Source organism: Pipistrellus hanaki (genome assembly GCF_964339955.1).
Source record: "Pipistrellus hanaki genome assembly, chromosome: 9".
Lineage (NCBI taxonomy): Eukaryota > Metazoa > Chordata > Mammalia > Chiroptera > Vespertilionidae > Pipistrellus > Pipistrellus hanaki.
The window spans coordinates 26,223,852-26,295,482 of record NC_140511.1 but is presented as its reverse complement, the minus strand read 5'-3'; the positions used below and the strand labels follow the sequence as shown (position 1 = coordinate 26,295,482).

General features: G+C 45.7%; 2 protein-coding genes and 1 pseudogene across 3 annotated transcripts in view; 2 read left to right on the top strand and 1 right to left on the bottom strand.

Annotated features, from left to right (window-relative positions):
- The window catches only part of LOC311627623 (lysine-specific demethylase 4D-like), a gene marked incomplete at its 3' end in the record, with an annotated part of 1,570 nt that extends 410 nt beyond the window's left edge, over positions 1-1,160 (top strand). The window contains exon 1 of the mRNA XM_084894112.1: positions 1-1,160. This exon is cut by the window's left edge and continues 410 nt beyond it. Coding sequence (XP_084750238.1) covers positions 1-1,160 — 1,160 coding nt within the window.
- A 1,200-nt stretch (positions 1,161-2,360) lies between these two features.
- LOC311627622 (HLA class I histocompatibility antigen, A alpha chain-like) lies at positions 2,361-3,854 on the bottom strand (annotated as a pseudogene). The gene is made up of 2 exons: positions 3,757-3,854; positions 2,361-3,183 (listed from the first exon to the last, which is right to left on the bottom strand). The product of its transcript is annotated as an HLA class I histocompatibility antigen, A alpha chain-like (transcript).
- A 28,458-nt stretch (positions 3,855-32,312) lies between these two features.
- Positions 32,313-68,916, top strand: ENDOD1 (endonuclease domain containing 1). The gene is made up of 2 exons (XM_084895401.1): positions 32,313-32,762; positions 64,663-68,916. The coding sequence occupies exons 1-2, from the start codon at positions 32,463-32,465 to the stop codon at positions 65,863-65,865; spliced, it is 1,503 nt and encodes a 500-aa protein (XP_084751527.1). The 5' UTR covers positions 32,313-32,462; the 3' UTR covers positions 65,866-68,916.
- Positions 68,917-71,631: the final 2,715 nt, after the last annotated feature.

The following is a 71,631-nucleotide window of genomic DNA, read 5'->3' as shown; positions in this document are numbered from 1 at the left end:
GGAAATACTGGAAAACGCGCCTGTACGATTCGCCCATCTACGGCGCTGACATCAACGGGTCCCTGTTTGATGCCAACACTAAGCAGTGGAACCTTGGCCACCTGGGAACCATCCAGGACCTGCTGGAGCAGGAGTGCGGGCTCGTGATCGAAGGCGTGAACACGCCCTACCTGTACTTCGGCATGTGGAAGACCACGTTCGCCTGGCACACGGAGGACATGGACCTTTACAGCATCAACTACCTGCACTTCGGGGAGCCCAAGACGTGGTACGCGGTGCCCCCCGAGCACGGCCAGCGCCTGGAGCGCCTGGCCAGGGAGCTGTTCCCGGGCAGCTCCCGGAGCTGCGAGGCCTTCCTGCGGCACAAGGTGGCCCTCATCTCGCCCACTGTCCTCAGGGAGAACGGGGTCCCGTTCAGCCGCATCACCCAGGAGGCCGGCGAGTTCATGGTGACGTTTCCCTATGGCTACCACGCCGGCTTCAACCACGGCTTCAACTGCGCGGAGGCCATCAACTTTGCCACCCCGCGCTGGGTGGACTACGGCAAGGTGGCCTCTCAGTGCAGCTGCGGGGAGGCCCGGGTGAGCTTCTCCATGGACGTGTTTGTGCGCATCCTGCAGCCCGAGCGCTATGAGCTGTGGAAGCGCGGGGAGGACCGCGCTGGCGTGGACCACGTGGAGCCCAGGGCGCCGGGCGGCCAGGAGCTGAGCGTCCTGAGGGAGAGCCGGGTGGCCTGGAGGTCAGCGCTGGGCCTGAGGCACCTGCCGCCGCGGCGGGCCACGCTCACCCCTCGATCCGTGGGCAGGGGCCGTGGGTCCCGCCGCCAACGCGGCAGCCGGGCCCCTGTGCGCCAGCCATCCCTGGGCCCCTGGCCAGCCCCAGGTTCTGCCTCCACCGCCCAGCCCGCGGCCTTCTGCTCCGTGAAGCCCGACTTATCCTCTTCACAGCCAACCTCCAGCCCATCTGCCCAGGATCTCCAGCCAACTGGTTGTGGTCTTCCTGTGGAACAGGGGACTCAAGAGTTGATTGTTCAGGCCCCGGCTAAGAGGCGCCGCCTGGGGGGCGCTGTGTGCACAGCTCCGGATCCCCAAGTCCAGCCTGTGCCTGAGGACAAACCTTCCATGGACAGCCCAGCACCATGTAAATTTCTTGTATATTAACTCTTTATTAACACCCCCCCCACCCCCCATTTATTGTATAAAAAGCTTGTAAAGCTCTGGGACAATGGGTGGGCATGTTGTCTTTTCTCCCATGCTGCTGTAGACTCTATGTCTCAAGATTGGACTTGCTTTTGGGAAGCATTTTGCTTAATAAAACCTTACTTACAAAAAAGGCTTTCAGCTGTGGCAGTCAAATTTTGTGTTTGTTTTGTTGATCAGCCTCTAGGGTCCATAGTTATTTGGGGGCAACATTAGGTGTTTCTGAGAACTTAGCTCGGTCATATCCGAGCCTCTGAGTCACTGAACACGCAACAGCCACACTGAGCCCAGGAGCTTCTCTCTCCTGCGGCTCTGACACACCTTCTCCCAGGCCCCTGCTCAGGTCAGTACTGCCTTAGGGATGTTGGTAATTTAAAAACAAATATGTTTATTGCCCGGTCCACATAGCCCAGTGCATGTGCATCTATCCGTGAGCTAGGAAGTGGTGGTTCGATTCCCAGTCAGGGACATGCCTGGGTTCAGGGCTTGATCCCCAGGAAGGGGCGTGCAGAAAGCAGCCATTGATTGATTCTCTCTCATCATTGATGTTTCTATCTCTCTTTCCTTCTCCCTTCCTCTCTGAAACTAATAAAAACATACTAAAACAATAAAGAAATAAAAGATGTTTTTATTGATTTTAGAGAGAGAGCAAGTGAGAGGGATAGATAGAAATGTCCACTAGAGAAACATAGATCAGCTACATGATCCTACGGGGGATGGAGCCCACACTCCAGACATGGGCCCTGACTGGGAATGGACTGGGGGCCTTTTGGTTCATGGGCCACAATCACTGAGCCACACAGCCGAGCAGAATATTGGTCATTTTACTTGTGTTTGTGTTTTAAATTCTTGTTGCTTCCATTTATTTCTTCTCAGAAAGTAATTAAAGAATCTCTTTTAATTAACCATCACAGTTAGTGGCAAGAATTAAAAAAACCAGGTTAACCCACAGTCTCATTTCAGTTCAGGAGCAAGAAGTTGTGGCTCAGAGCACCAGGGAGGAAAGGCAGGGATGGGGAGGGCCCAGCCCCCCTCTGCTGGACAGGAAAGTGTGGGGAGCAGGGCTGGGCCAGCCTCCCCATCAGGGGGTCTTGAGTCAGGAAGTGGGAGCGTGAACACATCTCCCATCACTCAGTGCCCACAAGGCAGCTGCCTCAGTCTTTAGAGACACATCAGAGCCCGGGCATAGCTTCCTGCTTTATCAACTGGGCGCCTCCTTCCCTCCCCCCTCATCACACCTCCATCCAGAGCTCCGAGCAGAACCAGGCCCCAGCGATGCCCATGATGATGAAGAAGGTCTGAGAAGGCAGCTCCCCTCTCAGGCTCAGGGGCTCGGGCAGCCCCTCGGGCTGCAGGTGGCAGTGTATCTCTGCTCCTCTCCAGGGGGCACCATAGGGCCGCCCGCTCTGGAAGGTCCCATCCCCCGCAGGCCTGGTCTGCACAAGCTCCATGTCTTGGGTCTGGTCCTTCTGGTCATGCTGCCAGGTCAGGGTAAGTCCACAGGGTAGAAGCCCAGCGCCCAGCACCACAGGGAGACCTCAAGGTCAGAGATGGGCTGGCGGGTCACCTGTGCCTCTGGAGGGTCTGAGGGCGGCAGGGCCTCCTTCTTCTTTTCCAGGTAAATGCGGAGCCACTCCATGCAGGTGCCCTGCAGGTAGCTCTTGGGATGCTCAGCCTCACCGTCTCCCACAACCCCCACCCCCATTTCCGCAGGGTGATCTGAGGGGCCAGGTGGGCCGCGGTCCAGGAGGTCAGGTCCGCGTTCAGGGCGATGCAGTTGGCGCCCTCGTAGGTGGACTGTCCACACCCGCGGAGGAGGCGTCCCTGGTCATAGGAGCCGCGCAGGATGCTCAGGCTCCCTGGGTAACACTGTGCGGGTCCCTTGCACTTCCCCGTTTCTATGTCCGGGTGCGAAGCATGTCTCCTCCACCCAGGGCTGCAGCATCCCTGCGCCCACGACTTTGCTCTCGGGCTCCCGGTGTGGCTGTGGAACCTCAGAAACTGAGTGTAGTCCAAGCTGCCGACTGCGGAGGTACCTGAGCTCCCGTGGCCGGGCAGGGACACGACCAGGGGTCTTCAAACTACGGCCCGCGGGCCACATGCGGCCCGCAGAGGAGTCTGATCCGGCCCGCCAGGTTTTTTGGGCAGTGAGCGCAGCCGAGGTGTTACAGTAGGAATTAGTAGTTCATATAGTCCGGCCCTCCAGCTCTCTGAGGGACCGTGATCTGGCCCCCACTTTAAAAAGTTTGAGGACCCCTGCTAGACATACCTCACGGAGTGGGGACCGGCCCAGGCAGGGGTCAGGACCAGTGCCCAGAGAATAGCAGGAGGAGGGTGGGGACTTCATGACCCTCATCCTTGGCGTCGGGTGGGGGTGGGGACAATCTCCTATTTAAGTTTTATTAAAATTGTTACCCTAATGTGTATTTGCAAATAAAGAAAGGTAAAATCCTTCACCTGCTTTTTCAAAATTCAGAATGATATAAAAGAGACGTAGCTAGTTAAAAACAAGAAAACAGGGCCATATTGGAGTCGCTCACGCTAGGCAGCACCTCACCAAACCACACTGACCTTAATGACTCTCTCCCAGAGATGGAACCCCAGGCAGCCAACCAGGACTCGCCTGGTGAGCATCAGCCAGGTCATCTGCCTCATGGCCCTCCATCCCATAAGGAGGGTAACCTTGCAACAACCCACCAGGTGTTTGCCTCGTGTGACTTCCTGCCCCTGCCCCTTTCTGCCTGTGAAGGCCTTTCCTTTTGCACAGCTCCCAGGAGCTGCTTCCCACCTGCTCCACTGAGTGCTGCCTGATTGCATCCTTCCACTTTTAAATGACCTCAGTTTATCTTTTAACAATCTAACACAAAGTGATTCAGAAAAGTTACAAGTAAACGGACAAGCAAAATACTATGGTGCAAATACAAGCAGAAAGCAGGAGTTACAGGGCTAAAATCAGACAAGTTAGAATGGAGGCTCAAAGGCAAGTTTCACCATGAAAATATGGCAACACTGGTAAGGGCAAATCACAGAAAATAAAACAGGTTAAAAGAAACAGATTAAAAATAGGATATTTTATGTAATATTGAGATTTATAAGTATATATGTTGGGTTTTCATCCCTATTTCTGGCACAGAGCTTCTAAAACCCTTGTAAATTCCTAAGAGGTGAAAGCTGCACAGATTTTCCACTTCAAATTCACCCTTTTGCCCCCATTATTAACACCTTACATTACTGTGGTGCATTTGTTACAGTGAATGAACCAATGCCTATATGTTACTCAATAGATCTGTTATTCAGATTTCCTCAGTGTTTACCCAATGGTCATTTTATGTTCCAAGATCACATCCAAGATCCCACATTACATTTGATTTCTCTCGGCTGTAATAGATGCTCAGACATGTGTCTGACAAAATGTTTATTTTTATTTATTTTTTAAAATATATTCTTACTAATTTTCCACAGAGTGGAAGGGAGAGGGATAGAGAACTAGAAACATCGATGAGAGAGAAACATTGACCAGCTGCCTCCTGCACACCCCCTACTGGGATGTGCCCACAACCAAGGTACATGCCCTTGACCCGAAATGAACCTGGGACCTTTCAGTCCGCAAACCGACGCTCTATCCACTGAGGCAAACCGGTTTCGGCTGACAAAATGTTTATAAGAAACTTGACAATTTGGGGAAGTATTGCTCAGGTATATTGTAGGATGCCCATCTACTGGAGTTGGATGATTTTCTTTTTGTTTAAAATATTATTTAAAGTTGATTTTTATTTTTTTTGCAAAGCAAACATCTTTTACTGAAGTGACAGACCAGGTGCCCAGGACCCTGTCTCCACGCTGGGCCAGGAGCGCAGGCCGCAGAGCGTGGGTCCCGCCTTAAGCGGTGGTGGGTGAATCCGGGACCTCTGGTGCCAGGCTTCGTAGCTACAGGACACAGCGCCCTTCACCGCAGGCTTTTACCAGGAACCAGCCTGCCCTGGGGCGTGTACCCAGAACCTGGATAACAGAATGCCCTCTGAAAATGCATTTCAAATAGAGACCTTTCTCCAGAACTGTAAAAGCCAGAATAATGCAAAATATCCCTTTAGGAAAGACTGATCAAAATGACCCTTAACATTCAAAACAACTTGTACCTGTTTCTTGTCTCCCTGCAACCTCGCCCTGCAGGTCAGTTGTTCTCCATCTGCTTCAGATCCAGCTTGTCTTGCCCAGTGGGCACACACCCTCCTTGATATCACTTTCCCAGGCCCCCCGGTACCCCACTGCTCCCACCCTCCTGGGAGGTGTACAGGCTGTGGCTGGCAGGCCAGAGTTAAAGTTAATTTTAAGAGAGAGAGGGAAGGGAGGGAGAGAGAAAGGAGAAAGAGAGAGAGAGAGAGAGAGAGAGAGAGAGAGAGAGAGAGAGAGAGAGAGAGAGAGAGAGAGAGAGAGAGAGAGAGAGGGAGAGGGAAAGAGAGAGAGAGGAAGAGAGAGAGAGACAGAGGAAGAGAGAGAGGAGGGGGAGAAATATCAATATGAGAGTGGAACATTGATTGGCTGCTTCCTGCACAGCCCCCACTGGGCATTGAGCTCAAAATTCAGGCATTTGCCTGACTAGGACTAGAATTTGTAATCTCTTGGTTCATGGGTCTACACTCACCCATAGAGCCACAATGGCCGACCTTGTTTTTCTTTTTATCATTTCATCTTATCTTTCCTTTTTCCTAATTCTGTGTGTATGTGTGTGTGTGTGTGTTTATTTTATTTTATTAATTGCTTGAGCTAAAAATAAGTAATAATCGAGTTTTAGATATACTAATATATATTACTATAGATGTAATGTGGATATTAATTTTCAAATAAATATGGTCGGTTCAGATTTTATTGTTGACTTTTTATTTTCTCTTTAAAAACATATTTTAAAAAGGAAGATACCAGATCAGAAATTCAATTGACCTCTCTCTCTCTCTCTCTCTCTCTCTCTCTCTCTCTCTCTCTCTTTCTCTCTCTCTCTCTCCTCCGCTCTCATCTTTAATTTCCTACCTGACAAAAAGAAAACCTGAGGAAATGACTTAGGTCCAGCCTGTCTGGAAGCCAGACAGGGAATCCTTTCAAGACCCCAGGATTATCACCCAGATAGGAATTCCCTCAGGGAAGAGAAAAAGTAAATAATGGCAACCGAAAATTGCCCAAACCTAGGAAATCCCACACATCACCGAACTTGAGCAGAAGTTTTTCCTTTTTTAAGTAAGTGTATCTTTGTTGTTATCTTCTCCCCACAACCCCCCCCCCCCCAACCCCCAATCACAAACAGACGTTTCTTCACACTGCAGACCAGGACCAGCAATGGCTTTTGAAGCATCGAGTAGTTCTTCTTTGTTAATTGCTGGTTTTTTTCTTTTTAACTAATAAAATTTGAGGTGGAAAACACAAAGGCATTCAAAGTTAACAACAGGCCATCAACACGAGCGTGCTTTGCAAAGAAACCAGGTTCCAAAAATGCACCTAAAATTGGTCAGGAGCAAAATATAATGAGATTAGAAGCTGGGAAAGTGGTGACTTAGCCAGGCGGTCTGGATGGGGCGGGAGGGAGGGTTTTTATTGGTGACTTCCCATTTTATTAGATTGTGACCAAGAGGTTCTCAGTATGTTAATTCTGTGGCATTTTTATTGATCTTTAGTTTGTGGTCGTCAATTGATAACATTATTCAAATGGTTCATACACATTGAAAAGCACTTTTCATTTGTTATGTGGTTGCAGGTTACGTGATCAAAGGTGTTAGTTGTTCAAACTTTCATAGCATTTAATTTTCCTCTCTAGTTGTTATCAGGTTCTGAGAAGATGGTATTAATTGCTGCTAGACCAGGGTGGATTTTCTTTCCTGTTTAATATTTGTGTGGTTTGACTTCCTCACTCCTTTATTTTTTATTTTATTTTATTTTGTTTAAAATATATATATTATTGATTTTTTACCGAGAGAAAGGGAGAGGGGTAGAGAGCCAGAAACATAGATGAGAGAGAAACATTGATCAGCTGCCTCCTGCGCACCCCTGAATAGGGATGTGCCCGCAGCCAGGGTACATGCCCTTGACTGGAATCGAACCCAGGACCCTTCAGTTTGCAGGCCAAAGCTCTATCCACTAAGCCAAACCAGTTAAGGCTCACTCACTTCTTTATTTTTAATCTCTTAGTATGCTTAAAGACTGGAGTTCACTTTTTATTTTTTCTTTAAAGCGTGTCCTAGACAAAGTAAAGGGATTAACTAAGCTGATACATTGAAGATCTCCATGGAAGGGCAATGAAGAGATTATGGCCCTGGTATAAAGCCAGGCCCAAGAAGATGTGGGCTGCATTTGGAGCCAGCTCTCAAGGGGATACCGTCTCTCTGGATCCTGCAGTGCCTTCGCCTGGAATTGGGATTTTGCTGGTGGGAAGTAGGTCGGTTGATTTTTGCTATTTGTGCTTGTAACCAAAAGAGCTTTTGTTCCTATTGCAAATGTGAAGAACTGACTTTAGTTTTCTATTATTTATGACTGAGAAATATGTATCTGGACATCATTCCCTTGAGTTAAAGCAAGTTTTTATTTTATTTTTTAAAGTACCGCATTTGTTTTTCAGGGAGACAGAGAGAGACTATGACAAGGTGGTCTCTCAGTGCAGCTGCGGGGAGGCCCGGGTGAGCTTCTCCATGGACGTGTTTGTGCGCATCCTGCAGCCCGAGCGCTCTGAGCTGTGGAAGCGCGGGGAGGACCGCGCTGGCGTGGACCATGTGGAGCTCAGGGCGCCGGGCAGCCAGGAGCTGCGCGCCTTGAGGGAGAGCCGGGCGGCCAGCAGGTCAGCGCTGGGCCTGATGCACCTGCAGCCCCTTAGGGCCATGCACACCCCTCGATTAGTGCGCAGGAGCCTTGGGTCCCATTGTGGCCGCACCCCTTTGCACCAGCTATCCCTGGGCCCCTGGCCAGCCCCGGGTTCTGCCTCCACCGCCCAGCCCGCGGCCTTCTGCTCCGTGAAGCCCGACCCATCATCCTCACAGCCAACATCCAGCACATCTGCTCAGGATCTCCAGCCAACTGGCACACGTGGTCGTGGTCCTAGTCGAGGTCCAGGTCATCATCATCATCGTCCTAGGGAACAGGGGACTCAAGAGTGGATTGTTCAGGCCCCGGCTAAGAGGCGCCGCCTGGTGGGCGCTGTGTGCACAGCGCCGGATCTCCAAGTCCAGCCTGTGCCTGAGGACAAACCTTCCATGGACAGCCCAGCACAGCAGAGCACTGCTCACCAGCATCCTGTGTGGGCTTCAGGGTGCTGTTGTGCCCCTGGCCTTCAACCCTTGGGGCCCCCATTGGATCCCGATGAACCCATGCACCCTGGCCCGTGCCTGCTCTCTCTGGACAGGATTCCAGTCACTTTTTCTGACATTGTCCCACCAACTCCTCGCTGTGTTGCTGACGTTGTAAGGATGGACCACTCTTATGGCAAAATCTCCTGGACCACTGACTGTGATTCCCTGGAGCTAAAACTAGAGGCAGCTGCCACTCTGGGGTCCTGGGACACGTTCCCTGCCAATGGGTGGTCTTCCATCTTTGAGCCCATCACTGATGAAGATTTAGCCAAATATGGCTGTATCTGACCCTCAACCCTGGGAACCACAGCACCACCCAGCCAAGCAACAATCTGGGCACAAAGAGTACTGACCAGTGTGGGTCCACAGTCAAGACCCTCAGGACCCACCCAGAGAACGCTCCACTCAGAAAACGCCCCCCACCCCCACTCCCCAGTATCTGACTCCCGCTGAAACCGGTTTGGCTCAGTGGTAGAGCGATGGTCTGCGGACTGAAAGGTCCCAGGTTCAATTCCGGTCAAGGGCATGTACGTACCTTGGTTGAGGGCATATCCCCGGTAGGGGGTGTGCAAGAGGCAACTGGTCAATGTTTCTCTCTCATCGACGTTTCTAGTTCTCTATCTCTCTCCCTTCCTCTCTGTAAAAAATCAATAAAATATATTAAAAAAAAATATCTGACTCCCCATCCCTGGGTGTTGGCCCCATTTGGGGGCTCAGCCTATCTGACCTAAAAAAATCCTTTACTCCTTTTGGCTTCGTGCATTCCTCCTTCTGGTGACCATCACAATAACTTTTTATGATAAACCGGTTAATACGGTAAGTGAAATGTTTTCTGAATTCTGTGAGATACTCTTAACAAATTAATAAAACCCAAGGAGGTGGCCAGGAACCTTTGGTTTATAGCCAATGGGTCAGACGTTCCTGGGCTTGTGACTGGCATCTGAAGGCAGTGGTCGGGTGGGGCCGATGGCAATTTTGTAGGACTGAGCTCTGTATTTGTGAGATCTGACGCTATCTCCAGGGATATAGTATCAGCTGAGTCAAACTGTGGGACAACCTGCTGGTGCCCTGAGCATTGTTGGTGCGAACCTTGCCCACACGTCGGAACTGGATGTTCAGAGCCCCTTTTACTTCATGGCGTGTAAGACAAGAAACAACATCATATAAAATATAGGTACAAAAAGCTTTTTTTTTTCCCTAAATATATTTTATTGATTTTTCACAGAGAGGAAGAGAGAGGGATAGAGAGTTAGAAACATCGATGAGAGAGAATCATCGATCAGCTGCCTCTTGCACACCCCCTACTGGGGATGCTCCCGCAACCAAGGTACATGCCCTTGACCGGAATCGAACCCGGGACCCTTCAGTCCCCAGGCTGACGCTCTATCCACTGAGCCAAACCGGTCCCGCTAGGTACAGAAAGCTTAAACAACATGAACAATAGGGTAGAATTTATGTATCTGGTAATAGAATGCTCCCTTTTGTAAAGTGCCAATGATCAATCACAAAATTAATAGTATATTAGGCTGAAGAGAAAACACTCATAAGTCCCAAAGCAGAAAAAAAAAAAAATCAGCCTTCTTAATTTTCATGCAATAAAAGTAGGCGTTCATATTAAATATCAGAAACTATGGAAGTCTTTCTTTTTGGGAAGTTAAACATTTTCAACGGACTGCCTTGTAGATTACAGGAACAGATGTCCTTCTAATTTGTAGGAACCAGGGAACCAGAATATTTGTTAGCTCTATGAATTCTGGAACCATACTGCCTGGTTTTGAATCCCAGTTTAACTTGTATCAGTTTGTGTGACCTTAGCAAATTACTTAAGTTCATGGCGACTCAGTTTCCTAAACTGTAAAATGGGTATAGTAATTGCATCTACCTCATAAGATTAGTATGACAGTTCTATGAGTTAATATTTGTAAAGCCTTAAAATGGATGTCTAAAACATAATAAGCATTATGGAAATGTTTTTAGATTTCAAAACGGATGAAATACATATAGCAATAAATGTGATCAGTTAAAATAGGATCGAGAAAAAATTTCAACCTTATCAATGAAATTAACTGGATTAAGCTTCTGTCTCATAAAATCAGGAAAAAACAAACTTACCTAGTGTAGCAGGAAGAAATTAATAAAAACATATGCAGAAATTAATGAGTTAGATAAATTATAAAATAACATAACTGGGAAATTTTACAAAGCTCAAAAAATATAGACACTTTTCTAGAAAAAAAATGAACTAAACCTGATTTCAGAAGTTAAAAAACTTCTATGTAAGAAATATTAAAAGACATAAAAATATCTGCCTTTTCAAAACCACCAGTACACAGACGATGCCACAAGGATATGAGTGAAACCCTTGAAAAGCAGATTTTTCCAAATCCACTTGGCATTGGAAAATAAATTAAAAAAATCAAAGTTTTAAATAAACACAATGTTGATAGAAAAAAAATTGAAGAATTGCATAGTGAGAAAAATTAAGTTATTTATGAATAATTAGCTAATACAATCTAACTCTAATGACTAAATAGATTTATTCCAGGAAGGCAATGATACTTTAAAATAAGGAAATCAGTAACATAACTTATCCATAACTTTCAGATTTGGATAGGTATTTGACAATATTCAACAGTCTTATTTTAAACACATCCCCACATAGGATCCAATGGATACTTCCTTAAAATGAAAATATTTTCTCTCTTTATATAATTAGCTATTTTAGCCCCAAAGCCAGCATTTTACTTAAGAGTGAAATATTTGAGCCCTAGCTGGTTTGGCTCAGTGGATAGAGCATTGGCCTGTGGACTGAAGGGTCAATGGGCTCAGTCTTTAGTAGGGAGCATGCAGGAGGCAGCTGATCAATGATACTCTCTGATCATGGATGTTTCCATTTCTCTCTCCCTCTTTGAAATCAATTAAAAATATTTTTAAAAAGGGTGAAATATTTGAGTAATTTCTGAAAGTAATTAAAATAGTTATTAATTGTTAGCTATTATTGTTAATCTCTTCCTGTGCCTAATTTATAAATAAACTTTATTATGGGTATGTCTAGAAAAATACAAAGTGTACCTATTCATGATTTTGGGCATCCACTGAAGGTCTTAGAGCCCCATGAATAAAGAGGAATACTGTCACCACTTAGTAAATATTGGGGTCAGTATTCAAATCCAACTTGTCAATTAATGCTGTTTCTGTTCTTGTCTTATCTTCCTCATGAAAATAAACATTTTTCCCCCAAAAAAGTCTAAGTCTTGATTTTTTTAAAATTCTGTATTGAACCTTAAACATTATAGTTACTCAATTCATATTTTTAAAAAATATATATTTTCATTGATTTCAGAGAGGAAAAGAGAGGAAGAAAGAGATAGAAACATCAATGATGAGAGAGAATCATTGATTGCCTGCCTCCTGCATGCCCCACATGGGGGATTGAACCCACAATCCGGGCATATGCCCTGACCAGGAATCAAACCATGGCCTCCTGATTCATAGATCAATGCTCAATCACTGAGCCATATTTCATATTTATTTAAATAAATGATTAAGTCAAATTATCTAGCTGGAGTTTCTCATCTTTCTCTTTCCTGACTGAAAATATCTCTGGATCCTTATCTTGTGGCTTTTAGTTTTAAGTTTAGTTCTATCTTGAATCACAATGAGGAGCCATGGGATTGGATTAGGATATGCCTGACTGGATTAAAATATTATTGGCCTACCAGCCTATTCCCTTGCAGGATGGCTCCAAGTGAGAAAGCACATTCAAATTAGTGGAAGGCAGGCTATGTACTATTCCATTCCTTTTTTTTTTTTTCTTGTTAAATGTGAAATTGATAGAAAGAGAGAACTTCCTCTGTTAAAAGTTTAAAGCATTTAGTTTTTAGTTGTGGGAACATTTTTTATTTTTACATCAGAAATTGCGGTAGATGGGGTGGGGTGGGGATTAGTAAGGTATGTATACATATAATACCTTAATTAAAAAAAAGAGAAAAAAGAATTAAAATTTAAAAAAAAAATTGTGATAGATGGAGTTTCCATTTCTCCTAAATTAAAATTGAATATATGTATTTATTTCATTAAAAATGAATATATATACACATATACATATATACACATATACATATATCTTCAGCTATAGTTTTGCTATGTTGTCATGTTGAAAGTTTTAAAGAAAGATGTTTTTAAATTTTTGTTTGTTGACATTAGAGAGACAGAAGGGGGTGGGGGAGAGAGAAAGAGAGAAAGAGAGAGAGATTTGTTGTTCCACTTATTGATGCATTCATAGGTTGCCTTTTGTATGTGCCCTGACCAGAAATTGAACCTGAAACCTTGGTGTATCAGAATGACGCTCTAACCAACTGAGCTACTTGACATTTTATGGGAAATCTTTACATTTTATGGGAAACTGAAGGAGTAGACTGGAGTTGGACATAAATGGTTTTGGAGGATGTTCACAGATTGGTTAGAGGTGGTGCTGAGTGAATTCAGTTTTTAAAAAAATATATTATATTTTATTGATTTTTTACAGAGAGGAAGAGAGAGGGATAGAAGGTTAGAAACATTGATGAGAGAGTCATCCATCAGCTGCCCGAAACCAAGGTACATGCCCTTGACCGGAATCAGCCCGGGACCCCTCAATCCGCAGGCTGACACTATCCACTGAGCCAAACCGGTTTCGGCTGAATTCAGTTTTTGACGAGACACATAGAGCCAGACCATCAATCTGTGCAGCTTCATTTTGAAGTTGAGTTAAAAGGGAAAGCATATTTTTGGATCTTGGAAAATGTTCATGTAAAATTGAGATTTCATATTATTGGAAAATTGTCTTTTTATTCCTCCATTAAAAAAAAATTATACCATGGAATATTATGCAGCAATAAAAAAAAAGAATCTCTTATCCTTTGAGATAACATGGAGGGACCTGGAGAGTATCATGTGAAGTGAAATAAGCCAGTCAGAGAAAGACAAGTATCACATGATCTCACTCATATGTGGAATTTAAGTAACAAAATAAACTGATGAACCATGTGGACCCAGAGACATGGAAGCATGGAACAGAGTGCAGAATCTCAGAGGAAAGAGGGGGAGGGTGGGTAGGAGTAACCAACCAGGACCTTGTATGCATATATGCATGACCCAAGGACACAGATGAGGCCATACATATATGGGGCAGTGAGGGTCTGGGGCAGGGGACAGTCTGGAGGGGGTTAATGGGGGACAAAAGGGGACATATGTAATATTTTCAACAGTAAATAATTATTTTTTTAAAAAAATAATTAAGGATTGGCAAAAAAACATGTTCAAAAGTGACTAAAGCAAGTCTATTTTCATTTAAAGTGGGGTCTAAAATGTTTAAATCTTTACCTTTTGTTTTGGTGATTTATTTTATTTGGTCCAATTTTCCATTATTGATGCATTTATGGGTTTTTGTGTATCTTCATATTCAGGTTTCAAAAAAAATATTTAGTGAGATGATAAAACAAGGTTTACTAGCAGAGGAAAAAACTTTTTTGGAGCATGTGGTTGATCAATTACATTGGATCTGACTGAATAAAATTATTTTTTCATTCACATCTATCATACTAACATTTTTTTCTGAACTATCAATGAAAACATCCCATTTGTTTTGTGCAAGAAACTGCTGAATCTTGGATTTAGTTTCTGAGTGAATTGGCCAGCTAGGAGACATTTTTATAATTGTAGTTGCTTAAAGAGTTCAAGTTCGAATTGTTGGTGCTGTGTGACATGTGTGAGATGTTATTTTGTTGTAGTGGTTAATGTTTATGTGTTTGATAATAGTCGCTTCATGCAGTTCTTTAGCAACCTTAGCTGCATTCAGAACAGACCTGGGGTTTGGGGAGTAGGATGCTTATTAATTTAAAACCATAGCATTGGAGGAACATGGCATCTAGACGCTAAGATTTAAAATAATGACATTTCATCCAGTTGTGAAAAAAATAATATATTTCAAAAATATATTGCTTACGTGGAATCCATAGACAGCCTAAGCACAGCCAAGAAACTCAAAACCCGCAGTCGATAGCATTGTAATGGCCACACTGTCCAGCAGGTGGCGGGTGGAGGGGGAGAGTGTTTATAGAAAATAGCCCCACCAGTTTTGGGGAAAAGCTGAAAGTATCTGACCCAGGCACCTAAGATTTTGAGGACTTGGAGTGAAAATATTTGAAGAAATCTTTATACAACCAAGTTGTTTTTTGTTTGTTTGTTTGTTTTTTTAAATCAATGATGCCTTATATGATAAAAAAGACTGGGAACCATTCAGTTCCTACTGGAGCAGGCCTGTGGAGTGTCGCCTGGCACACAGAGGACATGGACCTTTACAGCATCAACTAAAGTCCATAGTTTACATTAGGGTTCGTTCTTGGTGTTACACATTCTCTGGGGTTGACAATTGTACAATGGCATGTATCTGCCCTGACCCTACCATACATAATAGTTTTGTTACCTAAAAATCCTCTGCCTATTATTTTCCCTCCCAAACCCCAGGCCATGACTGATCCTTTTACTGGTCCCATAATGATGTTTCCTCCCCCTCCCCCCAAAATATCATATAATGGGAATCATACAGTATCTTGTCTTTCCAGATTGACTTATTCCACTTAGTAGTAAAATGCTTTTAAGTTTCTTCCATGTCTTGTGGCTGTACAGCTCATTTCTTTATCTTGCTGAATAACATTCTGTTGCATGGATGTACCACAGCTTATCCATTCACCTAATGAAGGACATTTGGTTGTTTCCAAGTTTCGGCAATTATGAATAAAACTGCTATAAGTAGTCACGTGCAGGTTTTTGTGTGGAAGTAACTTTTTAACTAATTTGGGTAAATACCAAGGAGTGCACTTGCTGTGTCTTATGGTTAGACTATATTTAGTTCCGTAAGAAAATGCCAGACTGCCTCCCACCCACTATTTTTACTGGTACAAAACTGTTATTTTTTCTCATGATCTACCACACAGTTTTCGTACAAAAGGTCACATATGCTTATTATCAAATTCCACTCCTTGTCGTGTTTGGCCAGGTTGCAGTGTTATCAACGTAAGGTCAAGATTTCATAAACCGTCAGGAGCCGGAAGACCCAACCTCTGTTCAGACTCCTACACTGACTTGAGTCATCTTTCAATCAATCGCCTCTTTCCTCTTATCTTCGCTTCCCCATTTAGTCAAAGGAAGCCCTTAGCTGGGCTGCACCTGTGCTGGAGTTTGCCCACAAGTTCAGACCAGGGCCAACATAAGTTGTGCTAATATTAGTTATTATCCTCGTTACTTATAAGTCAAACTCATAAGAGGGACGTTAGATGTTGTACTTGAATTCAATTTGGAGAGTCGGTGTTTGGGTCTTGGGACTCCTATAAAACTCTTATAAACAGTTTTAGTTATGGATTTGTCTGACCACACTGAGTCATTCATAAAGACCAACCAACACATCAACTCCGTTCCTATGTGTGTAAGGAGTCTTTTTCAGGTATTTAAAAATAACCTCGTGTGATATTTATTTGTGGTTATATATGGATTCAAAGTTGTTTCTCTGCCCCCTCCCGCTCCGCCCCCAATGTTGGTGTTACCTTTCATCGCTTTAAATAGGAAACCACGAACAGTTGCTACAAGTTGGCTGCAGAGATAAGTGGAAAGAAAACCGATCTGCGTGGATCAGAGCCCTGGGGAGGAACTGCCGCTCACGCCAGCTGCCTTGCCCCTTCCCGCCCTGCGCACCGGCCTCTCAAACTGAAATTCCTCACATGCTCCTCTTGCCCCTCCTTGCCTCTGACTTTCAGTAACTGCGGTCCAAGAGTGAGACTCTCTGTTACTATTCTAGTATTGTTTTGATGGATCTTGTAGAGATAATTCATTTCAGGGAGAACCTAAGAGGCACAGAACTGAGCACTGTGGGGGAGGGTTCATTGTTGGAAGTGTCACCCAACAAAAAAAAACAAAAAAATGTATTGCTGGGTTTTTGCACTTCTTCTTCTTCTTCTTCTTCTTCTTCTTCTTCTTCTTCTTCTTCTTCTTCTTCCTCACCTGAGGATATTTTTCCATTGCTTTTTATTTTATTTTTTAAATTTATTTTATTGATTCTTTTATAGAGAGGAAGAGAGAGGGATAGAGAGTTAGAAACATCGATGAGAGAGAAACATCGATCAGCTGCCTCTTGCACACCCCCTACTGGGGATGTGCCCACAACCAAGGTACATGCCCTTGACCGGAATCGAACGTGGGACCTTCAGTCCACAGGCCGACGCTCTATCCACTGAGCCAAACTGGTTTCGGCTACATTGATTTTTAGAGAGAGTGGAAGGGAGAGGGAGACACTGAGAACATCAATGTAAAAGAGACACATCGATTGGTTGCCTTATACACCAACCCCCCTCCCCGCAACCAGGGCCAGGGAACCTGCAACCAAGGTAAGGTTCTTTGACGGGAATCAAACCCAGGGCCCTTGAGTCCATGGGCCAATGCTCTATCCACTAAACCAAACTGGCTAAGGCAGTTTCTGCATTTTCTTATCTCACCTCTAGTGTGCTGGCATCCATCCGGTACCCTTGTGCCCTAGTTGTTCATCCTTCTCACCCTCCTCCAAAAGGATGCATCCAGGCCTGTAGACCTCAGAGAGCATCTTTCTTGTCCTATCCCTCAGAGCCTTTTCTCAGAGGATTCACACGGTGCCTATGCATTCCAGGCCCATTCACTCATTCATTCAGCACATGTTTACTGAGCACCTACTGTGGACCAGGCACCGTTCCTCTGACTGGGGGTACAACAGTGAAAAAGACTAAGTTTCAACTTCCCTGGGGCATTATACAGAGCGACACATAGCATGTCAAGCTATTTGATAGGGCGGACCTTTGGGGGATGTGGTCTTTGCCTGAGAAGGCCTCTTGGGGATGTGGTCTTTGCGTGTACCACATGAACATGGGCAGGTGGGCATCATTTAAGGCAGAGGGGCAACACTTGCAAGTGCTCCGATGTGGGCACATCCTTAATGTGCTTACAGATTAGCAAAGCCAGTGAAGAGCAGGAAGGAGGGACTGGGAACTGGGGCAGAGAACTTGCCTGTTCCCAGAGGAACTGGGAGTTGGGGGATGGGCACAAAGCGTCTGACCTCAGTGCGTGCACATGCCTCCAGAAAACCACTAAGAGGGGGGAGCAGTCGGCGCTGTAGGTGAGCTGGGATGGAGGGATCCAGGGACCACAGAGCCTCGGAGAGCATTTATCATCCACAGCCATGCCGGAGAATGGCTCTGTCCTTCCTGGCAGATGCCAGTCCTGAGAGCAGGGACTCTCTCTGTTTGGGTTCCCTGTGGCATCAACGACCAAGGCAGGTGCCTGACTCAGCAGGCGCTTCGGACTTGTGTTGGATTCGATAGGACTCTGGCAGACACAGCAGGGCCCTGGCACTCACTAAGTGGGCCACAGCCACCTCAATGATTTATAAGCCACCTCAGGTTGATGGCCTGCAGTCTGTATTTTGGAATTTTGCAGAGGCCCAATTTGAATAAGGCAGACGGGCGTGAAGCTGGTCTGAAGGAAAGAGACCCTTGGCTTCCGGGGAGTCTGTAATAGGAATGCTCCAAAGAAACAGCGACCAGGTGAAAGGTCAGGGGAGAGAGCTGAGATGGAGCTGAGTGGTCACCGCACACACCTGCGCTCAAACCCAGCTCTACACTACGTACTTCATCTGTGTGCTTCTTCTTCCTTTTCCCTAAGATGAAAATGGTCATAATAGCACCCACAGCAACAGGGTGGTGGTGAAGGTTAAATATGTTCATTTAAGACACTTCAAGCAGTAACTAGCTTGATGGAATAACAAACTATTTTTTCCCACCTCATTGAATATTTTTTAAATTTATTTCAGAGAGAAAGGGAAGAGAGAAATAGAAACATCAATGATGAGAGAGAATCATTGATCTGCTGCATGCATGCCCCTCACTGGGGATAGAGCCTGCAACCCTGGCATGTGCCCTGAAAGGGAACTGAAACATGACCTCCTGGTATATAGGTTGATGTTCAACCTCTGAGCCACAACAGCCAGGTTTGAATACATATTTTTTAAATTAACTTCAGCATAGTCTTTGGCAAGAAGCACACACCCATTTAGTTATTTTTATATTCTTATTATCTACACTAATAAAAGAGAAAATGCAAATTGACTGTCACATTACAACACCCACCTGCCAATCAGGAGTGGGTATGCAAATTAACCCAACAAAGATGGCAGCAGCCCTGCCCCCAACTGCTCTAGGCCTCTGGGCAGCACGCATGCAGGGGTGGAGTGGCTGGACGTGGCGGGACGCCTGCTATGAGGGTGAGGGTGGGAGGCAGAGGGAACTACAGGAGCAGCACTCTGGCTGGATCTAAGACTGAAGGCTTGGGGCAGAGCTAAGACCTGGGTCCCTGCTGCCGGAGGAAAACCGGTGCTGGCAGCCAGGGGAAGGAGGGCCTATTGCACGAATCTTCGTGCATCGGGCCTCTAGTTACTTAATAATATTCTTAATATTATTTTAGTGTTATTTTTCTTATTTTAATTACTATTTTTACTTTTGAAGTTACTTAGAGGTGACAGACCTGCAATCTTTCCTGCGAAACTACTTGAAAAGAAAATGGTGAAGGAAAAGGGCTGTAGCTTCTTGTCATTCAAAGCACAGTCGGGATGTGAAGCATAGACATCACCTTTCATCTTGGAAAAGATGCAGAGGCTCAGACTCCAGCCCAGACCTGTGACTCAAATCTGCATATTAACGAGCTCCCAGGAGTGTCACGGGCAAGGCTAAGGTGGGAAGCACTGTTGCAGAACAGCGGTTCTCAGCCCACTGGAGTCACATTTGAAACATGCGGATGGCTGGACACCCACTGCCCTTTGCCTCCACATTTCCATTTTAATTGCCTGGAGGCCAGAATGCTAACAGCTCCCTGGGCGAGGCCCTGTGCAGTCAAGTTGAGAACCGCCTATCTAGCATCTGGTCCATGGGAGGGAGCTGCAGGGGCGGATGGGAGTTTAGTTTCCCCAGCAACAGCCAATGAGAGTTCAGTGTGTGTTTTTCTTTCTCCTCAGGCCCAGTTCGCAGGGACAAGGAGAGGACACATTCTTTTCTCCGCCCCCACCACCCCCGTCTCCATTCCAGCTGATGGGACACGTGACAAGGCTCTGAAACTTCTTGGCCGTCGCTGTTTCTCTTTGTTTGGGGTCACAGTGTCCAGGCTGTGCTGGGCTGGCACTATTCCCCCCACTCGCTGCTGTGCAGATGGGGCTGGGCTTTTCTGCGGTGGGAGTTTGTGGTTTCTTGAAATGGGGTCTTTCTCGTTCCTTCAACCCCTGCCCACTGCCCACTGCTCACTGCACCCAGAGGCTGCTTGGTTGGAGGAAACACAGCCAGAGACCTCATCTCTCCTGTGTGCCCTTTGACCCCCGGGGGAAATTCACATTCCCAGCAATATCTAAGGGAGCATTGCTGTCAGGATGATGTCTCATGCCCCATCGGGAGGTCAAGGACTCTCTCCAGGGCTGCCTACTATTTTGTGGGAATGAGAGAAAGGGAGTTGTCAGTTCCTGGATCTTCAAGAGAAGTTGAAAACTTGAAATTTTATGAAACAAACAAACATTAAATCTTTTTTTTTAAAATATATTTTATTGATTTTTTACAGAGAGGAGGAGAGAGGGATAGAGAGCTAGAAACGTCGATGAGAGAGAAACATCGACCAGCTGCCTCTTGCACACCCCCTACCGGGGATGTGCTCGCAACCAATGTACATGCCCTTGACCGGAATCGAACCTGGGACCTTTCAGTCCGCAGACCAACGCTCTACCACTGAGCCAAACCGGTTTCGGCCAAACATTAAATCTTAAAATGTTGGCAGCTAGTTTCAAAAATTTGAAAGCCCTGTTTGGTGTTTCTCCGTGGTTAGAGCATCCGCCTGCATACAGATGGGTGGTGGATTTGATTCCTGCTCAAGAGCACTTACCCCAGGTCGGGACACATGTGGGAAGCAACCAGTAGATGTGTCTCTTTCACATCAATGTTTCTCTCTCTCTCTCTCTCTCTCTCTCTCTCTCTCTTTCTCTCTCTCTCTCTCTCTTTCTCTCTTCCTTTCATCTCCTCTTCCACTCTCTCTGAAAAGCAATGGAAAAAATAATCCTCAGGTGGGAATTAACAACAACTCAAATAAAAAAATTTTTTTAAAAAGCCCTGTTGGCTGAATATTTCCAGAGGCCAGAGTTGGCTCATTAACCTCAGAGACATGCCCCCTGATTGTAAACTTCATCATCTGGATTGCAAAGGTTCCATGAGCCCATGGCAGCTAACCTAAATGGTCTTGCTGTACATCTGAAACTTGTCAAGAAGGCGAGACATCTTGAGTCCTCTCTAAGTCATGCTGCCAAAGGTTTGTCATTCTAGTAGCTTGCTGGTTAGGTAGACCCTTTGCCGAAGGCACAGCTTACCTATGCGTTGGCCTAAGCATGGCTGTTTCTGACTCTGGACCTCTGCCTAACCTGGGCCAGATATCGTAGGAGTCATGCAGAGTTTGTTGTATTTCCCCAGGACAGCAGATCAGAGGAAACGAAGGAAGGATTTATACTTTCAGTCTTCTCCGTCTCTATTCCTCCCTCTGCACCAACCCCCCCCCCCCAAAAAAAAAAAAACAACCCAAAAAAACAGACAGCCCAGCATTGACAGAACTCCTTGTTCCCTGCTGCCACATCTGTCCTAGTGACCCAGTGTTTCTCTCTCAATGCTCTCTTTATACAAGATGATGTGGCTTGTTTGTTGCTAATATTAGACTTGCAGCAGATGCCCTGACTGTTGGGTCCTGGGTACATGAGGAGCAGATAAATAAAGCAAAGACAAGGCTTGCAAATGCCCAGTGACTTTAATAACAAACCTTGCTGCAAGGGGCAGGGGACTCCCACTGTGTTAGGCACGGTGACAGCGACAGGCCCATGAGAGACACAGGAACTGAGCCCACAGTCTAGGTAACCTTGGGAATGTAGGGAGAGCTCTAAGGGGAAGCCGGCAGGAGACTGAAACATCAAGATATGGCATCTTCCCATGGAGACAAACAGTAATACCAAGGTCTGTGATGAAAATGACAAGTCATTAAGACACCACTGGTGACTAAAATTAGGACCCAGAAGAACCTGATAGCAAGTCTAGCGAGACAGTAGATAGTTCAATGAATGTGGCTAATGTCATGGCTCTTTCTGGTCCTTTTTATTCTCCTCAGCAAAGCCCTTTTTTTAGACAAATTAGAAGAGAGTGGTTATATACCACTAACCTCTTGGGTTTTAGCTTGAACCCCTGAGACTTAGCCCCTCTTTCATTTTTGGAATGCTCTCAGCTCACTTCTGCAAGATACTTTAAGAGTTTCTAAATATCTATGTGTGTTCCCTCTCAAATTTTTATTTGTTGCCTGAATTCTGAAGAAGTTCACGTGTCTGACTCTGTTGCTTCCTACACGTGCCATGTTCTAACAGATGTTGTCATAATGAGCACTTTCTGCCCACAGTGATGCAAGTCAACGAATAAAGGGCCTTCTGGTCTCCGGAGGTTGTGCTGAAAAGGTTCTGTGATCTGAAGGTACTATCTTGACTTGGAATAGAAGTGTCATGCCGAAACCGGTTTGGCTCAGTGGATAGAGCGTCAGCGTGTGGACTGAAAGGTCCCAGGTTCGATTTCCGTCAAGGACATGTACTTTGATTGTGGGCACATCCCCAATAGGAGATGTGCAAGAGGCAGCTGATCGATGATTCTCTCTCATCGATGTTTCTAACTCTCTATCCCTCTCTCTTCCTCTCTGTTAAAAATCAATTAAATGTATTTAAAAAAAGAAGAAGAAGAAGAAGTGTCATTGTCCCCATTTTGCAGAGGAGGAATTTAAGGCTCAGAGAGCTCAAGCATCTCACACGTGGCAAAGCTCAGGTTTAAGCCCAAGTTTCCTGATACTCAAACCTTGGCTTTTTCCACTTATCTGCACTTTTGGAGCTTTTATACAATTCCCAGATGCTGTTACAAGCTCATAAGACAGACACACACATACTGAGATAGAACTGTTTGCCTTAAAATTTTTCTAGTGATAAAAATAAATAGAGATTGTTTTAAATTCATAAGTAATTACAATGAAATGAATACTTGGGCAGATGAACTTCCGAATAAATGTTTGAAGTTCTCTGTTGAAAACAGAAATAACCTGGTAGCTTGGCCTGTGAATTCCAGGACAGCTGAGGCCTTATTTTATTCGCTCTGTGTCCCCAGCAAATAGCCTCGAGCCTGGCCCATTCATTCATTCAACTCACCATTTGTTGAATGAATGAATGAATGAATGAATATGTTCCTCTTCTATCCACACCAGTATTTGGAAGAAAGAGAACGTCTATTTAAATGGAACGTTTAATGCACTGAGCAGTGTTGTCTTCAATAGTACTGGCCTAGACTGAATGTGTGTGACTCCAAAGCTCACTCACTGAAAGCCAGTGTGTGACTAAGGTGTTTAGAAGCAGTGCCTTTGGGAGGTGGTTAGGTCAGAGAGCGGAGCCCTCAGGGAATGGAGTCCTTATAAAGAGGCCCAGAGAGCTTGCTTGCTACTTCTGCCCTGTGGGGACATGTACCCGTATTTTCCGGCGTATAAGACGACCTTTGAAATGAAAAAAAGTCAACCGAAAATCAGGGGCAAAAGACCAAAATTGCACAAAAATTACCTGCAGATCTTGAGGGCAAAGTAAGTCTTTTCTTTGAAGTGGGGGGTAGTCTTATATAGCGAATATAGGCTTAAACCTATGTTTTAACTGTAAAATTAGGGGGTCGTCTTATATGCCAGAAAAAGGTATCTGTGAGCCTGGTGGGCTTTCCCCAGACACTGATTCAGTGGCACTTTGATCTTAGATTTCCCAGGTCTGTGAGAAAGAAATGCTTGTTGTTTATAAGCCACTCAGTCTACGACATTTTGCTTTAGCCTGAAAGGACCATGGCAAATACTAAACAATATTAATAGGGGTTAGGCAAGAAAGCCAAGCCAATCGGTTTACCCATGCCTAGAGAAGGTAGATTTTGGTCATTTTACTTAATTAGAACCTCCATTTCATGTTCGTGTTATAAGGAAGAATGACTAAATATCTTAGTGACCTGTGAACAACTAGTAAAAATGAAATCTTCCTGAGAATTTTCCTAAAATTTGTATTTAGTGGTTTCTAAACTTGACCTGGATTTAATATTATTTGTTTGAAAAAAGTATTTTGGCAGGAGGAGATTAGCCAAGGAACTTCTGTTCATATATGCATAGTCCATGAACACAGACAATAGAGTGGTGAAGGCCTGGGGGAAGGAGGGAGAACTGGGGGGTGAGGGGTGGGAGGGTAAAGGGCAAGAGGAGAAAAAAGGAGGGGCATCTATAATATACTCAACAATAAAAATTTTAAAAATTATTTTGTTTTTTCTTTTGTAAGAGAGTTTCTTTATATAAAAATTTAATTATATGAAAATAGAATAAAACAATTTCTTATCTTATTATGCAAAGAGAGTTATTGAACTCTTAGTCTTTCATTATCTTTTGGGTATATTCACAGAATGTGATCATACCATGCACACAATTTTTTATTCTACTTTTCCAATTTTCTTTCTATTACAAACATGTTAATAGCATTTCAGTTTTTACCTCCTGGGAAGTTTTTTTTTTTTTAACTTTCTTAATACAAAGGCAACATACATTCTAGATAAATAAAAATATACAGATTAAAATTATTCAAAATAAAGAAAATTAAAAATATGAAAGTTTAAAACAGAATGTTCTGCCAAGACCGGTTTGGCTCAGTATATAGAGCGTCAGCCTGCGGACTGAAAGGTCCCGGGTTCGATTCCGGTCAAGGGCATGCACCTTGGTTGCGGGCACATCCCTAGTAGGGGGTGTGCTGATCGATGATTCTCTCTCATCGATGTTTCTAACTCTATCCCTCTCTCTTCCTCTCTGTAAAAAAAAAAAAAAAAAAAAAAAAATCAATACAATATATTTTAAAACAGAATGTTCTGCCTTCTCATGTTAGTGTTTTAAAAGGGAACATGCAATAAGCAAGGCAAATAACCGGGAAGCTCGTTTTGATCCCCTTTCTAAATACACAACATCCGCTCCTGTCTGTGTGTCTGTTACCTGAATAAACTCCTTTTGGGGTCCAGAGTGGAGCTGAAGTAAGGTTGGTGGGAAGATGCTTGGGAGTCGCTCATAGCACCAGTCTCCAGGGTTCACCAAAGCATTACTGGAAGGATATTTTAATAAATATATTTATTGAACCTTCTCTTAGGGAGAGTGCTGCATATGATTAGAAAATAATACTTTGATTATCTAATTGGGGAAGGGAGTAAAATCTCTTGAGTAGCCAACAACTTGTTCAGGATCACACAGCCAGTAAGAGCAGCTGGCATGGGAACCCAGACATTCTAACTTCAAAGTTCAAGCTCATAACCACTACACTCTTCTCCTTAGCATATGGGGGGGGGGGGGGAAAGCTTCAAAAAAATATTTTTAATTTTTAATTTATCAATTTATTTTTTATTGACATACATCAGAAAAATTATTTTAAATATACCTCTACATGAAGGGATTCAAAGTTATTCCTGCCTGAAGTAATCCCCTAACATTTGGACAAATATGCAAAGACAGTTGAACACCTGAAGTGCCCTGTAGTTCTATGAGCCAAGTGTCTGTGTTAGTGCAAGCTAACCAGGAAAGTGTGTATGTGTACACATGTGTGCTTCTAGGGGAACTGAAGTTCTATACTACTACTCTAGAGTAGTATTAGAGTGTAGGTTTTATCTTAGATGATTGCTCAGTGGTTAGAGCATCGACCTGCACACCGAAGGGTCTCAGGTTCGATTCCAGTCAAGGGCACTTACCTCAGTTGCAGGCCCAATTCCACAGCTGGGATCTGGGCATGTGCAGAAGGAAACCAGTCAATGTGACTTTCACTCACATCGATCTTTCTCTCTGTTTCTCCCCTCCCTTCCATTCTCTCTAAAAAAAAAAATGGAAAAAATATCCTCGGGTGAGGTTTACAACGAAAAACAAAAAAGTGTAGCTTTGCTAGAAAGAAGATAGCTCTGCCTTCAATTTCAGTTGAACATGACTCAGCCTCCGGTGGGCTTGGCTGTCTGTTGACTCAGAGGCCTTTTGACTCAGAGGCATTCAGACTCTCACTAGAGGATGTGAGCCAGGCATGCTTTCTTAGGTTTAGTCATTATTAGGAAAATACTGTATTTTTCGGATCATAAGACGCACTTTTTCCCCCCCAGAAGTGGGGGGAAAAAGTCCCTGCGTCTTAAGGTCCAAATATAGCCTACACATATACTGTAAAAAAAAAGTTTTTTTACTTGCCCGGCTCTGTGTGGTCTCTGTGTGCTTGCCCGGCTCTAAAATGGTTCTAAATGCTGCTGTTTACTTTACAGGGTTGATTACATGTGTTTATGACTGTGATGTTGGGTTTCAATGTACATAAAATATTTTAGGACACTATTTGTTTCAGAATCTTTTTTTCTTCATTTCCCTTCTCTAAAAACTGGTGCGTCTTATGGTCCGAAAAATACGGTATACTGAGTGGCCAGATTATTACGATCTATGAATGCATAATATTCTTTCTGGCCACTCAGTGTGTGTGTGTGTGTGTGTATATATATATATATATATATATATATATATATATATATGTATATATATATGTATATATATGTATATATATGTATATATGTATATATATGTATATATATGTATATATATGTATATATATGTATATATATGTATATATATATTAGAGACCCGGTGCATGAAGTCGTGCATGGGTGAGATCTGGCCAGCCTGGCCAGGGGGAGGGGACATGGGCAGTTGGCCGACCTGCTTGCTGGTCAAACTACTGGTCGAAGGAACAATTTGCATATTAACCTTTTATTATATAGGATACACACCGAGTGGCCAGATTATTATGTGTTCAGAGATCATAATAATCTGGCTACTCAGTGTAAATCAGGATTCTAACCCAAATAGGATCTACTTCTCAGCCTCTCCCCCATCTCCTAATAATCCAAATGGGGTTAACTTCCTTATTATTATTGGTCAATTTCAAATAAGTGCTAGACAGTTTATGAGAGGAGAGCCACAGAATTAGCTTCAGGTGCTTAGAAATTCTTATTCTAGTTTATGAGCCATTGTTTCAAGTATCTTATCACTAAGGGTGACTTTCTACTATTCCCTTTGTCTTTCCAGAGCTACTTCTCCCCAGATTAGCTCAGTGGACCCTTCTTTGCCCTCATCATACATAGCACTTCCTTAAAGAGCACTTTTCATACTGGATTGTAATTGTTTGTCCGTCTTCCCTCCCTACTTTACGTTCTGGGGTGCAAAGGTCTGTGCCAGTTTTGCAGGGGAAAGAGCTGGATACAGCATGAAGTCAATGCTATGGAACTCACTGGCTGCATGATAGTTGGCAGCATTGCCCTTTGCTGGTCTAAGTAAGCAGTTCACAGAGGTTACCCACAGGTGCCATGAGAGCAGTGACCAGGTTTCACTTTGCTTCCCCTGGAGTAACCAGCATCTAGCATAATGGCTAGCTCAAGGAAGATTAAAAAAAAAAAAATCATCTTGAAAGCCTGGCCAGTGTGGCTCAATGGTTGAACATTGACCTATGAACCAGGAAGTCATCGTTGGATTCCCGATCAGGGTACATGCCCAGGTTTTGGGCTTTGTCTCCAGCAGGGGGCATGCAGGAAGCAGCCAAAGATTCTCTCCCTCCCTCTCTGAAATGAATAAAAACATACTTTAAAAACATTTTGAAAATAAATGAATTAAAGCATGAGACTCCAAATGAAGTTATATAGAGAAGGGTTTTCTTCTTTTATTCATTCATTTACTCACTTCCTATATTGAATACACTATGTTTATGTCTAAGGGAGAAGGTAGCGATTAGATACAAGGGAAATGATGGCTTACTTAACACAATTAGAAGAGGCATTTAACCTCACAGAGGGCAGAAGGGGGTGAGGAGTGAGGGCACACTTATCAGGAAGGTGGATGACCTGAGGAGCTAATGCTTATCTTTACTGTGTAAAAAGAAAAAACAAAAACCTAACAGTAAATGAAAGAGGTGAGGGGATGAAAGTGTGTGGAGAGAATTCCAGGCCACGGGAAGTAGTTTAAGGTGCAGAGTACTGTACATTCAAGAAACTACAAGAGCCCAGCCGGCGTGACTCAGTGGTTGAGCATAGACCTATGAACAGGAGGTTACAGTTCGATTCTTGGTCAGGGCACTTGTCTGAGTTGCAGGCTCCATCCCCAATAGGGGGCAAACAGGAGGCAGCTAATCAATGATTGTCTCTCATCATTGATGTTTCTCTTTCCCTCTCCCTTCCTCTCTAAAAACAATAAAAATATTTTAAAAAGAAACAAGAAACTATAAGAGCACAAAGGGCCAGGTGGGAGTGGCAGGAGATGAGGCCCGAGAGGGAGGGGCCAGATTTCAGTGGCTTAGGGATCAGGTGGAGAGTAGCTTCATCCTGAAATGACTGGAGAGTAGTTGGAAGGATGTAAAAGTAGGATGACATCATCAGATTTATTTTAGGAAGTCGCCCCAGCTGGAAAATGGATTGAAGGGAGATAAAAGGATAAAAGGTGCTGGGGCCGGTTTGGCTCAATGGATAGAGCGTCGGCTTGGGGACTGAAGGGTCCCGGGTTCGATTCCAGTCAAGGGCATGTACCTTGGTTGCGGGCATATCCCCAGTAGGGGGTGTGCAGGAGGCAGCTGATGGATGACTCTCTCTCATTGATGTTTCTAACTCTCTATCTCTCTCCCTTCCTCTCTGTATAAAATCAATAAAATATATTTAAAAAAAAAAAAAAAAAAAAAAAAAGGATAAAAGGTGGGTACGAGAGATGAGGATGGCTTAGTCTGAGGTGATGATGGTGGGGACGCAAGGGTCATCAGAGCACTGAGGCAGTGAGGCGGTGGGCTGGAGAAGTATCTGCTTGTTTTCAAACAGCTTGAGAAAGAAACAGCCAAACCACAGAAGTACAAGGTAGAATGCCATTTTATTCCACATCAGCCACTTCTTTTCCTCTTCGGGCCTTCGCTGAAGGCTATTGACATTGATCGGCATGGATGTGAGTGCCGAGGCCCAAGAGGCTCTGGTTTGAAACCTTCTCCCCTGTGGGAACAATGAGTGGAAAGGAACAGGGACTAGAGGCAAGAGGTAGCAGCAAACTCTCAGTGGACTGTGCGTTATGCATAAAGATGTAGCTAAAGACAGTCTTCCCCTGGAATGAGCAGTCAGCAAAAACTAAAATTAGATCAAGGCTCTCCATTCCTGTAGTGTGTTCTAGAACCCTGGGGTGAGGAATTTGTAACTTGCAAAAGTATGTTCAGTATTGGAATCATTTTATATTTGGAAGGCATGCAAACAAAAACGGCCTCCATTGTTTTGTGCTATAAATGAAAGGAGAGGATGCAGACAAAATTCCAGGCTGTGGGATGTGCAAATGTTCTGTGTGTCTATGTGTCAGGGGCCTGGAGGAAAACTGGAATCTATCTTGGGATTGGGGATGAGTGGCAGAGACATTATGCTTATCCAAGAGGAGAGGGAGCCCGAAAGTTTGAGAAACTGAATTAAAGTCATATAAATACTTTGGTTATAAAGACCAAGACTTTATTTCATTGTATTTTCTGCGTTTGTTAAAATATAACATAAGCATCACATTTGACATCTATTACTCCAGACTCTGCGGTAGCCCCCAGGATCTGGAGACTAGGAAGACATCACCCTGTCCTCAGGATTACATGTTCTAGTCCAGTGGTCAGCAAACTCATTAGTCACCAGAGCCAAATATCAACAGTACAACGATTGAAATTTCTTTTGAACGCCAAATTTTTTAAACTTAAACTTCTTCTAGCGCTACTTCTTCAAAATAGACTCGCCCAGGCCATAGTATTTTGTGGAAGAGCCACACTCAACCACATGTGGCACAAGAGCCGCAGTTTGCCTACCACTGATCTAGTAGAGAAGACAAGACACAAGAGTTACTTATATCTTAACATTATAGGCATGATAATAGGAGCACTTACAAAGAACGCAGGGTGAAAAGGGATTGACTTATAGTTGCTTATACAGTTCCTAATAGTTGTCAACATGGATTAACATTGGGGAACATGTACATCCCCATATATTAATACAAATATAAACAATCCTATAAAATCTAGAATCCTCACAGCTTCCCAGGAGAGGCACCATACCCAAGAGCAGATGTGACTGAGGCCTGCCAGGGTGAGATATGACTTGGCTAAGATAAAAGTACTAGATGATCAAGGTCAGCAATCCCAGGTCAAAAGGGACTCTAAGTTTAGCCTTTTTTGTGACAGCATATTAAACTTGCCTGTTTTTTTTGTTTTGTTTTGTTTTTTGCTATTGTTTTGTTTTTGTTAATCCTCTCCCAAGAATATTTTTTCCATGAATTTTTAGAGAGAGTGGAAGGGAGGGGGAAAGAAAGAGAGAAACATCAATGTGAGAGAAACACATTGACTGGTTGCCCCTCCCGCATGCCCTGACCAAGGCCGGGGATTGAGCCTGCTACCAAGGTATGTGCCCTTGATCAGACCTGAACCGGGGACTCTTCAGTCTGAAGGCCAAGGCTCTATACACTGAGCCAAACCAGCTAGGGCTGTTTGTTTTTTTCTTAATAAAAATTAAGACACAAGTTTAGGTTTCGTTTTAGTCAACATTTTCAGGAATTGAAATCTGAATAAATTTGTTCTTAAGCTCCAAAATATGTTCTTCTGACAATTCGTCTTCTGCTTCAAAGGTTCACTACAGATTTGCTGTGACTCAGAGGAAAGGCCAGGCTTGGGAACCAGACAAACCTGGTTCAGATCTGGCTCAGGACTTGCTAGCTATGCTATCTTAAACAAGCACCGACATACTCTAGTCCTCAGTCCCCCATGTGGCACGCTGCGGAAATAAGATTAAATAAGATGGACGTAAGGGCACCTGGCCCTGAGTAGATGCTCTGGCTCTACCTCTACCACCACCACCATCTGAGCTACTGTCGTTCACCTGAATTATTGCAAATGTTTTTCTTAGTTCATTCTGGACCACTCTGATCTGCTCATTTCTGCAGAGACAGCAAATGTGATTGTAATACCATATCCTATATAATTCTATATAATAAAACCCTAACATGCAAATAGACCAAAAGGTGGAATGACTGGTCGCTATGACCTGCATTGACCACTAGGGGGTATTGACCACATAGGAGCTGCCCCTGGTGGAGCTGCCCTTTGGTGGTCAGTGTGCTCCCACAGGGGGAGCAATTAGCCAGAAACTGGGCTCACTGCTGGCAAAAGCAGAGCCTTTTCCATCTCCATGGCAGTACTAAGGACCCCTTGGGGGATGTCCCACTGCCTGCTTAGGCCTGCTTCCCAGTGGGCCTAAACCAGCAGTTGTACATCCCCTGAGAGGTCCTGGATTGCCAGAGGGCAGAGGCTGGGCTGAGGGACCCTCCCCCATCCTGCCCAGTGCACAAATGTTGTGTACCAGGCCTCTAGTTGAAAGATGAAAATCATCAATATGATTTATAATATTTTTTTCCAAACTGTAGCTCATGAGCCATTAGTGGTTCATAGGAACAATTTTGTGGATCACCAATGGCATGAAAAAACACACACACAACAGAATAAAATAGATCAGAATAGAAATACCAGCTTGCAATGACATGAGCATAAGTATTATTACATGGAAGTTGTTTTCTCATTATGAGTCCTGTCAAAAATGTTTGAAGGCCTCTGGCCAATGATACCCTGAAGGATATGACCCTGCCTCCTTCTTTACTCTCATTTCTCCTACTCTCCCAGTTCTCTGCTCTAGGCCCACACCAGTCTTTCTTAAATCCCACCAACACAGGCTGTTTTAGTCCAATTAATGTCATCTACAAGGTCTCAGCTCAGACTCCACTTCTTCAGGCACACCCCATGGTCGGTGTCTAATTATTCCGTTAATAGAATGATTCTGTGATGAATGAAAAGCTTCGCAGCTAGGCTGTCCTCCTCACTCCTGTCCCTGTCACCTGACCCAGGCCAGCATGCAGGAGCTCCGTGCGATGAATGAAGCAATGAATCCACCAACCTATCAACCCCTGCTCTTGCCTGGCCTCCTTGTTTTCTTGGTTATTGGTTTTGTTTCTAAGCTTTGCACTTAGATAAACTGCAAGGTTCTGTATTGTCTGCCATTTTAGGAACTTCTTAGAACTCCAGGCTTCTGATCTGCTAAGGATACATAAACGTGGTGTTCCGGTGCAGGCGGCTGAGCATTCGCTGGGAGGGGTAGGCTAATTTCCATCGGATTTTAGAGGGGACTCTGCCCACCTGCTCCCAGGAGACACTGTTCTTTGATCATCTCACTGCGCCCTTCGCCTCCCCAGGGATCCCTTCGGGCATAGGCTCAGGACTCTGCTAGGCGCCCAGCCCAGGGGACCGTTCCTTCCCAGCCCCTCCGGTGAGGGCGACTGCTCGGATCTCACGCCCCCGGGAGCTCGCGTCCCCGCAGTCTGCGGAGGCGAGCTGGCTCGTCGGCAGGTGCCTGCGTCTCGGAGCCCGGGTGCAGCCCAGGGCCGCTGCCCGCATCTCCACCCGTGGCCGCAGGCCTCTGCAGCCTCCATCACCGCGAGGGAGGGAGGAAGGGAGGGCGGGTGCGCGGGAGGCGCGGCCTCGGGACGCGGACCCGCCCCCGCCGCCGGGGCCGCCCAGCCCGGCCCCGCAGTGCGATCGCCCGGCCGCGCCTCACCCGGTTCCGACTTCCCCTCCAGCCCTGCTCGCTCCCCGCGCCCCGCGCCCCGCTCCCCGCTGCGCCCCGCGCCCCGCCGGCCACCGGAGAGCCCGCGCCGCCCGCCCGCCGCGCCCGCAGAGGCCGCCATGGGCCCCGCGCGCTGGCTGGCGCTGGGCAGCCTCCTCGCCCTGGGCGCGCGGCTGGAAGGCCGGCTGGTGGGCGAGGGGGACGCCGGCTTCGGCGAGTGTGACCGGTTCTTCTACGCCGGGACCCCGCCCGCAGGGCTGGCGGCCGAGGGCCACGTGAAGATCTGCCAGCGCTCCGCGGGCGCCGCGCGCTTCGCCACCCTGTACAGCCCCGCGGACCGCGGCCCCGTGTTCTCCGCCTTCCGCGCCCCGCGCCCCGCGCCCGCCGGCCAAGAGCCGCACTGGCTGGTCGAGCCGCAGGTAAGGGAGGTGGGTCCCCGGCCCCGCGCCGGGGGTGCCCCCTGGGGTAGGACTGGGAAAAGCAGTCCCAACGCAGGACCGGGAAAAGCAGCCCCCACGCCCTCGGTGTCAGGGTCAGGAAACCCGGGTATCGGATCCACCCACTGCGCCCCTGTAGGTACAGCCTATCTGGCCCCTGTCGACGCCACCGCCACCGCAGGCAGGAGCTCGGCGACATCCGAGCCTTCGCCTAAGCCGCAGGGGCCGGAGGTGGTGCTCTCTACGTTTCTCTTAGACGTCTGCAGGGCTTCATTCATTTCCTGAGAGGAGAGGGGCGTGAGAGCAAGGCCGTGGCCACCCTGCAGATGAGCGGGAACCCCAGGCTGGGAGCTCACAGGCCTTGGGGCGGGTCATGGTCACAGTTTTTAGGCAGGGGGTGGGCATGTTCATGCCCATTTTGCAAAAGGGGAGATGGAGGCTCAGGAGGAAGAGGCCTGGGGAAGGGAGGACCGCCTGGCTGGGAAGCTGGGCCAGGTCTCTTGGCTGGAAGTTCACTGCCCTTCCTACGAGGGAAAGCTGACTTCTGCAGAGGCCGCCTGAGCCTGAGGCCCTTCCCTTATGCCCAGACAGCCAGTACATTCTGTCTGCAGTTGTGTTGAGTTGGGACAATAAGATAAAGGTATAGGCTCTTAGGAATGCAATGGGAGAGTTACAAATAACATGGAAACATTGACTACCTGCGGTTAATGCAAAGGACAAACCAGTTTTTCCTGACTCTTTATGTCTATGTTACTTGGAAGTCATGCCCACTCCCAGGGTGTTCTGTCACGTTTGGGGAGAGTAACCAAACACTCCAACAGGCCCCCAGAGGCCCAGCTGAACCTGACAGCATGTGCTGCCCACCTCAGCTCAGCCAGCCTCCTCCCCCTGCCCCTCAATATATTTTTATTGATTTCAGAGAAGAAGAGAGAGGGAGCAAGAAATAGAAACATCAATGATGAGAGAGAATCATTGATCAGCTGCCTCCTGCATGTCCCCCTGCACCAGGTGTGCCCTGACTGGGAACCGAACTGTTACCTGGTTCATAGGTTGACCCTCAACTATTGAGCCACACTGGCCGGGCTAGCCAGCCTCCCCTTTGGCCAGTTCTCCGCCTCTCATCAGCCTCTCACCTACCCCTGCGCCTGCCCCAGCTGCCAAGGCCACCCAGGTGACTGAGGAATTGAGCTACTCAGCCCGCCCATTCACGGTGGCCTCACCTCTGCAGGACCACGTGGGTGAACTGGAGACCTGATTTCAGGCGCTTCATTCAGAGACCTGGAGCGTAATCTCTGTCATCGCCGTCAGATATTTCTAGCTCTGAGAGTTTGCCAAGCAATCTGCACCTCAGTCTCCTTACCTTCTCCACCTCCATCCCACCTTCCTCCGCTGCCCATGTCAAAGCCTCTGAGATCAGGCATGTGCAAACACCTTTGTAAAGTGGGCACACGTAGGGCATACGGTATCCAAAGTTAGCTTGCCCCCCAAGGCACCCCCTGTGCGCTCTCCATATCCTCCAGCTCACTGGGCATTGTGAGGGTGGGCAGGTGAAGAAAAGAGACGATTTACTCCTCGAGGATCTCATGGACACCTCGGGAAGACAGGACATACATGGCGGGGAGGCACGGGAATACATTTAGCAATCACCTACTGTGCGCCAGGCACTGAGGGTACCGGGAGAATAGCGTGTCGCTCTTGAACTCAGAGGCTTGCTGGCCTTCAGGTGAAGCATGCTGGGTGGAGCGGTGGCGTGGGTTAGTCCTCCCATGGGTAGCTGTAAACGTGGCGGTAATTACAGGGTGGTTCTGAGAACTAAATGAGTGACTATATGCAATGTCCTCGGCGAGGTGCTGGCACCTGATTCTAGGTTATTATGACATAAGCAAGCCCCATAATGTAATAAAGGTAAACAAAGTCCGATTCTGTTTAATCTATACCCTCGGAGGTGATCGGGAAAGCCCTGGGGTCAGGATGACCTTGGTGCTGTGTGCTTCGCGAGATGGAGCGGGATCCAGAAGGGAGACCGCAGCAGGAAGGCATTCCAGAGCAGATTCAGGGATTAGTGAGGGGCGTGGGGAGTGGTTGGGGCAGCTGTAAAGGGAGTGGATTACAGTCTATTCCTGTGTTCAGAAGGAAGGGGAGTCATGGGAGGGAGGGGTCCTGTGTGAAGGAGTCATCAAGGAGAGCTCAGTTATTGAAGGAGTCACAAAGGAACAAGGGTGAGCAGAGAGGAAGTGGACAGAGCCCCACCTCAGCCTGGGCCTTTGGGGGTGGGGGTGGGTGATGAGGAACGGGACTAAGGAGGTAAAGGAGATTGGGAAAGGAGGAGAAGTAGTTCAAGCGGCAGCTCTGGAGGTGAGTCATACAGTGGTTTGGAGAAGTACAGGAGCCATAGTTCTTAGCTGGGGAGGTCTGAATGGTCACAGGGCTGATGCCTCCCCCTGCAAGCTGGGCTTCGTCCTCCTTCCCTCCTTTCCCGCTACAACTGCAGGTCCACGGAAGTCAGGAGGGAGGGGAAGGAGCTGGGAGATGAGATGCGGGCAGCTCTGGAGCTCACTGCAGCAAACCTGACCGCCCTGCCTGCGGTCGGCTCCCCAGGCCTGCCTCTCCCCACTGCAGAAGGGTGCCCAGGGCTCCGTGTGACTTCTGGCTGCTTCCTAGCTGTTTGAATACTGAGTCACCTGTGCCCACATCACCTTTTAATGAGGTTAGCATCGCAGAGAGGCCGAGCAGACAGGGGAGGAAGAGGTAGAGCCCGGAGGAGCTGTAGGCTGGCCATTGGCGATGAGCCAGGCAGGGCTGCCCTGGCCCTGGGGCTCCTCGAGCCCAATCCCGGAGCTCTTACGTCTGTCCTGCAGTTTCCCTCTGAAAGAACAAGTCCTAAGTTGAAAATTGAGTCACTCTTGTGCTCAAAACCTTTAAAGTATTGGCTGCCCCACACCTACAGGACAACGTTCACCCGACCCCCCTGCCCTGCCTCCAGCCCCAGGTTTGTTTCTGACTCCGCCCCCTTCTCACTTGCCAGGTCCTAGCATTGTCCAGCTGCCTTGAGCGCCTCTCATAAGCCATATTGTTTACTGCATCGGTTTCTTTGCTCATGGTCATTATTCCTTTTGCCCCAAATGCCCTTTCTACACTGCCCTCATCTTGCTTCTCACTTCTCCCTCCCCTGCTCCATCCTTTAAAACTGCCAAGGCGTCACCTCTTCCAGAAAGAATGGCCCGCCTGAGTGGGGTCCACCTCTCCGTGCTCCTATAATTTCTCTATTGTTGTACTTACCACATTGTTTTAGGATTACCTGCTTATGTGTCTGTCTCCCCAGTGTGAGCTCCTGAGGACTGCTTTTTATTCATGCTTGTATTCCGAGTGCCTATCATGTACAAAGCACTCAGTGACTATTGAATAACATAATTTGATATTAGGGTCAGTGAGGCAGTGGGTGAGAGGCTCAGCTGGAGCTTTCTTGGGGGGAGCTGACTGCCTCAGAAGCCTGTCCTGTCACTGGCCAGCAGCCACTGTTACAAACACGTTCCATGTGCGGCGCTGGAGCCTTCCTCTGTCTACCCATCATTCCTAGCGCTACCCCAGATGATCTGGGTTTCTGCTCTGGATGACAGCTCTTTAGTGTCAGACACAGGAGTCCGTGTCTGCCCACACTGCAGGAATTTAAATGGGATTTCTGAGGAACAGAATGAGAACTTTGAAATGAAGCAGAGAGCCCTAGCCAGTTTGGCTTAGTGGACCGAGCATTGGTTTGCAGTCTGAAGGGTCCCAGGTTTGATTCCAGTCAAGGGCACATAGCTCAGGTTGCAGGCTTGATCCCCAGTGTGGGGGAGAAGGAGCAGGGGGGCGTGCAGGAGGCAGCCGATCAATGATTCTCTTATCATTGATGTTTCTATCTCTCTCCCTCTCCCTCTCCCTCTCTGAAATAAATTTTTTAAAAAATCCTATCTAATAAAAGAGTAATATGCAAATTAATCATCACTCTGCAACAAAAATGGCAGCCCCCATAGCCACAAGATGGCGGTGCCCAGTCCCCTTAGCTCTGCTGCTGGAGTGTCTGGGCCTGTTCGCCCCAGGGAGCGGATTCAGCCTTCCCGCTCCACCAGTGCTGCAGCGGTTGGGCCCCTCAGCCCCGTGGGGGTTCTTGAAGACCAAGCAACAAGCTGGATCTGCCCCCAGACACAGCAGACAAAGCCCGGACAGCAGGCCTTGGGTGCTTCCTTAGTAAGGTGGTGGTGGGAACATCCCCAGGCCCTTCAGACACAGCCAGGACAGCAGGGGATAGGGGCTTCCTTAGTGTGTCAGTGTCGGCGAAGCCCCCAGGCCCGGCAGACAGAGCACACTGCAGGGATTGGGGTTTCCTTCACATGGCACATGGCGAGGTAGGCAGAGAGCAGACAGCAGGGCATGGGGGCTTCATCTCCATGGCTGCAGCGAGACCCCCAGGCCCTGCAGAGAGCAGAGAACCATGGGAGTGGGCCTAAGCCATCAGTTGGACATCCCCTGAGAGCTCCTGGATTGTAGAGGGTGCAGGTTGAGCTGAGGGACCCCTGTGCATGAATTTCGTGCACTGGGCCTCTAGTATATATATTTAAAATGAAGCAGAGAAAACAGCTGCCTTAGGTTTTATGTGGAATGTGGTCACTTTTAAATTGAGAATGGGGAGAAAGTGAAAGAGAGAGGAAGAGGAGAGATGAGAAGAGAAAATGTGTTCCTGTTAGCATGGTGCCAATGGTGTGGAGTTTTCCAGTCAAGACTCTAAGACTCCGGAGACCTGAGACCTGGGTTCTCAGTACAGGGATCCTCAAACCATTCAGTTTCTCAAGTCCTTCCCGTTTAGTGGGAGACTGTGGATGAGGTGCCCGTGACGCCTTTCTAAAGTACATTGTCAGTTCATGCCATCATATAAGACCATCATTTCATGAACATGAATACTAGAAGTATCTGGTTTTAGATTCCACTTACAATTATTTCAACTTATACAAATCTGTGAGGTAGATATCATTTTCTTCAGAGTAGAGATGAGGCCCAGTGAGGTCATTTCAGTCTTAGTAAATGTTATGTGAACGGCTGTCACAGCTTAGAACCTTAAGTTCTTGACCTTTCATTTCCACCAGTGTGGCTTCTTGCTTACACACCCTGAAACTGTTAGACACACTGTCTGATTTATTCCAGCACCAGGCCTCTTCTCACTGTGTCAGGAACAAACAGATAGAAGACACCATACACTTAATTCTCTGTGTAGGGGATGCAGCAAATGGGACGATTCTGGTTCTTCCTGTTTAAGAGACTCAAGTTCAGGTCCCTGCTCTGCTGTTTACAGGCCACGTGACCTTAAATTCTTCCAGTCCTATTTTTCTGACCTGCTCATTGAAGGAAATAACAAGTGTTAATTTCATAACGTGGTTGTGACAAATAAACAAGACAACACATAAGCATGCAGCATAGTACCTGGAAGATGATATGGTCTTAGTAAATATTCATATGCATACTTTCTTAAGATCTTACTCTAAAAAGTGTTACACATACACACACAAATGGATGTTGAAATAGGTGGCTCCTGCAAGTCTATAAATATTTCCTACAAGGTTAAATAGCCATCTGTATATCTTCTCAAATGCAAGGCATGTGTCCCAGATTCGCATAACAGGTGCTCAGAAAGTGCAAGGTGGAGATTGACGGGATGGAAGATTGAGTGGATGGATTTAGGTAACTGAAAAGACAAAAACAAAGCAGGTGCCAGGAATACCTCCACCCTCCCTGTCCGGATCAACCGAGAGGTGTGTTACAAAACAAGCAATGAGCAATTACATTTCGATCTATTCTGCTGAGCCTGGATCAGGCTGAGCACCTGGCTGGAAGGGATTCCTCTGTCAGTCGCTCACAATTCCTTTTTCACTGGAGTGCAAATAGCAAGAACCAGGAGCACGCAGGCTGTTCTTCATTGCATTTTTCTCCCTTTCTGACTTTTTATTTAGTTCTGAATTCAGTGTTTCCATTTGATTTGCGATTATTTTCAGGAGCAAGTTAAGGTACCTGCCCTATATTGGCAGAACATTATAGGACATTTTGTCCTGCCACAGTCCAGGTGTGGCAGATCTGTACATCATTCTTTCAGTTCAGACTTAAATTTGGATAGTCCAGGAAAGGAACTATTGTTTATTTATTTAATTTCTTTATTGATTAAGGTATTATATATGTGTCCTTATTCCCCCATTACTCCCCACCTCCCATTCATGCCCCCACTCAAAACTATTGTTTATTGATCCTTTACGAGGTGCAAAGATCTTCACAAATTAACTCATTTATACAACTCCACGTTTTATGGTTTTGATGCTCCATGTTTTATAGTTTAGGGAACTGAGCATCAGAGTGGTTACATAACTTACCCATGGTCACACAGCTGCTAGATGGCAGAGCCTGGATTGAAGCCTATGGCTGCCAGCCCCAAAGTTCTCAACCCTCTTTCTGCTCTATCCTGCTGTCTTCCGATCACAATGCCAGAGTGTTCTCCAGCTTCCGAATGGACTATGTTTGTTAGTTTATTTGTTATTTGGCTGAATTAATCCAGTCCTTTGGATGATTGTCTGCTTTCCTTCTAACATAACCATTCTGAAAATCCCACCTTTGGGTTGTCGTTAGCTCAGTTATTAGCTCATGGTGACTGAATGGTGCTTTCCTTGAGACGTAAAGATTTTTTTCTTTGGTTTTCAAATTTCTCTCCCTTTTCCACTGTCGGCTTGACAAGTGAAAATTGGAAAAAATAAGTCCTCCCACTGTTCTGGGCCCTGGGAATAGATCAGTGACTCAGACAAAAATCCCTACTTTCATGGAGCTTACTATCTTTTTTTTTTTTTTTTTAATATATTTTATTGATTTTTTTTTTGCCCCCCTCCCTCCCTCCCACAAATCCCCTCCCTCCCCAGAGTTTTGTGTCCATTGGTTGTACTTATATGCATGTATAAAAGACCTTCGGTTGATCTATTATCTCCCCCAGATCTTCCTCCCCTCCCTGCTGTAATTTGACAGTCTACTTGTTGATATACTGTCTCTATATCTATCTTTTGGCTCATCAGTTTATAATGCTCTTTATTATCCACAAATGAGTGAGGTCATGTGGTGTTTCTCTTTCATTGATTGGCTTATTTCACTCAGCATGATGTTCTCCAATTCCATCCAGGTTGCTGCAAATGATGAGAATTCCTTCTTTTTTATGGCAGCATAGTATTCCATTGTGTAGATGTACCATAGTTTTTGGATCCAATCATCTGCTGACGGACACTTAGGCTGTTTCCAAATTCTGGCTATTGTAGATTGTGCTGCTATAAACATAGGGGTGCATATATCCTTTCTGATTGGTGTTTCTAGTTTCTTGGGATATATTCCTAGAAGTGGGATTACTGGGTCAAATGGGAGTTCCATTTTCAGTTTTTTGAGGAAACTCCACACTGTTCTCATGGAGCTTACTATCTAACAGAGGACATAGGTGATACGATAAATAATAGTGAAAAGTACGAAGGAGAAAAATAAAGGACAGTAGAAGGATATGAATTACCAAGGAAAAGGTGACTCTGTATACAGAGCCAAAGAAAGTGACAAAACCAGACATGCAGGTATCTGGGGGAACATTGTTTGGTTAGAGGGAACAGCAAGTGCAAAGGCCCTGGGGCCTGAGTGCTCCTCTGTGTTGGAAGAGGCCAGTGCAGCTGGAGGAGGATAAATGAGGTGAGTGGCAGGAGTTGAGGTCAGACAGGTGGGGTGGGAGATGGTAGATCAGTTAAGGCTTCTGGACTATACGTAGGAGATTTGGCTCTTACCCAGGGCGAGACACGAGGCCACTGTGCCAGCTTTGAGCAGAGAGTTTTGATGTAACCTGACTAACATTTTATTTATTTATTTTTATTTATTTATTTTTTATATATTTTTATTGATTTTGTACAGAGAGGAAGGGAGAGAGATAGAGAGTTAGAAACATCGATGAGAGAGAGTCATCGATCAGCTGCCTCTTGCACACCCCCCACCTGGGATATGCCCGCAACCAAGGTACATGCCCTTGACCGGAATCGAACCCTGGACCTTTCAGTCCCCAAGCCGATGCTCTATCCATTGAGCCAAACCGGTCTCGGCCTGACTAACATTTTAATATCAACATTTTGCTTGCCACTTTGAGAACAGACTGCAAGGGTTCCAGTAAAGAAGCAGAGACCAGGTAGGAGATTTCAATAATCTGGCAAGAGGCAATTGGCGGCTTGAACCAGGGTCATTTGTGGCAGTCTAGTTCTGGGTTTATTTTGGAGAAAGAGCCAAGAGTCTTTGGGATGGCAGAAAGGAAGGAGTCACAGATGACTCAGAGACTTTGGCCAGGAGAATGGCATAGCCCTGAATAAGCCGAGGATCCTAAAGCGGAAGCTGGTGTGAGATGCGCTAAGTGTTCAATGGAGCTTCTAGGGCTCCGTGGGTACTTACCACATACTGGGCACTATCCTAGGCACCCCCTTCCCCTCCCCATGTAATCTCAATCTTCACAACAACCATAGGAAATAGGTGCTATTATTTTTTTTCTCATTTTTTTTATTAAGGTATTATATGTGTACATACCTTACCAATTCCAACCCTCCACTCCCATACATGCCCTCCCTCCCCAGAGTTTTTCGTCCATTGGTTATGCTTATATGCGTGTATACAAGTCCTTCGGTTGATCTCTTATCTCCCCCATATCTCCCTACTGTAATTTGACAGTCTGCTTGTTTCTTCACTGTCTCTGTATCTATCTTTTTGTTCATCAGTTTATAATGTTACTTATTATCCATAAATGAGTGAGATCATGTGGTGTTTTTCTTTCATTGACTGGCTCATTTCACTCAGCATAATGTTCTCCAATTCCATAGGTGCTATTATTTTTATTCTCCTTAGGCAGAGGAGGAAACGGAGGCACAGAGAAGTTGAATTATTTCATTTTCTGTGGAGCTAGGAACTGCTGGGCCTGGAGTTTGAACTCAAGTTGCCTGACACCAGAGCACACATGCAGCTGCTTCGTTACCAAACCCATTCGTGTATGAGCAGAACTCCACGTTAGCTCTCCTGAATGAGGTTCCTCTTTCGAAAGGTCACACATTCGTTTTCTAGGATTTTATGGAGCATCCTAGCTTCATGCCGAGGAAAGCCAGATGCTCACAGCCTCAGGCGCACCTTCGTGCTGCATGGGCTGGGGGTGCTATTGCCCCCTTCTGCCATTTTGCTCTGTCCTCACCTGTGCTGAGCACTTCCTACGGTGGTTGTGCTCTCAGACATCCTCCATAAGGCACCAGGTTGGGGGGGAGGGGAGTGGATCATCTAAAAACTCTTGTCAAACAACAAGAATTCCCCCTGAGTCAGTGAATGTGGCAGGAATAATAGGGTGTACACCTACTGCTGCTAGAGGTGGGTTGGGTACAGTACTGGGCCTGAGGTGAGCCCAGCTCCTGGCCAGATGCCAGCTGCCCGAGGGGCAGGAGCTCCAACTTAGACCACCCAGCCTCCTGAAAGTGTGCAACTCCCTTCCCCTTTATGACTGGCGGTAACCCAAAGTCCCTCCCCTGTGTAAGTCCCTGTATTGTAGCAGGGGCCGCACCTGATGTCTGACCAAACCTGGGCTCAGAACCTTGGTACTTGGGTTTTGGCTAGGAAAGAATTCAGAGCAAGACCCAAACCATAAGAGAACATTTATTGGGTAAATTACAGAGGTAGAAAAAGTAATTCCTAGAAGAAATGGGTGTAGCAAAGAAACTCAAGAGGTAAAGGAAGGACCGCTGGAGCTTGGGAGTGAGGAAGCTAATGGTAACTTGGCCAGGGGGAGGGAAGGGAAAGGCAGGAGCTTCCTGCTGGGAGGGAGAATTCACTGGTCCTCTGTCCTAAGGGTTTAAGGGTGTAGATCTTAGGGACTGTCCCAGGGGAAGACCTCAATAGAAGAGTCAGTAGTTTTCCAGGTGTGTGCTTTCAGGGTTGTGGTCTCCCCAGGAGGTGCCAGGGCAGGGGGTCAGTATTCCATGCAGCTGGTCCTGATGTCTCCTGTGGCAGGTTTTGTTGCTTCTCTGGGCCTGGAGCTGAAACACGCGGGAGGCCTAGATATTATCTCTAGGGAGGAAAGGCCAGGGAATGACCAGCAATACTCTAGGGGAGGAAAAGTCACCCCAGGGAGAGTTCCCACCCTGCAATTGATTGTCCATGGCTAGGTACCTGGAAGTTTTCACCCAGATGACCTTCTGTACCGGACCCATGTTCTGTTCCTCCTGTCTGTCTAACTGCCGACAACACCTACATCTGTCATCATTCCAGGTTACCTGGCTTCCACCCAGCGTGGTAAATGAGCCTTTGTTCTATGTTTGGGAGATGGCAATGTTGGTTTCAGGAAACCTCCTGGCCATTATCTTAGTGTTTGTAACTTCTTAGTGGAGAAGTTGATCCACCCACATCACTTTGTTGGACCCGCTGACCACGATCCATGATTGAACAGGGACCATGTGAGGAAATGGTCACTATTTTGTTTTTGAAAGACGGGGCACCCACCATGGTCTCAGGATACACGGAGATGTGGGGGAAGGAAAGTAGAGTTGATGAATCATAAAAGGCCTTTCCTCATTCTTGGCTGTCTCTGCCACACCTGGACCCTGGTACCCTGGAGAGCTCCTTCGTGTCTGAGGGGCCCATTTGGGATGATGGATGACCTTGGTTCTGCACCTCAGCTGGACAGACTTCACCCCTGAAGACCTTGCCATGTGCACTCTGAGGTCCGAGCTTCCATCATCCTTGTCCAAGCCTCTGCAAAACAGCCTCCTGCCCACTTAGCCCCTGCCGCCTGGGTCTCCCCTCGCCTTTCCCCACTGGGAGCCAGAGAAATCCTCTCCAAGCACTAATTTCATCATGTCTCCAACATCTCACTAGAAACGCTAGGGGACTCCCCACTTTCCTTTAGATAAAGATAAGCCCTTATCGTGGCCTCCAGAGTCCTTCCTGCTCTGTCTTCCTGCCCCTCCCTGCCTTATCTGGTGTCACAGACCTCGTCAGGCTTTTACCTCTAGCCACTTGGCTTATTTCTGAGTTTGTTTTAAAAATAATTTTTCTTTTTGGTTTAAATTTCCATCATAAGGACTTTGTACCTACAATTTTGTTGTTGTTGTTTGTTTATTGTCTTCCATGGTATTCCCAACTAGGTCAACCACTGGGAATACTCTCTAGCAGCACCAAACATACCTTTTGGTTGCTAGCGTGTTGCAATTATACGTTCATTTGTATGACTAATGGACTCCCACCCAACTAGAGTCTAAGGACCATGAGGGCAGGGCCCAGGGCTCTGGCTGCTCCCTATTGAATCTTCATTGTCTAACTCAGGGGCCAATAAACTTTTTCTCTAAAGGGCCAAATAGTACATATTTTAGGCTTTGCAGGCCACATAGTCTCTGCTGTAACTGTTCAGCTGGGCTGTTTGAGCACAGAAACAGCCACAGACAACACATAAACGAGGGAGTGTGGCTGCGCTCCGAGGGAACCCTGTGGAAGCAGGTGGCAGGCTGGATTTGGCTCACTGGCTGTGGTTTGCCAACTCCTGGTCTCACATGGTGCCATCACTCAGTAAGTGGGTAATGTTGAGTGCTGAGTACTCAGCAAATATGAGTTGAACAGTGACCGTGGAATTTGAAGGCGGTATAATCTTATTTCTATTATGGCATGGCAGCCCTAGATCTAGACCTATAATTTTCAACTAACCTTTTTAATGTGGTTGCGGTTGTCATTATTTATAACATTTAGGGTTTTTCGGATTATACAAGTAATGTACTGCTTATGATAAAATTTTTTGAGTGTTTTGGAAGAATATAAAGAAAAAGATATAGTTCTTAAAAAATATATATATGTATATATATATATATACATATATATATGTGTGTGTGTGTATATATATATATATATATATATATATATATATATATTTTTTTTTTTTTTTTTTTTTTTTTTCCCAGAGAGGAAGGGAGAGGGATAGAGAGTTAGAAACATCGACCAGCTGCCTTCTGCACACCTCCTACTGGGGATGTGCCCGCAACCAAGGTACATGCCCTTGACCAGAATTGAACCTGGGACCTTTCAGTCTGCAGGCCGACCCTCTATCCACTGAGCCAAACCAGTTAGGGAAAGATCTAAGTTCTTACATATACAGTTTGTGAATGTGTGTGTCTATGTGTGCGCTAACATTCCAGAAATTTCCATCTTTCAGAGACTCATGTATGTTTTCATACCCTTTATTTAGTCCACAAGTTTCAGCACACGCTTTGGACTCTGAAGCCACATACAACAAGCTCAGAAACAACCAACACACCCCCTGGAGTCAGAGAATGAAGGGGCTCTTTTGACAAATACAGTGTATTTCACTTAGAAATAGGAAACCTAGGCATTTCCAATGCAAAGTCCAGTTCATCACATTTTTCTTTCAAGTTTATGTCACATATTGCTCATGGATGGCTTGGCATAATCCCGCCTTCCTTCCCCTTCCCATGTTCCTGAGCACAGGTATAGGAGACAGAGGCCCAGGGAGCCACTGTCTGCCCGAAGTCACAAGGCCAGTAAGTGGCAGGGCTGACAGGTGCCTCATTTCTAACCTGGTGTTCGATTTCTAATTCCAAGCCCCGCTGTTGTGTAGTCCATGTTTAGAGGAACTTGGAGAAGAGCCACATTCCAAACACCCAGGAGAAAAGTTAAAAAAAAAAAAAGGAAATGATTTTGTCTCGGGGCAGACTTACTAGCCTCAAATGGTATTTATTACAGGACATGGAGCAGATGCTGTTTCTTTTGTGCTTAAGAAGATATAAACTTTAGCACTTCAGGAGGGTTTACTAGGTTGGATGTAAAGAAACCATTTTCTACAGTGAGAGTTATTATGCTGTGGTAAAGGGTCTGAGGGCTAAGTCCCCTTCTAAGGTGATTTTTAAAAAAAAATCTTTAGCAAAAAGGAGGTCCCCAATGCCAACTCTGAAGACTTTTGTGATCCTGGCTTTCTCTAACAAAACCTTGTCAAAACAACAAAAATCCCCTTTCCTGCTCCATTGCCACCTTCCCTGTGGCTGGTCTCAGCTTTTTCTCTACGTTCTGTTCTCTGTGTTACTTTTTCTGTGTTACTTTTTCTCCTGATACATTCTCTGAATGTGGTAGAAGTTCTTTCTCTCTGTCCCATGGGGCATCCCTCTGATCTGTCCCCAGACTTCTTGGACCAGGGCAGCTTTGTACCTTCATTTGTTCCTAGATTTAATCCAGGTGTCTAGAAGGTTCCATGCCTACAAGGTCCCTGCCCCAATTTCCACAGTGGGCTTAGTGAGTTCTCATAAGAACAGAACTCCTGTTGTTTCAGGCTTGTTGGTGCATGAATCATATGCTTACCCAACCTTATTTAGGTGAAGGGCAGGGCTATTGTAGGAACAGGCACAGGAATAGATAGATACACAAAGGCCCCAAAGGAACCAGAGCTGGGAATTGTCTACAAAACCAAATTTTAGTCTCCAGGGTCCTTCTCCCATCCTCTGTCTTTAAAAATATATATATATATTTTTATTGATTTCAGAGAGGAAGGGAAGGAAGAGAGAGAGAGAAACATCAATGATGAGAGGGAATCGAGTGGCTGCCTCCTGCACACACACCCCTTTACTGGGGACCGAGCCTGCAACCTGGGCATGTGCCCTTAACCGGAGTTGAACCCGGGACCCTTGAGTCCACAGGTCAACACTCTATCCACTGAGCCAAACCGGTGAGAGCACCGTCTTCTGACTTCTACCTGCTTTCTCATGGACCATCCTGGTTGTCAACCCTAAAATGCATCTAGCAACTCTCACACCCTGACTCTTGTCAGTCGCTGAGTTTCTTAAATAGAAAACCCTGGCTGGATTGGCTGTCCCTTGGTTGTGACTGGCAAGGCAAGTGCTTAGGAAGGGTCATGCAGTAACAAGTGCTGCTCTTTCAGAGGTAGTGTCAGAACTGCTCAGTGAAGTCAGACGTAAAAGTTGACTGTGGTACATTGATTGACAGGGGCTGGTATACCTGGCAGTTGGCTGGGAGAGCCCAGAGTGGACAGCCAAATTAGACTACTTGAGGGACCCGTTCTGTGTACCATCCATGCATGTAATCCTTATTACCAATGCCCTGAGGTGGTTGTAACCTCCCAGGACTGGGTGAGTTGGGTTCTTGGGAAAGATCTCACCATAGCTATATCCTAGCAGGAAATGGATAGAACTCTCAAAGAGTTGAACCAACAGAATTGAATGAAGAAATGATTTCTAGAGAATTAAGGGAGTCAGCAAGATATGGCGAAGCACCCAGGCCTAGCCATCACACGGAGCTGTCACTATCCCCGGTCTGTGGGGTCAGGGGAAGCCTGGTGGGAGCCATGACGACAGAGAAACTCAGCCAGCGCCGGAACTGCAGCAACCAAGTGGGGAGGAAGCAAGGGAATAAGTACTCTGGCCTCCTCTTCCCACCCTCCTGTTGGCTATTCCAGTCGGAAGCCAGAGAGCAAGAGAGCTCAGACAATGTGGTCCCTAGAGAGCAGGGAGTGGAGACTGGATCTGGGAGCCAGAGGAGACTGCCAGGCACAAAAGCATGAGGCTGAAGCCCAGCCTTGGCATCCATGCAAGCAGCAGAGAGGAATGGAGAAGGCATTGCCAGCCATTGATGGTGTGGGCGGCAGCACAGAGAGAAGCAGGGGAGCATTTACATTACAGCCATGCATCTGACACGGTTGGGACAGGCATCGGCCTGTTTTGTTGAAGATGAAGGAATGTTTGAGAGAAGAGGCTGGGGGAGTTTCAGGGGGATCCGATTTACATGCCAGTTGTTTATTAACCAGGATGTTATTGAAGATGTTAGAGCAGTGAGATGTGCTCAAAAGAGAATAAATAGCAAAAAATAGACTTTTCATACCACCTGAGAATAAGGCAGGAAATCCATGTTTATACATGTTTATGATCAGAATACTAGCTGCTCTGATAGATGGAGGACTCAGATGGCTCTATATTTTGTTCTCTCCATTATCATCATCATAGCTCTAGCAATTTGGGGATAATACCTCTCACAAAATATGAATAGTCTGACCAAGCCCAGCTGGGGCACTATCAAAGATGATTTGCACATTTGTTTTTCAATGTGGGGTTCCTGGACCTCCTGCATCAGTATCACTTAAGTTGGGGGGGGGGGGGGTAGAGTGCAAAAACGCATTTCTGAACCCCACTCCAGACCTAGTGAATAGACCTTATTTTAAACTAGAGGACCGTTGCATGAAGATTTGTGCAAGAATAGGCCTTCCTTTCCTTGGCTTTCCTCCGGGCCGCCCAGGAGTCGCCAAGTCCTCATTCCCGGCCGGAGCACCACTCCTGTAGCTCCCTCTTGCTCCCCCCCCCCCCCCCCCACTTCCATAGCAGGCATCCCACCTGGCCTCTCCATGCCTGCATATGCAAATTAACCCACCATCTTTGCCTGGTTAAATTTGCATACTCACTCCTGATTGGCTGTGGGCATAGTGGAGGTATGGTCAATTTACATGTTTGTCTATTATTAAGTAAGATAAGGACAGAGGTGCTTCTAATACAAATTAAATTTTGAGAACTATTAATTTAAGGACACTTTTCTGATTCCTTTTAGTGGCTATCTAGGCAGGGGTTGAATTCTAACAGTGATAAATAAAAATGTGATGAAGATCTAGCCCAGCCGGTTCTTAATTTAGAATCATCTGGAGAACTTTAAAAACATCCTGATTCCCAGCCCTGCTCCTACCTGAGAGGTTCTGATTTAACTGGTCTGAGGTAAGGCCTGGAGGTATTTTTGTTTTAATTCCAGGTGGTCCTGATGGCCAGCCAGGTGGAAGAACCTCTAAACTTGAACTCTGAAGGGGGAAAAATGAGAAATGGAGACAGCTCCATTGAACCGGCTTTTCTGAGTTCTGCCCCACGCAGTTCAAGGCTGAGAATAATTGCTCTGGAAAAGAAAGTAGCGTCCAGTGTGGAAAAAGAAAGTGGAGGCCTCAGTGAGTAATGAGGAAGGAAACCAGAGAAGACCAGGGATGATGTAACCTGAGAAGGTACTGCAGTTCTGGAAAGGTCTTAAAGGAGTCCACACTCTCTCCAAGGCTCCCAGGAGTTGGAAACTTTGGAGCTTTGTGTGAGAGGAGCAGTCTGAGGAGTCCCATGGGAGTGTGTTGGCCTTCAGGCCGCCTGCCCGCCTCCCCCCAGGCCTCCCTTGCCTGCGTGTATTGCTAGTGTAGGTTTGGTGCATTTTTAAAAATCCCTCCACCTTTTATTTATATATTTTTTACTTTTTAAGAAAAAACAGTCTGAAATGGAAATGGAATAAATGGGCTTTCATTCTCTCTCCTGTTCCATCATCTTCCAACTTAGGACTCAGCCATTCATCCTTGCATCTCTGCCATTCCCCCAGCACTCGCTGAGGACCGTCCTAAGGCATGCACATCCCAAGGAGAGCTGCAGTGCCTGTTCCCCCAAAGGCAGGAGATGCGAGTGGCCTCAGAGGGAAGCTGATTCACCGGGTGAAGGTGGCAGGGAGAAGCGGGGGAGTCCCCCTGAGTGCTGAAGAGCTGGTCAGGAAAGGAAAACAGCCTTCATTTCTCTCCTTAAAAAAAAGAAAAAGAAAAAAAAATCCTTGTAATTCTTCTAAAGCCATTTCTATCCCCAAGAGGATAAGGAATATTTTGGATGCCAAGCAGGGAGGATTTATTACTTTTTTTCTTAAATGGGTGGGTCAGAACTCTGTTTATTCCTTTTCTGAGAGCTCCAGAAGGTCTCCTGGCTTATTCCTCTCAATGTCCTCCGCCCGCTCTGTGGCCCCAGCTGCCTCCGGCTCTTCCTGGGTGCTGGGTGTTTTCTGTGGCGAGTGGATTCTCTTAGGACTCACCCAAGGCCTCGGATCTAGTGCATGCTAATGCATGCATCCGTGCAGGGAGCCGGTTTGCACTGTCCAGCTCCAGCCCTGATAAGATGATCTGATGATCTGATTATCAGCTACTCTCCCCGTTTCTTGTAAGGAGGGCCCCTCCCACCCTCCTACTGATGGGCAGTGGGATGGTAGCATCTCTGGAATGTTCCCGTGTGGATGATAATTCAGAAAACTGTGAACAGGAACAAAATTGGAACATCCACTGTTCAGCTCATCTGATTATTTAACTTTTGTTGAAAATAAAACAGACCCCAAAAGACATAGCTTCTCTCTCCCACAGGGTTACAGGAGCTCGCTAGGTTGTGTCTTCTGATCTCAGGATCTGGTCTGAATCATCCTGCATAGGCTGTCTAGCCTCAGCCTGAGATTCCCCAGGGAAAGGAAATGCCGCCCTTCCTGAATCATCGCAGTGTCAGAAGCGTTTTGATGGTTTCTCTTGATGGCCACCTTTTCCCGGGGCAGGTCCTGGAGCAGGCCTCGAGGGCAGCCCAGCCCGTTCTCTTTGGAGCCTGTGCACATCTGCACACCAGAGGAAATGAGATGCGCATCAGAAGATTGTTGTGGGGATCCAATGGGATTATTCAACGAATACCTCCTGGCTGAGGGCCATCATAACAGGTGTAGGGAGCAGAGATAATAGGTACTGGCCCCGATCTGACCCTTCAACTCTGTGGGACAGACAGATGGACAAATGTAGTTTCTCTGCCTGGCAGACTTCTCCCCACTTTGGTGGTCTCCCTGCCTTTGGTGTCCCACACTCAGCCCCCCCATCAGCAACAGGGTCACAGCTGGCCCCTCCACCTGCCAGCTGCTGACCTGCCACTCCTTCTCTTCAGCCTCCTCCGCCCCACGTCCCCTGAGTCTGTCCCGCCTCTCACCTGCACTTGCACCCACTCAGTCTCTTTGCACTAGCAGTGCCATTAGCTGTCACCTGCAACACTTTCCCTTGCCCACCTGGATGCTGAGGTCAGGCACGTCAGTTTGTCCTTTGCACCTGTCCCGGGACTACTTGTCATTGTTGTGGGTAAATTAAGTACCAAACTGAACCCTGGTCTCAGCAGAGCTGGCCTCCCCATTAGTCCTGCTGGGCCTTTGTGGGCCTTTCTTTCTTCTTGTGAATCCCCTGGCACACCATCCCTGTTCTTCGTATGCTCTGCCCACTATATCCCCACTTATGGCAGAGAAGCTGACCACCGCTGTCCCTGAGGACTCAAAGCTGCCCTGAGTCCCCCATGCACCCTCTCTGACCTTTTCCAAAGAGGTTCCCTCGTACCAGGCCCACTCTCCTCCACATGCTCCCAGTGTCATTCCTTTTTCTGGTCCCCCTCCCCTTTGTTACTACTGCAGTCACCGCTCAGCAATCAGCAAACACCTACCAAGAACCTACCACATGTGATTTAGGCAAACAAAAGTACAAGAGGCGATCCGGCCAGTAGTTGAGCCTCATCCTATGAACAAGGAGGTCACGGTTTGATTCCCACTCAGGGCACATGCCCGGGTTGCGGCTCCATCCTAGTGTGGGGCGTGCAGGAGGCAGCCAATCAATGATTCTCTCTAATCATTGATGTTTCTCTCTCTCTCTCTCTCTTTCCCTCTCCCTTACTCTCTCTCTCTAAAATCAATAAGAACATTAAAAAGAAAGAGAGAGATGATCCCAATGCTTGAGGAACACACAGTCTGTAAAATGGAAGGAGCAAATGCACAGGAGCCCACTCTCCGACACACAGGTTCCCCTGGTAACTCTTTCTTCTTGACTTTTAAACCCTGTTGGGTCCACTGTTACTGCTCTTTGGTAACAAATGGTAAGCTTCTCCCTATTCCTATCTGCCAGTGTGTGTTTCTTGGCATCTTGAAGGGGTTCAGGAATCTGGAGAAGTGGCTGCGTGTAGATTAATCAAGAGTCCAGAGACAAAACATAATTTTGGAAGGCATTTTGGGGAGCCAGAGAAGACTTAGTTAAAGGAACCATGTTCTCCTGTCTGTCCGGACCCCTTGCTTTTTATTAACACAAATTGTCCTAAGGCGAGGTAGATATACACATTGAAGGCCAGGTTTAGTATACAGAGGCATTGTTGGATTTGGGAGAAACTGCTATGGCTGTTCAGGTGTTTGGCCAGTAGGAGGCAATAACATGTAGATTGAAATGCCCTCAGCTGTCTGGCAGCAAGCAATCATTTATGCATCCTTTTCAGGTTTGGGGGAATGCCCTCAGCCATTTCCAAATGATTCAGCCCTGCTGACATGCTGGAATTGGCTTCTGGCACTGTCCTCCCCACCCAGTCATCCCAGCCCTCTGTAAAGCCTCCTCTGCTCCTGTGTGTTCTGGAACATTCTGTGACCCTCCACCCATGCTCAGGGCTGCCCCACTCCCTGGCTCCCTGTGCAGGCCCCTGACTGGCCTTGGAGGTCTTAGCGGGGACCCTCACTGAGTTCCTACTCTTCTGGGCTTGTGGGGGGTCACATGGAAACACTTGTGCAGGCTTGGTGCTGGGAAGGGAGTTAAGGGGACTCGCCCACACCTGCCATGCCTCTGATCTGGTTCACAGAAAGCTTGTGCCTTAGTGGGACTGTCCCTGGAGGAGTTGAGAGGGGAGAGGGAGGCCGTCAGAAGTGGAGCAGAGGAGAGAGTTCGGGGTGGGCAGGAGATGGCTGACAGGTGCTGCAGCCCCATGCTTGTGTCCCACAGGTCATTGTCACCTCCAACAAGCAGCTCCTTCTCCCTCCTCAGTGACAATTCGCTGGGCCACTGTGGTCCCTGAGGTTTGCATGGATTTCACAGCTCAGATACTCACAGGGACTGGGCTCTGCTCAGTGGTTCACTGCTTCTCTAGGCGGTCCCTTCTCATCGTCCCCTCCGGAAGCTCCCTGGTACAGAGACCAAGTAGCCCCATCCTCCCAATGTCCCCTCTGCCTGGGGCTGTCCCTTCTAGTGCGTCGGGGCTAGAAGACAGTCTTCGCTTATCCCTGTAATTCCTGCTTCTCAGCTAAGGTCCTGTTCGTCGCCTGCCTTTACCGATAAAGACTTCTCTGACAAGAGGTCAGTTTCTGCAGCCTCCTCTCACCACACACAGTCATTTCCACCCCGTCTTCCTTCCAGAGCTCCCAGTGGAAATGGCCCTTTGAGGTCTCACTGAGGGTTTTTTAATCATGGAAGGCCTTGGTCTTTGTCTGCATCTTCCCTTTTCTCTTGAGGCAGGTGCCACACTGGTGATCCTCCCTGAGCCAAAGCTTGCGCTCTCTCTCTCTCTCTCTCTCTCTCTCTCTCTCTCTCTCTCTCTCTCTCTCTCTCTCTCTATATATATATATATATATATATATATATATTGATTTCAGAGAGGAATGGAGAGGGAGCCATAGAAACATCAAAGATGAAAGAGACTTATCGATTAGCTGCCTCCTGCATGCCCCCTCACCCATCCCCCGGGATCGACCCCTCAATCTGGGCATGTGCCCTGACCAGGAATTGAACTGTGACCTCTTGGTTCGTAGGCCAACACTCAAACACTGAGCCATGCCGGCTGGGCTCATTCTCTCCTCTTTTTTGATGTGACCCCAGATTATTGATTCTCCCACAGCTCCGCCTGGTCTTCCAGCTTCTCTCCTCCTCCTCCTCCCGTCCTCCAGAGTGGCTCCCGGCCTCTTTCATCCAGGACAGGGGCTGCTGATGGCTCATGTGAGGAGCTTTGAAGTCTAAGAAGCTGAGCATAAGCCGTGGCTCTGACACTCGTTTATCAGATGACCTTGCACATGTCACTTGTCTGAGTTTTCATTTTCCTGTGTGTAAGGTGAGAACAATGCATACCTGGTAGGGTTAGGTGGGACTCAGCAATGATGTTGTAGTCATTTGCAAACCTGCTCTGTCAGGTTTTTGCTGTATCTGAGTACACGTTTATCGCTGTTTATTTGAAATTGGCCTTTCTACTGTTTTTAAATCAGCTTCCTGGGAAACCAATTTAGTCTTGTCCTAAATAATCATATCCACAAAATCATGTATATGAAATGCTGGTCATATTTTCCTAGAGCCCATTAAACATAAATTGATAGCAATTAAAATAAAAACGCTCATCTGTACTGTATATCCTTCCAATAATTCTGGGTACCACAGGGCTACCTGCACTGCAGTGCGCATCTCTTATGTAAGTCTCCCCCACCGTGCCTGACCACAGAAAGTCTGAGAGCAAGCTGACTCTTTGTTGTTAATATGCCTCTTTGGCTAACTGCTCATCTGTAGTTCCAACCTCGTTTCTGCTCCCAAGCTCCAGTTCTGGATCTCGGGCCGCTATAAGATATTTCTGCCTGTCAGTTTAGTCTCATTGAAAGGTTGGTCTGTTTACATTTCCTCCCTTGCCCCTCATTTTCCAATGACCTCAGTTCTGGCCCTTGACATCATCTTTTAGTTTCCCCGGACCTTCCCAAATCAGCGCTCACATCTTGCGCTTCTTCCTTCCGGAATCTTGCACGTGTCCTTCCTTTTCCATCCCCTCGCCTGCCTTTGTGGTCCAGGCTTCCTGCCCAGATCAGCCGGGTGAATGCCCCCTGGAAGGACACATCCCCAGTGATACCGAAGGACACACCCCTATGGTCCTTAGAAACCGTCAGGGAGTTTCCGCTCTGAACAGCAGAGCGGAGTGCGTTATAGCTGCTGAAGTCAGACTACGTGGGTTTGTGACCTCACCAGCCCTCACTAACAGTGTCACACGGGGCACCCTGCTCGGTGTCTGAGCCTTCGTTTTTCCTTCTGTAAAGGAAAGTAGTAGAGACCCTGTTAGGATTAAAGAAGATACTTTATGTAAAGCACTTAGTGAGTCCTCACTAAGTGGTAGTTATAATTAGTCTACGATTAGTCCTCTGCATATCAGGTCATCTTTAAGCCGGCCCCCTACTATCCTTTCCAGGAAAATCTTGCTCTTTCCTTACTCAGTCCTGTCTTCACAGGCTGCTTGTCTCTGCCTCAAGCCTTTGTAGAGAAGTATTGTTAAGCCTTACTGACCTCCCATTTCTCTAAATTTATCGAAGCCTTGCACATCCTCCTAATCCCATCTCAGCTTCTGTAAGAATTCTTCCTCGGCTGCACTCATGCTGCCCTTCCTTCCTCTAAAATTTGATGGTTCTTTTTTCTTTATACCATTTAACATAAACTGCATTACACTGTTCTTTTTCCCGCGATTTCCAGTATGACTCTGTATCTATATCTTGTTTTCCTAAATAGTTGGTGAGTTTCTTGATGTGAAGGCCTATTTGAAGGCCTGCAAAGCATGTAAGACAGTAGCTGTGGGGCTGGATCTCTTCAGTTCATGCCCTGATACTATTACTCACGAACTGTGTGACCTTAGCAAGTTAATTAATCTTGATGTGACTCAGTTTCTTTATCTGTCAACAGGTGAGAAGAATAGTACCTAGTTGTGTGAGTTTAAATGAGTCAATACATACCACAGCCACTTAACTGATTTAGTGCATGTAAAATTCTCAGGTCCTAGCAGGTTTGGCTCACTGGATAGAGCATTGCCTGTAGACTGAATAATTTGTTTCCAGGCTCAGTCCCCAGCCCTCATCGGGTATGTGCAGGAGGCAATTAATCGATGTGTCTCTCTTACATCGATGTTTGTTTCTCCCCCTCCTTTCCACTCTCTAAAAAGTTTTGGAAAAATATCCTCTGGTGAGGACTAACAACAACAACAACAAAAATAAAGTTCTCAGAATGCCTCGCATAAAGTATTCAATAAATGTTATTGTTATTAATATTATTACTAGAGGCCCAGTGCATAAAATTCATGCAAGGGGCTTGGTCCTCGAAGCCCCGATTTCATTCAGACTGTCATCCAGAAGGTCATCCAGATGGTCGTTCTGCTCTTTGGTCTAATTAGCATATTAGCTCTTCATTATATAAGACTAGAGGCCCAGTGCACAAAATTCGTGCACAGGAGTGTGTGTCCCTCAGCCCAGTCTGCACCCTCTCCAATCTGTGACCCTTCAAGGGATGTCCGACTGCCCGTTTAGGCCCAATCCTGTTAAGATCGGGCCTAAGCAGGCAGTCGGACATCCCTCTCACAATCCAGGACTGCTGGCTCCTAACTGGCTCTCCTGTCTGCCTTCCTGATTGCCCCTAACTGCTTCTGCCTGCCAGCCTAATCACTCCCTAAACCACTCCTCCCATGCCAGCCTGATTGATGCCTAACTGTTCCCTGGCCAGCCTGTTTTCCCCTAACTGCCCTCTCTTGCAGTCTGGTCCCCCCAACTGCTCTCCCCTGCAGGCCTGGGTCCTCCCAACTGCCCTAAACCTTCAGGCTCGGTCACCCCCAACTTCCCTTCTCTGCTGGCCTGGTCATCCCTAACTGTCCTCCCTTGCAGGCTTGATCACCCCCAACTGCCCTCTCTTGCAGGTCATGTCCCTCCCAACTGCCCTCCCCTGCTGGCCATTTTTTGGTGGCCCTTTGTGTCCACATGGGGGCAGCCATCTTTTACCACATGGGAACAGCTATCTTGTGTGTTGGAGTGATTGTCAATTTGCATATTGCTCTTTTAGTAGATAGGATTATTTTTACTAATCCTGATGCTTCCTCCCATAGCACTAGTCACAAAATTTTATGTTTATAAATATTATAAATTATAATAGAGTAATAAATATTATTGATGGGTGAATATTTCCCCTCCAGCACTCTTTTTCAATTTTCTACCAGTCTGTCTGTCTTTCTTTCTTTCTTTCTTTCTTTCTTTCTTTCTTTCTTTCTTTCTTTCTTTCTTTCATTTTAAACACCCATACTAGCAGGAAATTTGAAAGTATTCTTTTATTTAAACCCAAAGCAAAAAAGAAGTCTCATGGGTTGAAATAACTTTTAATGTCAAATGGAAGGGAATTGACCAAGTCGTTGAGAGAAACTATTTTTTCTTGGTACTAAATTTGAAAGGAATTTATTATAAGATTATTTATGGGGCAGGATGCTGGTGGAGGCGGGAGCTCATTCTTCTAAAACTTACTTAACATGTTGTGATTAGGAAGAAAAAGTTTCCATGAAACACAGGAACAGTATCAAATTACCCTGGCAGCCCAGGGGGACTAGGTCAGCAGGGAGGAGGATTACACAGTGAGATCTTTGTACCTGCCCCTACTTCAGAGACTCTGCTGGGAAACCGAAGAGTAAGATTGGTGGTGCACACAGAAGGGCCAGTGTAGCCCAGAAACTGAAGTCTGAAATTACCTCTTACATCATAGGTGCATTTTTGTCTTTAGGAAGTGGTGCTGTCAGTAATTTACTGTAATTGCAATAACCAGATCATTAAACTATGTCTGCAGAGAGCATGGAAAATACACCTGCCCTTTACATGACACTGTAGCAAATAATATTTTAGATTTTGAAAAACATATACTTGTGTCACCTTTCATACAATTTCCTATACATCTATTAGGTATTTTGTTACACACACACTTTGTCATTCCTTCAGACAGTGAGAGCCTACCCAGATGCACTTGGTTGTGGAGTAAATAAGCATGGTGGTGACAGGAAGCTGGTATAGTGAACTTTTTTTTTTTTTTTTTTTTTTAGATTTTCAGATGATTCTTTAACAAATGGTAATAAAACATCTTGGGATCTGAAGAAAGTCTCATCATAGGTTAAAAACTGGTTTTAAGATAAGAAGTAGGAACCATAAGAGGCATTTCTCTCAGTGGAGGTCAGTTAACAGATCATTATTAGGCCCTGGGAATTAATATGTTTACAAATGATATTGTGAAGTGACTTTGTACTATAATATCTAACTTTTAAAAGATCTTCACCCAAGAATATGCTTTTTTTATTTTAATTTTTAAAAATTGATTTCAGAGAGGAAGGGCAAGGGAGAAAGAGATAGAAACATCAATGATGAGAGAGAATCATTGATCGGCTGCCTCCAGCATGCCCCACACTGGGTTATGGAGCTCACAACCTGGGCATGTGTCCTGACCAGGAATCGAACTGTGAATTTACGATATGTATGTCCAAATTATTGACAGATAAGAAAGAATTTTACAAGAGAAAATAATCAAGAAAAATTTGAAATAGAACTAAATAGAAATGTTAGAAAAGAAAAACAGAGTCATTAAGATGCAAAAAGAAAAACACCTCAACAAACAAGTAGACTAGATATAGCTGAAGAGAGAATTAGTGAATTAGAAGATATATCAGAGGAACTCACCTAGAATAAAATATAGAGAGTTAATGAGATATAAAATATGAGAAAGGATGTAAGTTGCAAAGATTTGAGGTGTATCTAGTTAGATCCTCAAAGGAGAGAATAAAGGGTTTATGGAAGGTCAATATGTCATCTTATAAGACACCCTTTGTTATTTTTGTCAGAGATTAATACTGGACGAGGTAAACCTTGGGACATTTATCTATTTCTTATTTCTTGTTTTAATTTTTTTTTTTTAGTATTATTCACACTCATTTATCTACATTAGTGTGTCAAACTAAAGTTATGACTAGACAAGCCACACCTAGAATGCCTGACACTTCCCTGGAGTTCTTCTCCAGCACCCAGTCACAGCTGATTGGGCAGGGGTGAGCATTTAACTCAAGGATGGCTATTCTAGAGGCTTGTCTTGACACGGCCTGATAGGAAACATTGAGCTGAATCACTCAGATTCTGTCTCTTGAGCCTTTGAAGTAGGAACTAAGTAACAGAAGTAGCTAAGATTGAAGGTGAATGATATAGTCAGTGGCTAGGGAGGCTGTGATGATCCATGTGCAAACTAAAGTGATGGTTGAACAGAGACCAGTAGGGGCCACGGTGTAGGAAAAAAAGCTATACAGAAAGAAGTAGATGAAGAAGCCAGGAGGGAGAGATAGAAAAAGTCCAATAGGTCAAATGTGGCTGAATGATGGCAATCATTAAAACGCCGAATTAGTCTCAGCTACAGACGCTTGCTGCCACAATTCCCTAGAGCTGTCTGGAACCCATTTCTGGTTCCAGCATGGCCAACCTATGCCACAACTCTGGATCTTTGGGAGCCTGTTGGTTCAACTTCTCTTGGTTTCTTGGTAATTTTTATCCTTCCAGTGAACAATCCGTATAGGAGGCAACACGAACAAGTCTTTGTTCATTGGAAACATAAAGTCTTAAGGAACATTGTCCAGATTCAGTTAAGCCATACAATTTACCCAGGTGACAGTGACTATAGCCCAAGCATATCAAACTCAAAGGCTAACACGGGCTAAATAAACAAGGTTTAAGCTTATGTGGGCGTCAAAAAAGTTTCAATTTTCATAGAGACCTAGGTTTATTTTGATAGAGACATGGTGAATACAAGGGGCTGAAATAAATGAGTCATCGTTAACATAAAACAATAAAACATTTTAATAAAAATTAATATTTTTTCTTGAATGTTAACTTACCAGACACTGATAACTGCACAAATTAATAAGAGTAACACAAATAAACCTATTTTTCCTTATTCTCTGAAAACGAAATATTTCCTGTTGTGCACACCAAAACAAGTCAGTACAAGACTGATGATGTGGCAGACGGCTGCTAAAATATTCGCTGTTAGTATTAGTGGAGAGAAATGGTGCGACTGAGTGTAAGGCGCATAAGGGAAATGAATGCAACATGGTTATAATAACCAGTCACTAGTGAACGTTGTAGTGCGTTATTAATAATTATGTCTAACAGGATATTATAAAAATTAAGTCACGAAATTTTTATTAAGATGTTTCTTACATACCATTATTTTGGCTGGGTCACAAAAATATTGGTTGTGGGTCGTATGCCGTCTGCGGGCCATGGGTTTGACATGCTTGCTATACAGAGTCCCTTTCCTAACTGTTGAACTTCTTTCTGTGCAGTGGGAGCAAAGGAGATTATGGTGAGGGGACTGATTTTATAGTTTTTCTCCAAGAAGGTTTGCTATGCTTGCTGTTTCTCGGCTACCCCTACTGGTGTAGAGTGGGGGTGGGGTTGGGCGGGGGAGTGGCCAAATGAGGAGCTGATAGGAATATGGAGGGCCAGACCAATGACCAGTTTCTAAGGGTAATAGGAGTCTGGAAACTGCTCTGGCCAGCTGCCCTCTGCCTGTGCTGCCACACTAGACTGTGGGCAAAGGCAACAAGGTGGCATGAAAGCCAGCCTGGAGATGTGCCCTCTTACCTTCCCCTTGCCATTCTCTCTTCAGTCTAGGACTGCAGCACTGGGGGCTCAGATATCAGCTTCTTTCCCTGCAACCTTGAGGAGCTTCAGTTATTCCATGGCACAGAGAGAAAAGTAGATTGCAAACAGTGCGGCACTTTTTCCTACTCGGTGACAGAGAAAACTGTGATAACAATGTCCATGAAGATGGGGAAAGTATGACTTAGTAATAAAGGACATAAGCTTTAGGTATAAAATTACTGATCTCAATTCAAATCCTGTTCCTGCTAATTATTGGGTGACTTTGTGAAACGTTACATCATCTTTCTGTGTTTTCATTTCCCCATCCATAAAATAAGGTAAAAATACCATCCAGTCAGGCCCATGTGGCTCACTGTTTGAGCATCAACCCATGAACTAGGAGGTCACAGTTCAATTTCTGCTCACGACACATGCTGGGATTTTGGGCTCAGTCCTCGGAAGGCAGTGTGCAGGAGGCAGCCAATCAATGATTCTCTCTCATCATTGATGTTTATATCTCTCTCCCCCTCTCTTTTCCTCTCTAAAATCAATCCTATATTATAAAAGCCCAACATGTTAAGAGTCTGGTCGGCCACTCAACCAATTAAAGTGTGATATGCTACTGCCGCTCAACTGCTTGCTATGATGTGCACTGACCACCAGGGGGGAAGATGCTCTAACTGTTAGATTAGCTTGCTGCTATGGTCTGGCCTATAGGGATGGGACGGACACATCCTGGAGACCTCTCATGGTCCCTCCCTGGCTGGCCAACCTCCCACGTTCCTCCCCAGCCTCGATCATGCACCAGTGGAGTCCCTTCACCTGGCCTGTGCCCTCTCGCAATCCCGGCTGAGGGATCCCACTCCCACCCCCCATCTCTGTCCATGAGTGCATGAATTTTGTGCACTGGGCCTCTAGTAAAAATATATTTTTAAAAATGCCTTCCATATAGTGCTATGTTGAAAACAATTATTTAGTAGTCTAAACCATATAAGTCCCTGACCCTCACACCCCATCACCATATAGGTATAGTATATAGGCCTTCTATCTTGATTTCAAACATTATATTGTATCTTGTCACCAAGCCATAGAACCGAATTTGGAGATCATAAGAATATAGTGACCACAGATATGGGGTTCTGCAAAAGCAAGGAAAGGGGGAGGAAAGATGTGCTCTCTTCTGCATGCGTATCCACAGCATCTAGTTACTCCTTGGCCTTAGGCGACCCAGGGCAGGGAGGTGCACAGAGCCCATTGTATCATTAATTAGGCCCTGGCCTTCTCAGCAACCTTGGTGCCATCCTGGCCCATTTCCTTTGTCCCTATGAAGTTAGAGTAGAAAAGGCTTAACCTGGTTGCCAGGTGCACAACCATAGCAGAAATTTGAAGCCCCATGAACCCAAGTGGCCTGAGAGAATGCAGAAGCAACCAGCTAAATCTTCTTTGACCTTGTTCTAAAGCTATAAGGCCATGTTCTAAAGTCATTTGGAATAAGTCAAAATCCACAGTCTTTTTCTGCCTAAAAGTGGATATTGTGTTATCTTTCTCCCTTCCTCCCTTCCTCCCTTCCTCCCTCCCTCCTTAACTTCCCCTATCTTTTATTCCTCCCCTTTTCTCTCTCTCTCTCTTGTTCCCTCTCCTTTCTCATCCAAGAGCCTCTCTTCTCTGCTCCTGTTCCAGGCCTGCCATCCACCCCTGTAGGCACTGTTTCATCCCTGAATGGCTCCTGGACTGACAACACATCTGCACACTGCCTCTGCTCTGTCACAGGAGCAATTAAAAAAACAGCTCCAGTCTTTCCCTTGAGAGAATCAAGAAGTTGTAGGCTAAATGCAGACAGAATGCCTAGTAACCATGGCAACACATGCATCTGGAAATCCCTGACCTTACACCCAAGACTCCACAATCTTGGCTCTGCCATAACTTGATCTCATGATTTAGGAATGAGGCTGATATGTCCAAGTGGTACATCTTTCAGCCCTAGGAGAGCAGCAGCAGAAGCTGTGCAAATGAATGAGTTGTTTATCTCTGTCCGCCGGGGGTCTGGTAGGAGTGGAGAGCATTGCTGATTCTAGGACTGGGTGAAGACTGAGGCTGTGGAGTAATCTACTAGGTGTCAGTGAATATTGCTGCTTTTACATTAATTTGCCCTTGCCATTGCCCTTGCTAACCCTACACATACTCCCATGAATATGCCCACATTTGCCATTGTAGAATTGAAGAAATGCATGTTTGGTTTTCCTCCTGACAAGAGGTACAACACAATTTACATAGCCTTGATTCCCTTGGGATAGTGATGGGTTTAGTAGCACTAACTCTAGGAAATCAGTTATTAAGAATTTACTTATTTTAAAAATACATATATGTTCATTGATTTTGGGGAGGAAGGGAGAGGGAGAGAGAGAGAGAAACATCAGTGATGAGAAAGAATCTTCAACTGCCTTCTGCATGCCCCCACCCAGGATCAAGCCTGAAACCCCGAGCATGTGCTCTGACTAGGAATAGAACTGTGACTTCCTGGTTCATAGGTCGACAGTCAACCACAGAGCCACAACAGCTGGTCAAGAATTTACTTATTTAAATTCATTTCTTGTTTGCTTCCTTTCAAAAGTAACACATCTATACTAATAAAAGGGTAATATGCTGATTAGACCAGTCGACCGGACATCTTCCAGACATCTGACTTCCTTCTTGACAGTTAGGGGGTGACTAGGCCAGCAAGGGGACAGCTGGGGGGACCAGGCCAGCAGGGAAGCAGTTAGGGGGGGACCAGGCCAGCAGAGGAAGAATCAGAGGGGAACTAGGCCAGCAGGAGGCAGTTAGGAGGTGACCAGGCCAACAGGGGTAGTTAAGGGAGGACCATGTCAACAGGGGAGCAGTTAAGGGGGGACCAGGCTGGCAGGGGGGCAATTAGGGGGTGACCAGGCTGGCAGGGGAACAGTCAGGCAGGCAAATTGGTTAGGGGTGATCAGGCAGGCAAGCAGGCGAGAGGTTAGGAGCCAGCAGTCCCAGATTGCAAGACAGATGTCTGACTGTTAGTTTAGACCCCATCCCTGCAGGCTGTTAGACACCCCCCTAGGGGTCCCAGATTGAAGAGGGTGCAGGTTGGGCTGAGGGACTCCACCTCCCATGCACAAATCTTGTGCACTGGGCCTCTAGTACTATAAATAATTTATGGATTGATGTCAGTAGGAGAGGTATAGGGAGAAAGACAAGAAAACAACCATTGTGGACATTTTCTTGTGTTTTCTTCCAGTATTTCTCGCCTATTTTTAGACTTAAAATTTTGTATTTATTAAACTTTGTATTCTTTTTCTTTCAATATTATAGCATATATTTCCCCATCATTACAAATTCATCATAATTACAGATGCTTTTGAATGGCTTTGAGATATTTCTCTGATATAACATTGTTTACTTAACCTTTTTTGTTTTTTGAAAATGTGGGTGGTTCAACTTCCTGTTATACCTGTCTGCCATGATGACTATCTCAGAGCATAGAGAAGAATTAGTATCTTGAGATTCTAATGTGTTTCAGTCCTTGTTTGGGTCCTATGGGGAATATACAGGGTCCCTGACATCAAGGAATTGACAATTCGGTTTGAGAGATAAAAATGGAGTCATGGGTCAATCCTGAGCTCTTTCCTTTGCCATTGCAGATTGGTAAAGTGAAAGCATACATTATACCGCTGATTTTAAAAAGAAAAACAAAACCAAGATTACACACACACACACACACACACACACACACACACACACACAAACCACACACACACACACTGTGGGGCAAGAGTAGGATTATTGGTACATATCTAGATTGACCTAGACTGAAACGTAATTGTTAACAGTAAATGTCATGGGGAGATTAAATTGAAACAGCAGTTGTTCAAATTGTAATTTTAGGTTAGCCTAAATATCTAATAACTGATGATAAGCTATATATTTTTGTTCATTTGATTTAGATGCTGAAATTAAAGTTGATTTTTTTTCATATATCCCAAACTATGTAAACATTCATTAAGGAGGTGTTCATTACATTGCAGACAACATTGGTGGCTGATTATCTGAAGTGCAGTTCTGATTTTTATGGGCTGATTAAAATCTACTTTCCCCTTGCTTTTATTTTCACAATCAAGTTGAATCTCATGGAAAAATATTCCAGAAAAGAGCTATGAAATTCATCAAACCACAGCAGATTAAAAAAGCATATCATGATGGGGTATGTGTGTGTGAGCGTGTGTGTGTGTGTGTGTGTGAGAGAGAGAGAGAGAGAGAGAGAGAGAGAGAGAGAGAGTATTATTGCAGAGTAGGAGTGGAGGATACACAGAGAGTAATGAATATAGGAAACCATCTTTTAAAGGTGATCAGGATTGGGGGATGTTAGAGTGAATGAAGGGTACATGCACCAGAAGCCAAGCCCTCCCAAACCCAAATGTAGAAAGTGTAGTTGCTATGATGCACACTGATCACCTGGGGGTAGACAATCAATGCAGGAGCTGCCCCCTTGTGGTCAGTGTGCTCCCACAGCCAACCTTCCACGGTCCACTTCTTCCTCTCCCCCACCCCCCCAGCTGGCCCTGATCAACCTGATTGGGACTGGGCCAGACCCTTATCAGCCCTGATCACTGGCCAGGCCAAGGGACTCCACCTGTGCACACGAATTTGTGCACCGTGCCTCTAGTGATGTTATAAATATCCAAATGGCCCTTGGCAGAAAAAAAGTTCCCCACCCCTGTGTTAGGTTCTTGGCAGAATGATTCAAGGCCACTGATGCATCTGAACACACCCTCTCTTCTTTCAGATCGATGATCCCAACAGCAACCTTGAGGAGGTGATTAATGAGGTTGACGCCATCACCACTGTGGACAGCCTGGGAAGCAAGCAAGCCTTGACTACAGATTACCTGGATTCTGATTATCAGAGAGGACAGCTGTACCCGTTCTCCCTCAGCAATGACTTGCACATGGCCACATTCACTCTCACAAATGCAGTTCCGATGACCCAGACCTTCCAGGAACGGTGGTACATGAATCTGAACAGCCTCATGGACCAGGCCCTGACCCCACAGTGTGGAGGTGGGAACGACCTATACATCATCACAGGCGCCGTGCCCTCAGACGTCAAAGTCAAAGACAAGGTGACCATCCCTAAGTTTGTTTGGCTGGCAGCCTGCTGTGCTGTCCCCGGAGGAGGCTGGGCCATGGGCTTTGTCAAGCACACCACGGGCGGTGATGTCATTGAAGATGTGATGGTGAAAGAACTGGAGAAACTGCTTCCATCGAACCCTCAGTTGTTCCAGAACAACTGTGGCGAAACAGAACAGGACACGGAGAAAATGAAAAAAATCCTGGAAATGGTGAACCAAGTCCAGGATGAAGAGCGGATGGTGCAATCTAAAGAAACCACCAGTGCCGTCCCCAGCACAAGGAGCAAGAGGTCTGCTCTGCAGCCTCCAGAGGCCCCCGAGGAAAGGAGTAGCCTTCTGGGGAATCTCGTAGGCTTCATCGCCACCCCGTTCATCAAGCTTTCCCAACTAATTTGCTGCCTTGTGGTGGGCATCCTGAAGAACACTGTTTACGTCCTGTGGTATGCCGCCAAGCAGGTGATTAATGGCATCGAAAGTTGCCTTTACCACCTGGGTTCAGCCACTATCTCCTACTTCTTGGCCATTGGGGAAGAGTTGGCAAGCATTCCCTGGAAGGTACTCAAAGTCATACTCAAAATCATCAGGGCCATTCTCCGGATCCTCTGTTGTCTGCTGAAGGTTGTTTGCCGCATTCTGGGCATCCCTGTCCGAGTCCTCGTGGATGTGGCCTCTTTCCCTGTGTACACCATGGGCGCCATTCCCATCGTGTGCAAGGACATCGCAGTGGGCCTCGGTGGCGCCATCTCTCTGCTCTTTGACACTGCTTTTGGTACCATGGGTGGCCTATTTCAGGTTGTCTTTAGCGTTTTCAAGCGGATTGGCTATAAGGTTACTTTTGAAAATTCTGGGGAGTTATAGAATTCAAAAAACTAATAGTGGCCAGTCACAGTAAATTTGATTTTTTTTTTTAATAGAAAAGGCTGGAATACTTTGTACAATGAGTCTTTGTTCACTATCCACTATCATTAATTTTGGCCTTTCATAGAGATGAATGTATGTTTTTGCAAAGGAAGATGGTGCAATTTAGACTTGACCCTAGAGAAATGGTCACGGTAGGACTATGTATAGGTCATCTGATATGAAATGAGCAAACTTCTAAACCATGACCTTTAGTTATTTACTCTGATACAGATGACCAGCTGAGACATTCTGGTGTTCATTAAAATTCTACAGGAGGGGAAAATGAAAAAGAGGACAACTTTCAACCAAAGGGTTTCTGAGACGATGAGAAAGAAATCTTGTTCCTCCTATTCCTCTCTGAGACTCAAGGCAAAACTGGCATAAATATTCTTGGCCAATGTGTCTTTCACTTCTCTTTCTCCTCAACTCAGCCGACCTTGGTGAGGTGCAGACATGCTTCCCTGGTGAAATAGCTTCCTTAGGGTAGAGAGTCTGTTATATCCCTTAGCTTTCTGTGGCTTCCAAGGGCCTTTCAGATGTTTTTTCCTCCAGAGTTGAATTTTGCTGAATTTTTCTTTTATGTAATGATAAACATTTTTGCCAAAAGCGGCATAACAAATTTTGAATGCAAGGGCAAAGATGATTTGCCCCTTGAACACTGTAGGACAGTCTTCTTGGGTAGAAAGAAGAGGGCACATCGGTCAGAACTCAGCTCTGAGTAAGTGCTGTAGGTCCCAGGACATTCCTAGCCAAGCTTGGACTAATTTGAAATATATTCAATATCTGGTTGACAGGATGGAGCTCAAAGACCTACATGTTAAGCTAAGATGAAAATTCAAATTCTGCAACATACCAGATCAGTCTTTCTTATGCATCAAGCAAATACCCAATACAGTAAAACCCATTGACTTCTATCCTTAAATGATTGTTTTGGTATAAATGTATAGAAAAGAGCCACTGAACAAAATCTATTCTAGCCGTCTGGAAAGTTTACATATGTATAAACCTAATTAAGAATTATCTCGTAGACAATTATTTTTATAGTGTGTTTGAGGCTAGAAAACATTACTCTCCTATTAATGTAAATTGATTTGAGCGCTAATCTCCAGTGTTTTGATCAAACACTTGTCATTTTAAATATTGCACTGAAAATGGTAAGAAGAGGAAGCAGAATTCCCCAAACTTTGCTCTGCCTTCCACAGCTCAGAATGAATGGCCCGGATTTTTATAAGTGTTCTAAAGAATTGTTGTGAGGTAAAAAAAAAAAAAAAAAAAAAAAAAAGTCAAGTGTAATGTATTGGTCTTGGGGGCGCAGGCCACCATTCATCTGAAAGTCAGATACAAAAACCTGGGGTCCAGAAAGACAACAAGGAGAAAAGGATGGGTCAACTATTTGTATCAGATTGGTGGATGAAAAACATGAGTGTAGTGAGTTACATTTTGCAGAAAAATCATTGAATTGGACCTAAAGTAGAAGAGCAGCCAGCAAGCTGGCATCCTGATCAATCTGTGATGCCAAGGTTGAGGAGTATGACCTCAGTCTGGTCCATGATAGGGAGCTAGGAGCTCCACTTAAGAATCTTAAGCAGTACTTCACCAACACGTCTGTTTGTGAGCATTGGCACCCATGATTGTGCTGCTCTTCATCTCAGCAGTGTGAAGGCACAGGGAAGGGTGTGGATATTGATGGGTCAAGAATTCTGCAGGGTGAAAGAAAGAGAATGTTAGACGTGACCAGATAGTCTGGCTAAACCTTCATTTGACAAGGAGCCTGAGGCACAGGGAGGTAACAGGCTTGACTTCCGTTTCATGGCTGCCTGATGGCATATCGGGAACCATGATCTTTTGCACACGTCCCTTCACTGCTAGGATGTCAGCTATGTGTGTGTGTGGTACTCTTCAGCTGCCTCCCTGGACTATGGCAGAGTTTTCTCCATCATTCATCAAACAGACTAACCAGTTGGACATGCCTGTGTGGTGACACTATTGGCCATCCATACGCAGCATCATGCTTACTGCCTCCCACAGGTTCTGTGTTGGTGGATGAGAAACATGAGTGTAGTGAGTTACATTACATATACATATATATGTACATATCTGCAAACTGAAAGGCCCACGGGGGGCATCCATGGCAACTGGAGCCCCTTGGCCCCATGCAAGGAGCAGGGCATCCAAACTGCTTCTTGAGAGCCATTTGGAAGTGTCTTTTGTTTCATGGCTTCTTTAATGTCTTATTTATTGATTCTTGCATGGGCTTTGTTTTTTGTTTTTTTTTTAATTTGTGAAGGAATAACAAAGCAAAAATATTCTTAAGTTTGGGTGGCTGAGACTTTGCACTGGACCACGAGCGATGACTGTGCCTCTGGCTCACGGGCACAGGGACCCAGCACGTGGCTGGACTGCTGGTCTGCATCCAACCAGCTACTTCGGGTTTTGAAGTGGGAGTTTGGGTTGATACACCCCCACCTCTGGCTTGGAGATTTTTCCGTGGCTCTGTTGTGTTCTCAGGCCCTTGGGGAAGTCAGCCACCTGTTCGTTCTGAGGGAGCTGATTTTCTAGCGTGTGGACTAGCCACACTTGTAGACACTCCGTTTCCACTGTGCCTTTTGAATGTTGGCTTCTCACTCGGCATTAACACTTCCACCTAGATGCAGGCTAGGGAGTTTGGAGGAGGATTTAGAGTGAAGCACTGATCATTCATCCAATTATCCATTGATCCAATATATATTATTTAGAACATCAAGGTTGCAGAGATCAACACTACATGGATCACATCTTTGAGGAGATAAAAAATCGAGTAGGGAGGCCACCGGGTACAGCTGCATGGTAAGTGCTACAGCAAAGGTACTGGCAGCCGCTCCCTGGAGCGCGGGAGGAAAGACCATAGAACCGTGGAAATCCGTGACGCCTTTAGAGAGGGTGTGACAAATGACATCAATTTGACATTTTCAAGCTATGTGCAATGCTGTGTACCTTGCAATGCTCAATAAAGTAATTGTTGACAACTCATTAGCTATTTTGTGAAATGTCTGAAGGGGGAGAATTCTAATGGTTGAAATGAGGTTTGGGGGTTATCTGCAACTTTTTTTTTTTTTTTTTTTTTTTTTTTCATTTCTTGATCCACTCAAGCAGTTTCAACTTACATTTGGCTTTGCATACCCCACCCTCAACCCCCTCTTTTCAATTCTACAGCGAGAAACAGAGAGAAGGTTAGTTAGATCAGTGAAATAGGCTTAGAACTGCTTTTCAGTGTTGTTTTTCTGAAAGCTATTTGGGATATGGAGTGTTTGTGATTCGTCCTTCATAAATAAGCAGTGCTTCACTGATCTGAATCACAAGGGACATGATAGAAACACTCAATTATTTGTTTATTCATTAGGAAACTCGCACAGCGTCAGAAATAACAGTCTCTGCAGGGGGCACTGTCCTCTCTGTGGCCTTTGGTAGGCCCCGCTCTGGGTGGAGGTGGCAGAAGTTCTTGGCTGCCTTTCCAGTGATGGGGCAGGGACTTCTGTCCTGTTCGGTATTTCCCCCAAGCTCCCCACACAACAGGCAGCTTTTAGAGTTACATGATGAGCAATACAGTGTGGGCTCCTTGACCGTCACAATGGGTTCTCAGATTTCACATGATCTCTTTTTGTACCCTGTTTCCCCGAAAATAAGACAGTGTCTTATATTAATTTTTGCTCCCAAAGATGCGCTAGATCTTATTTTCAGGGGATGTCTTATTTTTCCATGCGCTAGGTCTTATTTTCGGAAGATGTCTTATTTTCGGGGAAACACGGGTAGATATTTCCCCCCCAGATAATGGCTTGATTTCTAACAATTATGTCCAAACCAATGACAGTTGATCCTTGAACAACACAGGTTTGAACTGTGGGGGTCCATTTATTTCAATATGATCCACAGTCAGGAATCCGAGGATGAGGAGGACTACTTCGTTTTATACAGCGGACTTGAACTTCTGCAGATTTTAGTATTTGCAGGGAATTCTGGAATCAATCTCCTATGGATACCAAGAGACAACTTAAGTTTTGGGGGAGTCAAAAGTTACATATAGATTTTCAAGTGCTTGGGGGGGTAGGGTGTCAGTGCCTTTAACCCCCACATTATTCAAGAGTCAACTGTATTTTTAAGCTTAAATTTCAACAGAGTGCTCATGGCCACTTGTCATTGTTTTTTGTGTTGAGTCCACAGTGAGATGCTCTCAGGAGGTGGGTTAAGGTTTCTCCTAGAGGTAATATCGCTAAATGCTCAAGACCCAGGCTCTGGAGCCTGAAGCACTTAGGTTCGAATCCTGGCTTTCCCTGCTATTAACTTTGGCAAGTTACCACCCAAAGCCTTGACTTCTTCCTCTGTAAAATGGGACTAAAGATGGGCACCTACTTCAGAAGGCTGTTATATGAATTCAATGAGTTAGTGAAGATAAAGCATTTAGTGCCATGCTTGTCACATGGTAAGTGCTCAGTGAATGTTATTATTGTTGCTGTAGCTGTTGTTGGTAATAATATCCACACACCTTGGATGAAATTGGCCATCCTTGAACCTCCGGATATTTCTAGATTAGAGCTGGAAGGGTCAGGGTTAAGGTAGAGTCTGGGTATTGAGGTCATGAATGAAAATGGTGTCAACATACTGAAGAAACAAGTGAGAGTTTGGACCTAGACTCTAGAAGAATGAGGCTCTGGGAACAGGACCTCAGCCTTTCCAGCACCATTCAGGGAGGAAGGCAGGAGCATTTCCAGCCTCTCAAATAGAGAGGCTTTTCGCCTCCAGGTTTCTTCCTTGCTGAGTTCAGAACCTTATAACAGATCCAGCTCCCCAACAATCCTATTACTTGGAAAGAGTGAACTAGATAGAGTATATGCATTTTAGCTGCTGAAAAAGAATTATAGGCCCTGCTGTAAACAGTCATGTTTCTTTTTTCTCCATCCTTTAATGAATTAGTGCCCAAAGACAAATGATCCTGAGTATTGACAGGTAGAATTGCTGGAACCCATAGTTGACCCCTAGGCCCTGAACTAGACTGATGAGCCACCTGCCACATGCTCACGAGGTTCTGTCTCCAAGAGGCTTGCCTGCTGTCCTCGGTGCCATCTGTGGATGAGCTCATCAGATCTGGAATACCTACATCCGAAGCAGATGCTGACAACACATTTTGCCTTTACAGGCGTGAGTATAATATTAAACTGCCTGCTATCTCTGAAGGCTGCATAATACTTTTTTTTTTTTTAAATAAGGGATTACTTTTACAATGAAGAACCCATACTAATCAGATGAATTGAAAGATGGTTTTGATGATTAAGAAATAAGAGGTCTACCTATTCTATGTGTCCTGACTTGACCCACTTAATGGGTCACCCTGATTAAAACATTAAAAGAGTCGTGCTGGCCCTGCTGATATGGCTCAATGATTGAGCATTGACCCATGCACGGAAAGGTTACCAGTTCTATTCCCAGTCAGGGCACATGCCCGGTTTGCGGGCTCAGTTCCCAGAGAGGGGCATGCAGGAGGTAGCCTGTTGATGTTTCTCTCTCATCCATATTTCAATTTCTCCCTTTCCCTTCCTTTCTCTCTAAAATCAGTAAAACAAAACAAACAAACAAACAAAAAAACAACACACACAAGCAAGCAAGCAAGCAAAACATTTAAAGCTGAGGACAGTGAAACAAGAAAGGGTTTAGTATAGAAGAAGTAACAGGGGAGCCCAGGCTGGTCTGCTT

Coding starts and splice junctions, on each gene's coding strand:
- ENDOD1 (XM_084895401.1), top strand. CDS start 32,463: ATGGGCCCCGCGCGCTGGCTGGCGCTGGGCAGCCTCCTCGCCCTGGGC. Junction 32,763..64,662: donor ACTGGCTGGTCGAGCCGCAG/GTAAGGGAGGTG, acceptor CTCTTCTTTCAG/ATCGATGATCCCAACAGCAA.